The sequence below is a fragment of the Euprymna scolopes genome, chromosome 21 (genome assembly GCF_053919585.1).
Source record: "Euprymna scolopes isolate OS-2025 chromosome 21, ASM5391958v1, whole genome shotgun sequence".
NCBI classification, from domain to species: domain Eukaryota; kingdom Metazoa; phylum Mollusca; class Cephalopoda; order Sepiida; family Sepiolidae; genus Euprymna; species Euprymna scolopes.
This window is the reverse complement of record NC_136502.1, coordinates 50095218-50162233: the sequence shown is the minus strand read 5'-3', so window position 1 is coordinate 50162233 and position 67016 is coordinate 50095218. Positions and strand designations below refer to the sequence as shown.

Below are 67016 nucleotides of genomic sequence, written 5' to 3'. Positions count from 1 at the left end.
GAGGTCAGGTGCGAACGAACACCTCATAATTTTATTATACCATATTTCTTCAAACTGAAACATAACATAATTATCAAAGTATACTTATGCAGATAGATATGAAAAGTCTTTATTAAAGTTTGTGCCAATTTCCATTCTATGGAGGCCAGGCATGAACGCAGACCCCACAATTTTATTATACCATCCCTATTTAAGGTAAAACATACTTATCAAAGTAGTCTTATGTACATTTATATCAAAAACACTTGTAAACCTCCAACCTCCAATATATTTTTTCAGTTTGAGAATCAGACTGGAACTAAAATATTGCAGAATTCAAATCTGCATCTTTTTTTTCTTTTGGTAAATCATGCTTTATTTTGTTTGAAGAAAATTTTTTTCCATGAAACAACATCTATGATAATGAACTTCTAGAGGCTTCCTGTTTTGTCAAAGTTCTTGGTCTGACCTGAAATAGAAGACATATATTAAATCTGTCGCCAGAAAAATGTTTGAGTCATTTTACAATGCAATCCTCTACCTGTATATGAGCCAGATAGTCCTAAAATGGAATATTGTTTCCATATCTGGGCAAAAGCTCCTCAGAGCATCCTATCTTGCATGACAAAGTTCAAAACCGATTTCGATACCTAGGTTTCTTTCCTGTAACCTTTTTCTCACAAAAGTCTGTTTCTGCTTTACCGTTATTTTCATGATAAGTGCTCGTCTGAGCTCCAATCTATGATCCCCCTTTGCCAAACTTTCACAATAACAATCGTCTAGCTATAACGACCATCAAAAGTTTCCTCCAGTCTCTATCTGTGCCCAAACCTAAACACAAATGCCATGAACAAAGCTTCTTTCCTAGAACTCCCCACTAGTGGAACTCTGTTCCACTGGCCTGCTTTCCAACTGACTAAAATATGGTCGTTTCAAGTCCAATGTAAACAAGTTCTTATTGAGCCGCTCCCTAAATAATCCATTTCTGTTCCATTTTCACCACTAACTCTTAATACGCTGTTTTCTCAGTGACTACTATACACTCATTAACCCCTATCCTCAAGTCGCTTTTAAGCCTTGATAAGCAGTAATTTCCATGTAAAAAAAAACATATATATATAAAATCCATGTAAAAAAAAAACATATATATATAAAATCCACAGACAGTACTGTTTTGTTATTTACAGTTCATCAGTGCAGCTAGACAAGCAATTGCTTCAAGCCGAGATCAAAACCTATCGAGCTGAGAGTCTACACCTCTACCTCTCTTTCTATACACATCTATATATACCTATAAAGTTGAGATTTTTTCTCACTCTGACATTGATTTTATAAAAGCCTACTTCTATTTAAAAGATATTAAAACAAACTTCCTAATATACTCAGTTATCAATATGCGAGAGACTAAATAAAATTAAACTAATCTGCATATTCTTTGAAAAACGAACTTTAATTATTTATTTTTTATGTTTTTTTTATTAGATTATTTGTTTCATTTAACTATTATGCTCAGTTTTATTTGTAACAGACGAAATTGTAAGGAACTGTAGCAGCCGATACCAACTACATCACAGGCAGAAACTACTTCTCACGACTTCGAGATTTTAAATCCATTTCTCCCTGGATTGTCCAATTACAAGCCAGCTCTCAATCATGTGACCAAGTATATAAAAGGTGAAATCACAAACATTTAATTCTCTTTCAACCTGACCCTGTCTGGGAGAAGACTTCGACTGAGGCTTAGCCCCCAGGTTGAATGTGAGTACTACGAGGTAGCTATGGCTTTCTTCAAATTCACATTTATTTCCACGTGAATTATATCATTCTACAGGACTACCCAAACGAACATTCTTTGTCATGCTAAAGAACATACAACTCACACTCACACACGTAAACACACTTAAGACTTTGCCCTTTCTTTCTCTTTTATTGGTTTTCTTTGTCCCGGCAACTACTAGCTATAAACATATGTAGACTGGACTGTTCTCTCCTCAACAATCCAGCAATATGTTTAATCTATCTTTACTCAAAAACACTTCAACCTATTAACCCCTTTCTCTTTTCTACTAAAGCTACTAACGAAAATGACAAATAAAGTTGTTTATTAATATAGAATGAAACTACATTGCTTTGTCTCATCATTTCCAGATTTTGGTGAACCCGACGTAATATGAACACGCAACCATTCCGTTTTGTCCATTTCTAAAACAAACTTGACACTATTATTTTTTTTTTTTTTTAATTTTTCTTATCAGTTTCTTCAAGCTGGAAATGAGGCATCCTACCGGATGGCAAACATTCATTCAATAACTCAGATATTCCAACTGAGAGATTTTTTTAAAGTTCTAACTCTCTCTTCAAGTGTATTTAAATCTTTCTTGCACTTGGTGCACCAGGTAAATTTTGTAGGTAGTTTTTGGAATTCTTTTTCATGAATCCAGTTGCTCCTATAACTGGAAAGATGGAAATCTAAAGATTCCATTTTTTTTTTACAAGTCATGCATAACATTTTGGTATTTTGTTATCTTTTATCTGTTTAACCTGGCATTATTGGGGATGCTAACTTCTACTAAGGTTGCTTCTTTCTCCTTTTTCTCCCTTATCATTATGTCAGATTTTATGGCTCGGTTTTCTAGATACTTGGCTGTAGGAATTGGATGCTCATAGTGGACGATGTACAACTTATTTCCTACTGTTCTTTCTGGTATATGTTCCCAGGATTTGCTGCATTCGAAATTCAACGTTTTAGAGATCGTCCAGTGGAAATATTTACACACTCCATTGTGTTGGATCGTATAACAGCCCCCCCCAGTAGAACCTTACAACTTACACTCTACTTCCAATGTCATTCTGTTTTTCTTCTTTTTCAGTTTGTGTTTCTAGTGACTTTTTAAACTAAAACTCTGTATCAAATTATTTCTTATGCCTGTGTCAACATGTGGATTTTAAGCACAGACTTTTGCAAGAATGCCAAACGACAAACATTGCAAAAATATCTTGTGTGCGTTGACATATGACTCGCGTAACTGCGTTTCCATGAAAACATTGATCCACAAGTCGTACAAAGAATCAATATTATTTTTTTAGATTTACATCTGTAAACTGAATCTGCTAACCAACTTGTAATACATTTACTAACCCGAGAACTCTAGTCTATTCTTACAATGTAATTTATGCCATCAAAGGCTTCTATTTTGGACACACACACACACATATATATATATATATATATATATATATATATATATATATATATATATATATATATATATAATACGGCATAATCACATTTGACATGCCGGTTCCCGTCAGATTACCGAAGTTAAGCAGTAATGAGCCTGGCCAGTACCAGATGGGTGACCATTTGGGACTTCAAGGTGCTGTATGTAGTCTCTGTTTCGGCATTGTTTCCAGTCCTGGATTTCTCCTTGCCACTGGAGTCAAGCAGAAGTGTTGTTGGAGATTGTACAACCCTTGCCACACAATTACATACGCAGCTGCCCCTATAGAGGTATCCTTTGTCTTTCGAGACAGAAGAAAGGCATTGATATATATATATATATATATATATATATATATATATATATATATATATATATATATATATATATGTGTGTGTGTGTGTGTGTGTGTGTGTGCACGTTTATAGGAAAAATATGCTTATTCAATTATATTCCACACTTTATACAAATGCTTTTATTTATAAAGCTCAATGTATGTTAACTATAACTACAGAGCATATACATGTAAATGAAAAAAGTCTATTCTAAATTTCAAGACGTAACAAAATGTTCAGTGCAGTTCTTTCGGGCTTCTTCCATATTACAATGTCTGGCTTCATGGCTTCTTTTTTATGTCTCTACCCACCTGGATGTCTTTGTCATTAAACATGTGACCTTTCCATTTGATGTTATCAGTGGTAGTCCATGTTCACAGATGTTCAATGGCATGTCAAATCGCCTCTCTCCACAGATCTTCCAATGGAGGTATTTACATACTTTGTTGTGGTGGACAGTGTAAAAACCATCAGTCAATTATTATGCATACTCTCATCGCTGCCATCTGTATTTTGTGCCATCTTGGTCATCCAAGGATAGCTTCCAAGTATTTCTTAAGTTTTGTTTATTAGGCCAGTTCCTCCTTTCACAACCGGTATAATGTGTATTTCTTACAGAGACAATGTTTTTACATCATTTTTCAGGTCCTGATATTTTGTTATTTTTTCAGGTTTAGCTCTATTAAGTAATTTAGAATGGTGACAACAATAATGAATGTAGTTCTGTTGTGCTCGTACTATATTAGAATATCTAGCTTCATGCCTTTTATGCATCTGTCTGCCTGTACACTATGAATGTATCTTTTTAACCGAGATTTGATTGTCATTACTGAGATCACTGTTGTATTGTGTATAGCCTTCAGATTTTGTTTCCACATAATCTAAATAGAATAACCTGAATAAGAAAATATAAGGTTTTCCATTTGTATTCCTTGTCGATTAATAAATTGTTGTAAATTCTAATTTAGAGTTGAAATTGATTTTCTTATGAGATTCATTCTATAACTTTCCAGACTTTTTTGTATAGGCATTTTTATTGATTATACACACATGAAACTCTAGTAATTTTGAAGTAATCTCCTCCGGCTGCAATGCCCTTGTTGTACCATTCCAACAACTTCTGGAAAGCCCCATGGAAACCTTTTGTGTGAGCATCTCAATAACCCTCGTCACAGCCTCTTTTATCTCCTCAATTGTCTCATAACGGCAGCCTCTAAGTATTTCTTACTTATATGTCAACATGTGATTTTTTCAGCATAGAATTGTGAGACTGCATCTACATGAATATGTCAATCCCAGAGTCATAGAAATAATTGATAATATTTATTTTCAATCTACATTTTGAGGGTTTACTTTGAGGTTTTAAGAAGAAAGCATATCTTAAAAAGATATTGTAACCTTTTTTATTCATGTAAAAAAAAAAAGATTTCTTATGCATGTGTCAGCATGTGGCTTTTAAGCGCAGAATTCTGCAAGAACGCCAATCCGCAAACCTTGCAAAAATATCCTGTGTGCGTTAACATATGACTTGTGAGACTGCGTTTCCATGAAAACGTCGACCCACAAGTCATACAAGAATATGGTTTCTCTCCACTGTGTGTCAACATATGTGTCTTCAGATTTTGTTTCCATGCAAATGAAAATCCACAAATGCCACAAGCAAACGGCTTCTTTCCACTGTGTGTCAGCATGTGATTCTTCAGTGTTGTGCTCTGTGAAAAGGATGCGTCACAAAGTCTACAACAAAACGGCTTCTCCCCTGTGTGTGTTAGCATATGACGTTTCAGATTTGAACTCCGTGAGAACGCTGTGCCGCACGTGTTGCAAGAATATGGTTTGTCGCCACTGTGCACGCGCATGTGGCATTTCAAGCTGGAATTCTGTGAGAACGCAGATCCACAAACTTTGCAAGAATATGGTTTCTCTCCGGTGTGTGTTCGGACATGTTTTTTCAGGTTGCAGTTCTTTGAGAATGAATATCCGCAAACTTTGCAAGAATATGGCTTGACTTTTGAACGATGAGAAGTCTGCGAGAATGTTCTCTTGCGATCTGTGTGTGTTTGCACGTGTTCTGTCAGAGAGGATTTTTCAGAAAATGTCAATTCGCATTTTTTGCAAGAAAATGAAGTCTCATCAGAAGGTTTCGCCATTTTTTTAAGTAGCTTTTTTAAAATATGGTCTACCAATTATTTCATAACCCAGCTTGTTCCTTTTCAACAATTGACATCTGTAAAAAGAAAATTAATTAGTATTATTTATCTTTAATGTAAATTTTGATAAAGAAATCATATCTATCTACTATAATATAAAAGGAACTTTGTATGTGTATCAGTTCATTCTGTATAGACATTAAAACAGCTGGGCCGATTTTTTTTTTAAATTTTGCACAAATGTTTTTATATGACTGATAGTGTTCTTAGATAGGTTTTGTATGAGAATGTTTTCACTAAGTATCGATAATTGAAAAAGTCAAAGGTGATATCGGGTTTCCCTGCTTATTCAATGATAAAGTAAATTTTCGTATAAATGTCCATAGAGTGTAAAGACTAAAGGATAAAATAAAGTTCCACTATAGACTCTTCTGGACATATTCATAGAGAACAGGATCCTATCTTTATAAGTAAAGAAACTAAAAGATAAAGAGAATGAAGGAGGGGGTGCAAAATGAAATTACAAGTAGAAAGATCCAGCATAAAAATCAACTGTAGGTTCTTTGAAATGACAGGGGTGCATTCAGAATGTTTCTATTTAGAGCACAATTTTAATTCAAGCCATTATATATAAAAAAATAATTTTATAAAATCAGCATTAGGTTCTGTACATTGCAATGTACAGGGTGGTCAAAAAGTCAGGTAACATGTTAAAGGTAGAAAAAACAATATGATCCATTATAATCTCTATTCGTTTAATATTATTTCTTGGATGAAATTTTTCCACAACGATGGATTGGTCGCCATGGCCAGCCAGATCTCCGGATCTTACCCCTCCTGATTTCTGGCTTTGGGGCTATGTAAAGGATAGCGTTTATGGCAAGAAGCCTGATACAATAGCGTCTTTAAAGTTATTTATTGAAGAGGAGATTGCGCGGATATCAGCTGACATGATTACACGTGTTACACAATCAGTGGTTAATCGCTTCCAGCGATTGATAGAGAGAAATGGACGACAATTAAAAAAATAAACATATTTCATGTTTGTTTCATTTTATATTTCAATGTATGGTACTTAAATATACGTGTATTGCTAATATCGTTTTTCTTTAAAATGTTACCTGACTTTTTGACCACCCTGTAGACTAAAATGTATTGTGGACTATTCATCCCTGTGCCAGAATAGGGTTTCTCTCCAAATGTATTTTTGATGATTGCAGTTCTTCAAGAATGAGAAGTCTGCAAGAATGTTCTCTCGCAATCTATGTATATTTGCATGTGTTCTGTCAGAGAGGATTTCTCAGAAAATGTCAATTCACATTGTTTGCAAGAAAATAAAGTCTAATCAGCAGGTTCTGCCATGTCTTTTTTTTGTTTTTAAGTATAATCCACCAACATGACCAACATGACCAACATGACCAATGAAAATGTCAAAAGCAAACCCACTTTATACTTACTTGTCTTGTTTCTGTCAAATGTGTAAGTATGCCTTTCCTGCAGTTAACATCTGTAAATACAGAAAAAATAATATCATGAAAAATATAATGAATTCATAATATTTACCTTCAATCAATAAAAGGATTCCTATGCTTTGTCAGAGAGGATCTTTTAGAAAATGTCAATTCACATTATTTGCAAAAAAAAATGTCTCAGCAGGTTTCGACATGTTTATTTTTTAAGTAGCTCTATCAAATTCATATATATATTTATATGTACAGCCTGTAAAACAAAACAAAGTCTTGTCAGCAAGTTTTGACATCTTTTTTTTAATAAAAGTAGCTCTTTTAAAATATGATCCAGCAATTATTTGATAGCACAAATTGTTTTTTTTTTCTACAATTTACATCTGTAGATAAAAAATAAAAGAAATTAGTATTATTTATCTTCAATGTACATTTTGATAAAAGAATCACATCTATTATTATATAAAATATCTTATGCCACTGAAAAGCTGATTCGTGCAAGATGGTCCAAAAGCAGTCTGAAGCATTCCATACGTTTCTGTAGCATTTTTCCAAGTTTAAAACAGAATTTTATTGCATATCATTCTTCTAAAGTGTCCTCACATCCAAATTGCATTTTTGAAATTCACCAGCTGTGACAATTAGGCTTTAGTAGGGTGTATTCCAATTCCTGCTGTAGCTGTTCATTTGAACCTAAAATTATAATAATTGGTCAGTAATCTCATAAGATGTATAGCAATAACATACAAAATTTTCAAAAGTTTACAACAATTTTAAATGCCTGGACAAAAAAGTCTGGAAACTTATTGATGGCAATTTGTATTTTTATGTCAATCCTAAGAATAAGAATAACAGCTGCCTACAAGTTATGTCAAACCGTCACATCAAAGAGTGGCAAATCAGCAAAAACTTTTACAATGACTAATATGTTAAATCATCTTAGAAAGGTTCATCCAAAACAAGCAAAAGTTGCAAGTAAGAAAAGGAAGCTCAATGCATATTCAGGGACAAACATTCCAGGAACAAGTGGCTGCAACTACAAGCCTCCAATGAAACACGAAACTACTATAGAATCAATATTGGCCAAAAAGAAAGTTTGGAATATTAATGATCACAAATCACAAAGGATCTATTAACTGATAAGAGAAATGTTTGCTGTTGATATTCAAACATATTCTGTAACATCTAACATTGAATTTATTGCAAAACTTTAGTTCAAATTACAGCATTACATCAAAAAAATACTTCATAGCAAAATAATTTTCGATATATTTACAAAAGTAAAACAAAAATTCAATTGTCTCTTGCTGAAATTAGCAGCATTTTATGGACTACAGACATTTGGATGGCTACAACAGACAATGCTCCCTTTCTAAGTTTGACAGATCATTGGCTTTCAAATTACTTCGAACAGTGCAGAGCTGTGCTTAGAGTTGTTCCATTCCCTGGTACACAAACGGGTAAAGAATAAGTGAAGAATTGTGCAATGTGTTTAGTGAATATAAAATCTTCAATAAAGCTTTCTTTGTCTTGCAGGATTCAGAAACAAATATGGTTGCTGATGTCAGCGAATGTTGTTTAGAATCACTGTCATGCTTCATACATAGATTGCAATTTGTAATAAATGACTCAATATTTTCTCAACAGGCTGTTAAAACGATCATTACATCTAACAGAAATATAGTCTCTCACTTTAATCACTCCTCATTAGTAATTAGCAGATTAAATGAAATATAGGATCAGCTTAATTTAGAAAAACTCATTCAAGATTTGACCACATAGTGGAATTCAACATATATATGCTAAAAATAAATTTAGAACAAAAAGCTCTTGTAATGTATACTGTTGATAAGATTCCTACCATAACAACTTACCAATGATGACTTGTTCAAAAAATTGTCCAGTTACTGAGTGCATTTCACCAAAGAAACAAGTCACAAAACTTCAACCATATTAATGATAACCACTAGAATTTTAGCTTCGCGGGTTTCTTTCAAAAGCTGTCCAATCTAATTCTGATATTTCTGACTAAGTGAAATCTTTACCACTGTTGAACAATTCAATGAATCAATAGAAAGTAAATTTTCATTCTATTTAAATGATAAAAACTTGTGTGTCTACTTTCCTAGATTCAAATTTAAATTTCAAAAGAATGACATTGAAAACACTATTAAGAATTGGATTCTACAACTTTTAACTTTCTACTGATGATAATGAAGTAGAACTAGCAGGATACAATTCTTCAAGCTCTGTTAAGTCAAGAAGATCAAAGTGAAAGTAAAACTTTATCTCTTTCAAGCTTGTTTGATGAATTAGCTTCGAATAAGCCTATAGTAAAAAATTAAAACTTAGAGCAGGTAGAAGATGAGTTAAACCTGGAGATTGCAACTGAAACAGAAATACAAGAATCACAATATGAACTCAAAAGGAGTAAATCTTTTATGGTTAAGTGCACAAAAGAATTTGATTATTATGTAGTTTTACCACTACTCACAAGAAGTGATGATCCATTTCTATAGTGGAAGAAGACACAAGAAACCTTACCACTGCTGTGTAAACTGCCTTCAAAATATTTAAGCACATCACCTTCATCTGTGGAGAGCGAGAGGCTCTTTAGTATAAGTGGTAATTATATGTATGAACCTACAAGGAACAGGCTGTGTCCTGAGAATGGAGAAACTCTAATGTTTCTACATTACAACTTAAAATACTGAGGAGACTATGAGAGCAGAAGAGGCAGGCAGCAAGAATAGAAGTAGAGCAGCAGCAGCTTATAGTTATTCACTTAAAGAATTACAATTTGTACCTTGTAGTTGGTTTGTAATTTCTTTTTTTCTTATCTAATTGTTTAATTATATTGATTTAAGAATTGGAAATTGTACTTTGTATTTTTTAATTTTATTTAATAAAGGCAAAAAGCCATAATATTAGCCAGACAGTTAACAAATGTTTAGTTAAATTAGCAGTTACTATGTTAATGTGTCAAATCTATCTGATGAGTCACTTGGCAGTGATGAAATAATTTAAATTTAATAGAAAAGAGAAAAGTAATTAATCAGTAAATTAATCAGCAAATCAACCGAGTGCAATTAATCAGCAAAGTGGTTAATTAGGCCGATTACTGATTACCTGCCGATTAATTGGTATACCCCTAATTTGAGCCCCATAAATACAGCAACTTTGTAAACAAATATTTTCTTTTTTGCGCACAAGGACTATGACAGATAAGGAAGACATTTTTGGATAACATGAATAGATTAGCCTAATTAATCACGAACAAAAAGAAAACAGATCCAATATCTGGAATATTTTTGTTCTTGTGTTTGACCAACACTGCTGGGGAGCCATGATTTAATATACTGTTTTATATTAAAATCCTTGAAACAGTGTTCCATGGAAAACAACTGATGATCCCTGAAATAACATTAGGATTATTGTGAATTTGTGAAAGCAAATTGATTCAGAAATTTCCGGAGATTGACTTACGGGCAAAATAATTTTCCAATGAAGGATTAAAAGAATTTTATATATGCATATATGTATTATTAAATAAAATAGACTTTTTTTTTTTTTGTCTATTAATTCTATTTTTGATCATTTTCAACTTCTGAATAACGGTCTTCACTTCTATAGGTGTATCAGAATTTTTGTAGGAATTTTTGACACCCCTAACACGAAACTGCGAATAAAATATTAAAAAAAACTCGTAATTTCTCTTTTAAAAGTGGGTTGTTTATTTTTTTATGGAGTATACTTCCAAAATAAACTACTAAAGTTGTTTTAAAAGTAATAGAAATATTTTTTTTATTTAAAAAAAAAAACAGTAATGAATTTTACGAACTCAATATTTTTCAATTTTTAAACTTTAAAAATCTATCAAAATTTTTCTATTCATTCTATTTTTACGATATTTTCAGGGTCAATGTGAAATTTTATGCTCTTTCCAATAAACCGAATATAATATTTTAGACAAACGTTTTTTTTTAAATTCACGCTCCCCCAATTTTCAAGTGTCTATTAAAAAGTAAATAATTAATTTACTCACCAAAGTGTTATATATCATAAATTGAAGAGAAAAGGTCAATAAATAATATATTCAAATTTAAAACAAAAAAAAGTAGTGTTTTTTTAAAAATTTACCTGTTAAGTTCGAAGTTTAAAAACCCCTTTTTTTTTAACCACGTTGTTTGTTTTTTCTTTTGCTTTTCTTTTTAATGAAACTTGGTCCTTGCTCCTTTAATTGAAAAAAAAATTAGGGCTTGAATTACATTTTTCGAGTAGTTATAAGCTTGGAAAGACAGGGGTCGAATAATTCACGGCTCCCATTTTGAAATGTCTATTAAAAAGTAAAAATAGTGTTATATATAATAAAGTGTTATATATCACAAATTGAAGAGAAAAGGTCAATAAATAATATATTCAAATTTAAAACAAAAAAAGTAGTGTTTTTTAGAAATTTACCTGTAAAGTCCGAAGTTTAAAACCTTTTTTTTTTTTTTAAACACGTTGTTTTTTTTTTTGTTTTTTTTTTTTGTTTTTTTTAATGAAACTTTGGTCCTTGCTCCTTTAATTGAAAAAAAAAAAAATTAGGGCTTGAATTACATTTTTCGAGAAGTTATAAGCTTAGAAAGACGGGGTGGAATTATTCACTATTTTTCATGTCAGGAACTGGCTGATATAATCGCCATATTTGTTGCAAGTCCGAGTACTTTCCAATCAATGCTTCTAGTATTTCAAGTTTTCGTTTATTATTTCTTCAAATATTGATGCGTTGTCAACTAAAATTTTCTTAAATTGGGACAAGAAGTATGAATATTTTGTCCGATGGTTAAATATTTTCGGAGCAATGCAAATCAGCTATCATCGTCTAGAAAACAGCGGAAGTAATACTACAGTGGAATAATGCTTCGAGAAATATGTCGGAATGCCAAGTAATTTTAAAAAAATGGTAAAATAAAGCAATTTAAATATCATACTTACTTTTTAAAGATGAGTGATGTTTTTTTTTTTTTTATCTAAGTGGGAGATGAAAATTCAAAATGCCGATTAGAAAGCATGTCCGCAGAAAAATACAAAAGGTTGAAAATAAAGAGACGTGAATTTCAAGAAAAATGGCGATAGCTTTCTACATTCACCATTTATTTCTTTTCAAATATTAATTGGTAAACCAGAATAACGACCGATTCTAAGTCCGCAGTAAACGGTGTTTAATCAGAATTGGTTCCGATTAATAAATACTTCCTTTTTGCTTCAAAATAAATACTCAAATAGTGTTATATATAGAAACCCTATGGCAATCAGGCATGTTAACTTTTTCTAATCAACAAAGCTTATGATTAAACTATGGCGACTTTTGTTAAGATTCGCATTTCTTTGTTTACAAAGCCATTCAACGGAAGTGATGTCAGGCAAATATTAAGGTACGGATGACCAACATTATATAATGTAGTTTTTTTGGTATTATTATACAAACACCGTGACAGCGAATTAGTAAAATCTTTTACGTAGTATTCTGTTACGTTTCGGTGTGCTGAACACGAATCTGAAAACTGGGTTAGGGTTAGGGTTAGGGTTAGGGTACATTTTTTTCTACTAATTCGCTGTCACGGTATTTGTATAAATTTACCGTTTTTTTAAGTATAAAAATTAAAGTTTTTTTTTCAAACAGTCTTTATTTGAACTTTTATAAGAAAATTATAACCTTCACATTAAAAATATGTTCATGAACTATTTTTTTTTCTATCAAACATCAGAGATGTTGGTAATTTTTTTTTTTTTTTTTTTTTTTGACATCAAACATAAAGATAGAACTGGGTACTTGTTGAGGAGTGTGGATGGACCGTTTGCTTTCCACGATCCATTATGCACAGAAGGTTTTCAGTGGTCTATTTAGCCGATGAATTACGTCAAGTACGAATTGGAATACACAGCTAACGTACATCGTACATATCTAAACTAAATTTCTTTAACTTTTTTGTGCGCTATTCATTTCACAACTACATTTCTTTCATTTTTTTTTTTTTTTTTTAATCGAGCGTGTTTTCTGTTTTGACTTTTTTTTTTCTTTGAGTAAATTTAATTTATACTTTTATTTTGTACTTGGTTTTATTTTCTTTGTTCATTTTAAATTTATTTTTATTTTGAAAACCTTCTGCGCATGTCTAAGGGAGCGGCGGGTCGTGGAAAGCAAATGTTTGCGCATTTGGTCCACATTCCTCATCAAGTGCCTAGAACTGATATAAAAAAATATTTATGAACTGTTTATTATTATTATTATTATTTTAATATGTTATGAACTGCCTTTTTATCAAACGTCATAAGTGTTGGTATATTATTGGTAAATGTGTAGTTTAGCGGGGTAAATTATTTGACAGACAAAAAGTATAAAAACTATTTACTTTTATATAAAAATAAAATACATTAGACCGAAAAGGCTGACATAAAAAAAGGAAAAATGTTATTATTTTTTCATCATTTTGATTAGACTAAACGTACGGCATTCGAGGCCACTATATTGCTTTTAAAATTTGGCCCTTCTAAGGTTTAACAGATTTGGCCTCTTTTACGCTCTTTCATTACAAAAAAAAAAAGAAAGCAAAAAATATGGCGGCCAAAAACACGGTTCTATGAAAGAGCGTAAATATTGAGAAAACTTGAAGCACTTACGTGCGACTCTCAGGAAGAGTGGCAGCAAAAACCTTTTGTGTGGGTGATGACTCTTTTTATATTGGTAGTTGTTATGTTTAACTTATTTGATTGGCCAACTAGATTATAAGAATGATGGAGTGAACTGAATTTTGGTGGTGATTTCGATACTTATCGAAGACATTCCAATAATAAAATCTATGTAAGAACACTGCCAGATACGTAATGTACATTTGTGTGAAATTTCATAAAAATCAACCCCGCCATTAAGGAGTCCAAAAGGAACTCACTCACACACACACACACACACACACACACACACACACACACACATACACACACACACACACACACACACAGAAAGTTCCTTTTATATAATAGTAGATTGATGCAGCATAATCACATTGACACACCGATCACCGAAGTTAAGGAATGATGAGCCTGACTAGTACTGAATGGGTGACCATTTGGGAATGCTAGGAGCTATATGTACAGTGCTAGGACATAGAAATTTCTAGGTTGGTAAGTATAAGTATCGATAATCAAAAAAAATATATATATATAATAAAAGAAGGAACACATGATTTTGATTAAAGTTAACACTTTTATACAGCCTAAGATCACAAGTGCATTTGAGAAGTTTTATTATTATCCAAGCAGAAAGGTCCGGCATATAAAACCAACATATGATATGACTGGGGTGCATTTGAAATGAATGTTTCTGTTTAAAGCTTAATTGAATCATAATATTTTACTTTTTTCATTTTAAACTTAAATCAAAGCCATTATCACCACACAAGCAGAAAGGCTAGATGTATAAAATCAACAGTAAGTTCTTTGGTATGTCAGGGGCACGTTCAAAATGAATGTTTCTGTTTAGGGCACAATTAACCCGTGATACTTAACTTTTATATTTTAAACTTTAATTCAAGCCATTATATATAAAAATAATTTTATAAAATCAAAATATGTTCTCCGCAGTGCAATGAAAACTACAATTTATCTGTGTTGTTACAGTTCAAACCTCTCAGACCCACACAATGTCTGGTACCACAACAAAGGAACAAACAAAGGAAACAAATAAAAATCCAACTCCGCATTTATTCAGAATTCCTCCGAAACAACTCATTTCATCAGTCTTTTTGCACACACGTGTGCTTTTTAAAAGTCTCTGTTGCCACCACTTCATGCTGGCACCAGCTGCTGTTGATAGTTTCACACGTGCCCATACACCTTCTGTTACATAATATATTGGGAAGTAAATCACTGTGGGGAGGCATGTGAAGCTTCATCCCAGTGCATCACGATAGTTCCCCAACTCGAGCAGGCAACAATTGATTTGATTGAAAAAAGAGCGGGTTTACTAATTTCTATGACAACAAAAATATAGGAGTGTGAAACATTCGTTGATCATCATTCAATCCCGGGCAATGCCAAGTCTTCCTGCTAGCACCAACAAACCCATCGTAAAACAATTTTTAATGAATATATAGTATTTGTTTCTGACATTCTCTTCTGGCTGTAATCATTAATGCTTAACATTTGTCGAAGTATGACAATATATCCAAAAATAAAAAAGTGAGATTTCGCCTTTTTAGGTGAATACATTAAAAAAATAGGCGGCAAAGACAGAGTATAATTATTTTTAAATGAGGGCTTAGATTCACATTGAATTTTAAAAATAATCAAGAATTTCCAGGCCAACAGTTTCTAACCAGATAGCGTTTAAAGAATATGTCACAATTTCTTAAGGGAGATAAATTTCGTACCTGTCAGGTTAATCAGGGGTATTCATATCGAGGGTGGACAAGTGTTATGAGTTCATCAGAGCACATTTCAAAAATTATTTCTGTTGTAAAACAGAAACATTGCAGTGGAGGGGTACAGACTTAAGTTCAGCTGACATTACGGGACCTATCAGACTAGAGACTTGAGAATATTTCTGTCAAACTCGAGAATTTTTCTGTTAATTTCGAGAATTTTTTTGTTAAACTCGAGAATTTTTCTATCAAACTTAAGAATCTTTCCATCAAACTTGAGGATCTTTCTGTCAAACTCGAGAATCTTTCTGTCAAACTCGAGAATCTTTTGTTAAACTCAAGAATCTTTCACTGAAATTCGAGAATCTTTTTGCCGAACTCAAGAATCTTTCTGATAAACTCAATAATCTCTCTGCCAAACTCAGAAATATTTGTCAAATTCGGAAATCTTCCTCTCAAACTCAAGAATTTTTCTGCCAAACTCAGGAAACTGTACAGAGTTCTGACCTTAATCCATGTTAATCCATGGGGGTAGCATGCTGTCATGCCGTCAGCCATGACTGGGTAGAAGTCCTAATTAATCAGCAATTGTATTTTGAGTGTCGTCCGCACTGAGGAGTTAACCTTCAACTAGCACAAGAGTGTAACTTACTACTGAAACTTGGAGGTTTAAGGTTCACTCCTCAGTGCAGATGACGTTTAAAATACAATTGCAAATTACTTATGACTTCTATTCAGTCATGGCTGATGGAATAAGCGCATGCTACTCCTGTCAGGTTTTATGAAATGTTTGAACTTCCATGTAAATTTCCGAGTTTGATAGTCCGGTGCATTCAGTTCATCACAGCACTTGTAAAATATATAAAAAAAAATTCTTTTTGTGTGTGTGTGTGTGTGTGTGTGTGCGTGTGCGTGTGTGTGTGGCTTCCTTCTCTTTGGACTCCTAAACGGCTGGAACAATTTTTATGAAATTTCACACAAATTTACTTTACGTATCTGGCAATGTTCTTAAATAGGTTTTGTATCAAAATGTCTTCAATAAGTATTGATAATCGATAATCAAAAAAAAAAATCCGATGAAAGAAGGAACAAGCGATTATTACACAAGCAGAATGGTCCGACATATAAAATCAACAGTAGATTCTTTGATATGACAAGGAAGCGTTCGAAATATTCTATTTACAACACAAGTGAACCATGATACTTGACTTTTTCGTTTTAAACTTAATTTCAGACCATTATCACAGAACAAGCAGAAAGGTCAGATATATAAAATCAACAATATGTTTTTTGATCTGACCCACGTTCAAAATGAATGCATCATTTTAGAGGACAATTGAACCACGATGCTTAACTTTTGCATTTTAAACTTTAATTCAAGCCATTATTTCTATATATTTATAAAAGTGAAAGTGTCTGTCTGTGTACATTTCCCTACACAATAACTCCGTCAACTTTCAGTCTACAGACTCGAAATTTGATATACAGGGTATCGAGATTTGGGAAAATCTTTGTAATCAGTTTTCGGCCAGAGATTTGGCTATTAATGGGAAAAAGTTCAACGATTTGACCTTTGAGAACTCTACCAAACTCCTCCGCCAATTTTGGGTCTAAACACTTGAAATTTTAGATATAGGTTCTTTGGACATGGATCTAACTTAACTTAATTTGAGCCCAAAACAATAAATGTTAAGGGGTCATAATAGGGGTCAAAGTTTTTTAAAAAATTGACCTCTGCGGTCTCTACCAAATTACTAAAGACAATTTCTGGTCTAAACATTTGAAATTTTACATAAAGGGTATTCAGAGATAGGGTAAGCCTTTTAATCGGTTTGAGTCGAAAATTTGAGCTACAAATATATAAATCTATATAGGTATGTTTGCATGCCTGCCTAAAACTTTCGACCGAGGCAACGGATTTTCACAAGATCAGTATCATTTTGAAGCTCGACCTTTCAGACGACAAGTATCGAAAAATTGGCTAAAAACATTAATTTCTTCACCCTCAACTGGGCACTTTTCTACAGGGAGGGGTTGCTTTTTTCGACGATATTTTCGAAAGTCATCCCCTCTTTTCGATTGTCTAGCCTTAATTTAAACCTACATCACTTTCGGTTTGGTGGTGGTCGTAACAGCAAAGACATTACGTTTTTTTCATGTTCTTTTCCTCCTTCAGGGTACGGGTTCGAGCCTGCCTTCCTACTACCACTTTTTCTTTTGCTCAACACACACCTCAAAACACCCGGGCAACGACAGGCACCCATGCTAGTATAAAAATAATTTTATAAAATCAAAAGCATGTTTTCTACAGTGCAATGTAGGCTACACCATTTCTTAAGAGAAAAAATGTTATACGTATTTGGTTGGACGTCAAGCAAAGATCTTTCTGGTGTGAACACAAAAAATTGTGTGAGAATTCTAAATGAGCCAATATTTTTATGGAACAATTCCGGTTTCTGATTGGTTGCTGGCAGAACGTGGCTCCATTTTATTGATCAGTTTATATCCCCAGTGTCTATAAGTAAAACCTTCGAATTTTCTTTAATCATACTTTCCACTTCTTTTTTATGTTAGAGGATGAGTCTACTTGCTGCTTCGATTGGTTGGAGACTTGACAATGAGCCCAACAGATGTAAGTCAGGAACTAGTCCATTTCCATGTCGGTTTGAAATAAACCTCCTATAGGAGGTCCATCCTCCCAGGCTTAGTCACCAGGCTTTTGGCAAATTTATTGCTTGTTCCCGATGGGAATGCCCAGGCAATTTTTGCTAGGCCAAAATGTCCCTTCTGTAGAGGTGCTGGCTTGACATCCCCACCTTCTGACTTTGTTTTACATCTTGCTGTAGTAGGCAGGAAGAAAATATCTACTCTCCACTTACATAAAAAAAAATATTGAAACATTACGTAAAGTGGCTGAAAAGAGGATCACTTCCCTATGATCAGAAAAGAGTGGTCTCAGCAATTATGACAAGAACATGTTCTGCCACATATAAGTAGACTGTGTGAGCCACCTGGAATCCAATTGTAAGGTTCTTCTGGGAGATGGCTACTATACGATACGATACAATGGAAATTGTAAGTATCTCCACTGGATGTAAAAAGTCGAATATCGAATGCAGCAGCAAGTCCTGTAAACATGTTTACCAGAAAGAACAGTTGGAAATAAGTCATACACCATCCAATATGACTCAAATCCCTACAGTTAATAAGAGTTTATGTCCCTAATGATGTTGGGTTAAATATAGCTAAAAGGGAAAAGATAATAAAATACCAAGGTATTATGTATGACATGAAAAGAAACTGGAATCTAAGGAAGATCTCCATCATTCCAGTAATTATAGGAGCAACTGGATTCATGAAAAAGAATTTCAGAACCTACTTGACGAGTATTCCTGGTGAACTAAGTGCAAGAGAGATTCAAACAACTGCAATTAAATGGATGGTAGAATCTAAAATGATCTCTTGGTTAGAATATATGAAATAGCAGGTGAATGTCTGGTATCCTGACAAATATACCCAGTGAATCGACGTTGATGCAGTAATATCTTGAGATACGAATGCACTAAGATACAATTTTTTAAAAATAGGACAGAGTTCAAAACTTGCTTCAAAACCTAATAGGTGATGCCCTTTGTTCTTCTCTGCAGTCTCTTTCATCCAGAACAGACGTTGTGAACCTGCATCTGCTCTATTGTTATTTTCATGTTAAGTGTTCCCCTCATCTACAATCTATGGTTCCCCATTGCCAATCTTTCACAAAAACACTCGACCAGCTGCAACCAGTATCAACAATCCCCCCCACTCTCTATCTGTGTCGAAATCTAAATGCAGATTCCATGAACAAATCGAATTGCTGATTACAATATGGTAGCCTTCAAGTCCAATGGAAACATATCACGCATGAAAAGGAACCCTGCTGCTATCTCTGGTGGGTTTTCACAAAGCAACAACTTTCTAGGCAGAACTCGGCTAAATGAACCATTGTGTGTATGGTGTCAAAATTGGCCTACTTTGCCAAAACTCTCCTTCCCCAGCCTGAAATTAAATAAAAGTATAATGAATGACAACCCAAATAAATAACATGATCAAACCAGACAACCACCCAAACAAAACCAATTTGCCTCCTCCCTTGAGGTTCCCATTCATAAATATCTGTAGGCTTAGAAGTAATCTAGATGGTGTTGAGTCTTACCTCTTAGTAAACTCTCCGGATATCTTAGCATTAAGTGAAACAAACTTGCATTGCTCAATTTCCTTTAACTACAGGTTACCTTCCTCACTTCCGTAATGACTCGGATAGATATATGCACGGGCTTGGAGTCTATATTTGTAGCACCCTCCACTTAACTAGAGAGCAACATCATGGATCGGATGACCAGGCATTCATGTGATTTTGACTAACATTTTATTATTGCGTTAGTTACTTATATTTTCTCTACTGTTCTCCCTCAAATTAGGACTATACCCTAATTGATCATGTTTCTGACTGTATAGATGCAGCACTCTCCTTAGATTATAATGTCTACATACACGTGTTTGGTGACTGTAACGTCCACTTTAAAAATTGGCTTAGTTTCTCAGGTTGCACAGATGCAGCTGGACACTCTACTTATAGCTCTGTAGCTCATTCCCTCACATAGACAGTAAGGTTCTCAACCCACTTCTCAGATCGTGAACACCAGCAACCTTCACTTCTAGACCTATTCCTCACTGCAGTACCCAATGATTGTGTATCTAATGCCCACAGTTTACTTGGAAACGCAGACCACCTAGTAGTATTAGTGGACAGCATACTTAAATCCCAAGGAGAAAAACCATGCTCAAAACAACAAAGTACTACAAAAGGTCTGACTGGGAAGCCATCAGAGAACACATCAGAGATGCCCCATAGACCAATATCTTCTCTTTTCCTGCTGAACAGTGTGCCAATGAGACAACTGAATGGCGCAAACCGGGCATTGAAGCACATGTTCCCACACTGATGTATTATAGCAAACACCACTTACCTCCATGGTTCACTATAGATTGTGCAGCTGCTATTGCACAAAGTCAGCATTCATTCCACCAGTTGGTACGCCATAAGGTAAATAGGCAAAAATTCATAAATGCTAGAAATCATTATAAGAGAAAAATAGCCACAAAAGAAGGCATTCTGAAATAGCCAGAGAACGCATAGAATCGCAAAAGATCAGAACTCGTGATTTCTGGAAAATCCATAATAGTGTAGTGAACAAAGGGCAATTAATAATTCCCCTACTATCCAACAACCAGAAGGTTACGTTCACAGCAAAGGACAATCAGTAATTCCTCCACTGAGCAATATCCAGAAGGTTGCATGCACGGTAACAGAGAAGGCGGAACTGCTGTCCTGGCGATTGCCTCTAACTCCACCTTAGAGCCAACAAACAACTCCCTCCTAAATTTCCTTATGCAGACTGAAGTCACACTAGATGATATGAAAATCACTCCTTCTCATATCCGCAATATCATAAAAAACTTAGACACCTCAAAAGCCTGATCTCATCTCTGCTATACTAATTAAGAAATGTTCAGCTGAGTTAGCACCTGTACTTTCCAAGCTCTACAATAAATCCTTTGCTGAATCTTGCTTTCCTAATAGTTGGAAAGTGGCCTCTGTAGTATCAGTGTACAATAATTCTGCTGAAAGCACTTACCCTCTCAATTACCACCCTATTATTCTCTTCCTCCTTTTCACTAAAATCTTTGAAACCTTAATTAGTTCACCACCTCACAAAACAAATCTTCTGTCTGACAAACAGTATGGATTTAGACAATGTCGTTCCACTGCAGATATTTTAACAGTCATTTCTAAATGCATATAGCATGCACTGGATAAGGCAGACAAAGCCAGGGCTGTAGCCCTTGATATACCTAAGCCCTTTGATAAAATCTGGCACGAAGAGCTGCTAATGAAAATTAAATTGGACAGTATAACTGAACGTATACTAAATATAATTTGATCCTTCTTAGACAATAGGAAACTTCAGGTTGTCATTGTCAGCAGCATAACATTAATGTGGAAGTGCCTTGGACCACTATTATTCCTGATATTCATTAACGACCTCCCTTATAATATTATATCCGAGATGAGTATATTTGCTGATGATACAATGCTTAACTTCAGATGCTGCACTTCTATTTCTTGTTCTCTTTCGGTGGAGGAGAAATCTTTCACGGCTGAGACAATTTTTATTTTTGTACCTTTTCTCCACGTTAAAAAACGACCCTGGTGTCTAACTCTGTCCCGTGGGGAGGCATAGTAAATAGGTACAATGCACGAACGAGGGAAGAACAGATGTAAACAAATCTGAGACAATGGCGGAATCGTTAGAAAATGACCTCCAAACGATAGTAGAATGGGGCTGTAAATGGATGGTAACATTTAACTAAGCTGCTCTCCTTTAACAATTACAAGACACCTCTCCAACCACCGATATCCATGACAAATAACACCCTACCTAAGAATTCTTCCTTCAAACTCCTCAGCCTAAACTTCATGGGCAGCAAGAACTGGAACAAATACATTGACAATATTACGAAGGCTACTGCAAGGAAAGTAGCTTCCTTCTATCGTGCTAAAAGTCTACTTACACCTGAGAGTTTCCTATATCTCTACAAGACCCTCCATTCACCCATGCATGGAGTATTGTTGCCACATTTGGGCTGGTGCATCTACCATTAGTCTCTCCCTCTAGGATAAAGTCCAAAAAATAGTTTTCAATCTAATTTATCCCACTTTGTTAACTAAGCTCCAACCTCTCTCCCATTACCGCCATGTTGCATCTCTGCCTGTTTTCCAAATATATTAATGGAATATGCTCTGATGAACTTGTTGCACTTGTGCCCCCTTGACGTATATATCCCCGACAAACCCGCTTAGCAACAAGATCACACCCCTTCACTGTTGACGTCCCTAAATGCCAGAAAGCTTTCTACTAAAATAGTTTCATCCCTTGAACAGTTAAACTTTGGAATTCCCTTCCTGCTATCTGCTCCCCTGACTGTACTGATATGCAGAAGTTTAAATGTAACGTAAACCAGCATCTTGTTTATCTTTCCTAGGCATGGTCCCAAATAGTAGCCGCTTACACCTAAGTGGCAATATGCTTTGTAAGGGGTGACCATGAGTAAAACAACAAAAAAAAACTAACGATTACTACACTACCACCTTACACTCATTAATGCTTAACCTCGATAACCTTGATAAGTGATGACTCCCTTGTAAAATAAAATAATAGCTAACATAAGTGAACGATGATTATTGCAAAAACAAGAGATGCCTATGGGCCTTCATCTTTAAAAGACCGTTGCTATAGATTGCAAGAAAACAGTGATAACTACTAGTTTACATAAAAAATAAAGGCGATATTCGTTCTCAGCATACCTGAAAACATGTAGAAGTGACAGAGTTTGTTTTACTATACACATAGATTCGAAAAAGTGGTCAACTAGTGGCTATAAAAGTTACTTTGCAACCTTCTTGCAGCACTTGTTGGTGTTTTAAAGTTGATTTAAACACTATTTATTTAATTTCAAATTATAAGGTTTTACAAATCCCAATAATTCAAGATGGCAAAAAGTGAATACCCCCCCTTCTTGTTCATTGAGAACAGCTTCGTTTTCGAATTTTAGTTTGCACACATTTTGGTGGGAGGCGCCTGCCTTGTTTTCGGCTTTCCTTACGTACATATCTTTGCGAACATTTTTGGGTGTACCTTTTTTGTTTACATTTTTAAGAAGTTCCGCCCTCGTAGGAAAGAATTAATATTTGTAAACATTACATTTAATTTAGATAATTATTGCACACAACTTCCATTTTTTTTTTTTTCGTTCTAGCTTTTCCGTGAGAAATTTTTTAACAGGTGTTTCTGCAGTTTAATTAACTGTTTTTCTGTAAATAACGCGCCAACATTAACCGAGCAGAAGAACAGTTTTATATTTCACACAAATTCTGTTGACATTGGAAGGAGGCAATGAATGTTGTGGCGGCTACGGATTCAAAATCTCCAGCTGTGAGAATTTGTTCCTGCTTGTGTTTCTTGCAAATCCGTCTGCTACATGTCCATTATTCGCTGCTGCCAGAAAAATTCCTCTAGATGACTATTGAAGTTTTCGAGACTAGTACCTTGCATATCTCTGAATTTAGCTTTATAGATAATCCAGCTACCTTCAATGCGATTTGTTTGAATGATGTTGCATGAGGGACTGAACAAGAGTTTTCACCGGCTGGAGTTACGCCCCCTTACCGGTGTACTCATGTTTGTGAGATGTAAATAAAGACGCCATTTATATAGAAGCTGATCTGTCGTTATGTCTTATTCAATCTATTGACATCCTCGATAATGACACATGGTGGCCGCGAGTGGGATAAAGATATGTCTAAGTAAGATGTACAAAAGGATTAGAAGCGGAAAGTTATTTGGAGAAACAGATAAGTAACTTTATTGTTCTTGTTTAAAATTGTAATTCGTACGTACGTCTCGTGGAAAAAAAAAAAAATGTCGGAAGGAAGCATGGAAGAAACAAACAGACTAGTGGCTGGCATAAGACCACCAGCGCCCTTATGTATGGAAGATAATTTATCGGCGAACTGGAAGTTGTTTAAACTGAAATGGCATAACTACGCCATTATTACGTGTTTGACGAGACAGTCATTACAATATCAAACGGCACTTTTGCTTCACACGTTGGGAGATGACGCATTGAAAGTTTACTACGGATTTCAATTTCTAACACCTGAGGATGAAAGAACACCCACCAAAATTATTCAGGCATTCGATAAATACGCTATAGGGGAAACGAATGAAACCTACGAGCGTTACGTATTTCATTCTAGAAAGTAAGGAGGATCAGAGACTGTGGAATCCTTTATTACGGCACTTCGGACGTTAGTAAAAACGTGCAATTTTTGTGACAATTGCGTTTCATCAGTACTCAGAGATCAGGTAGTGCTGGGAATACACAACCCCCAGACACAAGCTGAATTATTGAAAATAAGAGTTAGACTTACGAAAATGTATTGACATTTGTAAGTTGTCTGAAAATGCCACGGTCCAGTCCAGAATCCTAAGGCCTGAAGGAGTGAATAAGGTTGATTTTAAACCGAGGAGAAAGACATCGGCACAAACTGACAGAGATTGCTGGGCATGTGCACTGCGGCATGGACTGAGAAAAGAGTTATGTCCTGCATTTGGCAAGACCTGTTATCAATGTAATGGGAAAAACCACTTTGCCGCGAAATGCAAAGTATCAAGGAAAAAGAATGTGCAGGCTGTCAAAACCCAATATGAGGACCAGGAAAACGACAGTAGTAGTTCAGACTATGGACAGGTAGACAACATAACGATTAAGGAAAAGGTGAATGCTGTGAGTCAAGAGGTGATAAAGGCAGAAATGATGGTGAAAGGAAAACCAATTGCTTTTCAGCTCGATAGTGGAGCGTCCGTGAACATATTGAATGTGAAACACGTGATTGGAAAAACACTGGAACATTCAAATAAGACCCTTGTCATGTGGAATGGAGCAGAAGTGAAGCCGTTAGGAGAGTGTCGAGTTAAAATGATAAACCCCAAAACTGGGCAGAAATATGCAGTTAAGTTTGTCATTGTGAAAGAGGATTTCCATCCCTTACTGGGAGCAAATGCAATCCAGAAAATGGAACTCGTCACAATCAATAACGACAAATTCAAAATGGTCGCCAAAGTTTCCCAAATGAATGAATCCAGCACCCAGTACTCGGACAGCATTATCAATGACTTCAGAGATGTATTCAAGGAAGAATTGGGTCAATTACCAGGAGAGGTACATTTGCAGGTGGATCCAGGAGTAACACCAAATGTTGCAGCAACACGGAGAATACCAGTGGCACTTAAAGACAAGCTAAAAGTCGAGTTGAAAAAACTGGTTAAGAAGAATGTTATTGAACCAGTGAGCGACCCAACACTATGGGTAAGTGCGTTAGCACTGGTAACTAAGAAAAATGGAAGCCTGCGGATATGTATAGACCCAAGACCACTGAATAAGGCTCTGAAGAGGGAACATTTTCAGTTACCTACACTGGACGATTTACTACCAGAACTGGCTGACAGCAAGGTATTTTCTACCCTGGATCTACGAGATGGATTCTGGCATGTAAAATTAGACGAAGTCAGCAGTCGCTTAACAACATTTGCTACACCATACGGTAGGTTCCAGTGGAAGGTTTTACCTTTCGTTATTTCTCCAGCTCCAGAGATATTTCAAAAGACCCTTTTTAACAATGTGTCCGATTTGGAGGGGGTGGTTAACAAAGCGGATGATCTTCTAGTGATTGGGAAGGGTAAAACGATGGAAGAAGCAACAATTGATCATGACCTAAAACTCAGGAAACTGTTGCAGAGATGTCATGATCGCGGGATGCGATTGAATGCTGGAAAATTGAACTTATGACAAACGTCTATATCTTTCCTGGGACACATAATAACCAGTGATGGTTTACTTCCTGATCCTGGGAAGGTAAGAGCCATAAAAGAGATGCCGTGTCCAACAGATGTGAAAGGAGTGCAACGATTGGTTGGATTCGTGAATTACCTGGCAAAATTTCTACCACACATATCTGATGTGATGGCCCCAATTCGAAATTTAGTGAAGGCAGATGTGCCATGGACATGGTCCCAAATCCATGAAGAGGCTTTTAGGAAAATTAAAGAGTTAGTGAGTGAGGCACCAGTGTTGAGGTACTATGACCCCAACAAATCTTTGGTCATCCAATGCGATGCAAGTGAGAAGGGCATGGGGGCTGCACTACTACAAGAAAGTCAACCCCTAGCCTATACCAGCTGTGCACTGACCAACACAGAAACTCGGTATGCACAGATTGAAAAGGAACTACTAGCAGTAGTCTACGCATGTGAACGGTTTCATCAATATACGTTTGGTCGACAGATAACAGTGCTAACCGATCATAAGCCACTGGAGGCGATTATGAAAAAAGAATTGGTGAAATGCCCAAAACGACTGCAAAACATGCTGATGCGACTACAGGCTTACGATGCTACAGTTCTGTACCATCCAGGTAAGAAAATGTTCCTTGCAGACACGCTATCAAGCGCATACATTTATGCATTGAGCAGTGAAGATATGGACGATAAAGATGATGTCAAGGAAGCAGAATATATTCCTGTAACAGAGAGAAGGCTGCTTGAACCGCGCTCAGCCACGAAGGCAGACAGAAGCATGCAGCAGTTACAGCAAGTAATTCTGGAAGGATGGCCAGAAGAAAAAATACATCTTGACCCAGAGGTGAGACCATATTTTAACATGCGGAATGAAATGACGGTGCAAGATGGTTTTAATTTTCAGAGGAAACCGGGTAGTGGTTCCACTGACACAGCGGGCGGTGTTGAAAGAAAAGCTGCATTCCACACACCTGGGAGTAGAAGGATGTTGCAGAAGAGTAAGAGAATGCTTGTATTGGCCAAATATGAACAGTGACATCAAAGACTATGTGTCAAAGTGCCCCACATGTAGAAAATATGAAGTGGCCAACCCGGCAGAACCATTAATGGTCCATGAAGTTCCTGACAGACCCTGGGCGAAAGTGGGAGTAGATCTCTTTAAGTTTGCAGATAGAGACTATCTGTGCACAGTTGATTATATGAGCAACTTCTGGGAAATCGATCATCTTCTCAATACACAAGCAAAGACAGTGATAACTAAACTTAAACACCATTTTGCACGACATGGAATACCAGATCAGGTCGTAACTGATAATGGGTTTAGTAGCCAGGAATTTTCTACCTTTGCAAAAAAGTGGTGTTTTACACATACACCTGTCAGTCCATACAATAGCAAGGCAAATGGCAAAGTGGAATCTGCGGTAAAGATGGCAAAGAACCTTTTCCGGAAAGCGATGGACGATAAGGCTGATCCATACCTAACAATGTTGGATCACAGGAATACGCCAGCCAAAGGTCTCTTATCACCAACTCAGAAGCTGATGTCAAGGAGAACAAAAACACTTCTCCCAACCAGGGAGGATTTACTCAAGCCAGAATTGCCCAAAAATCTGAGAAAATCAGTGAAGCAAGACCGCAGGAGGCAAGAGCATTCTTTCAACCACAAAGTAAAACCACTTAAACCATTGTATCCTGGAGATGTAGTACGGATGAAACCACACATAAATGGTCAAAAAGAGTGGAGGAAAGCTCTTGTATGGAGGAGACTGGATGAGCGATCATACCATGTAAAAGTGGATGGGGACTTATATCGACGGAATAGAGTAGATTTGAAGAAAACTGCAGAGACACACCCACTCACAGCAGTAATACACCAGCCATATGAAGTGCAGAGCGAGTTACATAATAATACAGGGCAGAGTACAGAAGAGATATGTAACTCAGAACCACCTCAATATGAAGGTGAAATAAGAGAAAACCTCAACCCGACCCCATCCCCAACAAAACCAAGTCCGGATAGGTTGTGGACAACACGGTCAGGAAGAAGAAGAGATCCTGTGAGATTCAAGGATTTCACAACATAAGTGAAAGGGCAGAATAATCCCTGTTAGGTAGGAGGGTAGTCAGCCCAAGGAATGCCTAGATCACTGTGTTTTGTAGACTGTTTTAATTCTTATCAGACTTTTTGTTGTGTTTTTTTTTGTTTTGTTTGTCTTTATCTTCTGTTTTTATTATTGAGAAAAGGGAAGATGTTGCATGAGGGACTGAACAAGAGTTTTCACCGGCTGGAGTTACGCCCCCTTACTGGTGTACTCATGTTTGTCAGATGTAAATAAAGACGCCATTTTTATAGAAGCTGATCTGTCGTTATGTCTTATTCAATCTATTGACATCCTCGATAATGACACAATTAATATAAAAATATACTTGGCGCTTATACAGTTTAGTCAAGACAATAAAAAATGAAAATATTGAAAAAAAGTTATACTGTACGTATTCGTTATAGTCTGAAGTTCCTGGAAAAAAAATAACACTTAATTTCATCAAGTAGTTTTGTTATGACATCGAGCAAAAGGTTCGATTTTTAGGAAGAAAAGCTAGTAATAAAGATGGGGAGTGAGTGTCGGCGCTTTAACTGGAGTTATCTCCCTTTGGCGTGTTCAACAAATTTCGTAATGAATGACTTAAACGCGCTCTCATAAAAATGTGTTTTCTGCTGTAAAATCAAAACTACTCGATCAAATTCAATGAAATATTTTATCGGAGATCTTCAGTCCAACAGTAACACAGATACGTACAATATAAACTTTTTTTGACATTTTCATTTTTAATGTCTTGACTGAACTGTACAAGTACCTATTTTAATATTCGAAGTAACCACTTGATTAAATAAAGTAAACGAACAAAATATACATTTTTATATATTTATAACTATTTATTTAACAGAAAAACGAAACATTTTTTAGAAAGTGTATTATTGTCTTAACAGAAAAACGAAACATTTTTTAGAAAGTGTATTATTGTCTTAACAGAAAAACGAAACATTTTTTAGAAAGTGTATTATTGTCTTAACAGAAAAACGAAACATTTTTTAGAAAGTGTATTATTGTCTTAACAGAAAAACGAAACATTTTTTAGAAAGTGTATTATTGTCTTAACAGAAAAACGAAACATTTTTTAGAAAGTGTATTATTGTCTTAACAGAAAAACGAAACATTTTTTAGAAAGTGTATTATTGTCTTAACAGAAAAACGAAACATTTTTTAGAAAGTGTATTATTGTCTTAACAGAAAAACGAAACATTTTTTAGAAAGTGTATTATTGTCTTAACAGAAAAACGAAACATTTTTTAGAAAGTGTATTATTGTCTTAACAGAAAAACGAAACATTTTTTAGAAAGTGTATTATTGTCTTAACAGAAAAACGAAACATTTTTTAGAAAGTGTATTATTGTCTTAACAAAAAAACGAAACATTTTTTAGAAAGTGTATTATTGTCTTAACAGAAAAACGAAACATTTTTTAGAAAGTGTATTATTGTCTTAACAGAAAAACGAAACATTTTTTAGAAAGTGTATTATTGTCTTAACAGAAAAACGAAACATTTTTTAGAAAGTGTATTTACTGTCTTAACAGGAAAACGAAACATTTTTTAGAAAGTGTATTATTGTCTTAACAGAAAAACGAAACATTTTTTAGAAAGTGTATTATTGTCTTAACAGAAAAACGAACAAAATAAAATCTGATGTAAGAATTTTTTGGGAATTTTTGACATCCCTAACACAAAACTGTGAATAAAATATTTAAAAAAAATCTCATAGTTTCTCTTTTTTAAAGTGGGTTGTTTATTTTCTTTATGGAATATACTTCCAAAATAAACTATTAAAGTTGTTTAAAAAAATAATAGAAATATTATTTTTTATTTAAAAAAAAAAAACAGTGTTTACAAAGTGCCGGCGCGCCTTCATGCAGCCATTTTTTTACTTAATGAAATCAATTGAATTTTACGAGTTAAATAGTTTTCAATTTTTAAACTTTAAAAATCTATCAAAATTTTTCTATTCGTTCGTTCAATTTTTATGATATTTTCAGGATCAATGTGAAATTTTATGCTCTTTCCAGTCAACCAAATATAATACTTTAGATGAACTTTTTTTTACCCCCTCCCCATTTTGAAATGTCTATTAAAATTATAATAATTAATTTACATACCAAAGTTTTATATATCACAAATTGAAGATAAAAGATCAATAAATAAAATATTCTAATTTAAAACAACAAAAAAAGAAGTGTTTTTTTTTTAAATTTACATGTAAAGTCCAAAGTGTAAAACCTTTTTTTTTTTTTAAACCATGTTGATTTTTTTTTTTTTTTTTTTTTAGTGAAAGCTTAGGGTAAATATTGTCGAATAAATATTGGACGCTGACAACAATTTTTTCCCATTTCATTCAAGGTTTTCTTTTTTTAAATATTAAAAAAAAAATTCACTCGATAAAGAAGAATTAAAATATATTAAATCAAATATTTATATATTTCTTTGAGAAAAGTAAAAAAAAAAAATTCCTCGACGGTTTTTTTAAAGGAAAAAACTTATAAGTAAAATTTTACTATTTTTCACCTAAGGGGACACATTTCTTCATGCACAAGGCTAGACGGCTAATGCGAATGTGTGGTTTTTACTTCGTTCTGTCCATCCATATTTCAAATCAAGAACAAATATCAGTTTCGGCATTTCACTAACAATGTAAAAATGCTTACGTAATGGCAGATTTTCAAATAGTCATTAAAAAAAATTCTTTTATTTAAAAAATAAATGGAATTTAAAATATAAATATGAATAAATTCTTAACATTGAAGAATGGACGTACACATTGAATAGTATTTTTATAGGTAAGTGATTTTTTAGATTTTATATATATTTTTATAATCGAAGTAAGTAAAATTTCGTTGATTTTCTTCAAATCTTTTTTTAAAGAATACCGATTTAAAAAAACAAATATTGCATAATTTGCTATTAAACCTGTTATTTTTTTTAAAATTTGGTCTTTGCTTTGAAAAAAAATTAGGGTTTGAATTACATTTTTCAAGTAATTATAAGCTTGGAAAGATAGGAGTTCAAATTATTCAATTTTTTTCACGCATTTTTAATGTTGGTTTCTGACACACCTAGTAATGGACCACGTAACAAAATATAAATTTATATATACAAAATAAAACAACTTTGAAAATTAAACATTTCTTAAAAAGTGTATTGTTGCCTTATGCTTTTAATAATTCGCGGAAATGAGCGTCCTTTCTCATGCCGTCTCCACAACTCTTCCATTAGATGGGAATGGAACAAATTTTCATTAGTCACTACCATCCTCATCTTCCTTTTCACATGTGACCAGAATCCCCCCACAGTTTATTAAATATTAAGTACATATTTTTTTTATTTTAAAACTTTAATTATTTTTTATTTTTATTTTAAAACTTTAATTATTATTTTTTTTTTATTTTAAAACTTTAATTATTTTTTATTTTTATTTTAAAACTAATAATTTGTAATATTCATGATTTGACGGTGTAAAATACTGATGTGACCCTTCTAGAGTTGTCGAACTTTGCCGGGACTTAACTGCAAGACTGCCTTTATTTTTGTCTTTTTAAATATATTTTACAAAAAACCAGGAAGTCCGGTTTGGTAATGGGAACATTTTCACATCGAGGCTATGTTTTCATCTGACACCAATACGGTCACAATCAGGGTCGCATATGCTTCTGAATCGCCCCCAATTGGTTTATTAATGTTTTTGTTCGTTTGTTTATTTAGTTATAGTCAGCTAATGTACGTCCTAATTTCAGGCATAGTGCTACCGGAAGTGGTGGCAAAACAAATCATTTCCTTCACTTTTATTGTTCTTCAGTATTTCTATTGTAAAGCGATTTATTGAAATAAAATATAAGAAAAGGACATTATTGAAAAATGTACAATAAAAATTAACAAAAATATACAGATAAAAATTAACAAAAATATACAGATAAAAATTAACAAAATCCACACAGATAAAAATCACAAAATTAGTCTTTATTTGCACTTTTAATAACAAAATTTAAAAAATAAGTTTTTATTTTATTTGAAATTTTATAAAAAATATATGCTTAGAAATTATAAAAATAAAAGTTTTTTTTTTAATTTAAAAAATAAAAGCGTTTTATTTGAATTTATATAATAAATATATGCTTATGAGAGTATAAATATCAGAAAAAAACTACATACACAGGGGAGATATAAGCGTGAGAGAAAAAAAAAGCAAAGGAACTAGTTTGCCTTTTCACCGTTTCCGGTAGCGCTACGCCGGAAGTTAAGAAATATGTTACCTGATTATAATAGCTTATTTTTTAAAATACAAATAAATAAAATACAAAAACTTTTCTATACTATAAACCTGCTCTGTGGTTATCTTCACTTTTGGGGTGAGGCTGGAGATGGTAATGTCCATTTTGAGGTCACTATGCAATCTCCCAAAATGTCATATTCCAAAAATATGGAATAACTATGGAATCATATTCGGGAAATGACATTGTTTCTCTTACTAATGTGTGTGTTGGTGGTGCTTGTGGTTGTGGTGGTGTTGGTGGTGGTGGTGGTGGTGGCATCATTCACATCAATGCATTTAATTAATTATTTGGAAAACCTGCTGAGTTATGGTCAAGAAATAATATCATTTCACTTAAAATGATGGTGTCCGTAGGAAGGAGGGAAAAAACACAGTAATGTGGAAATTTGTAGTGAAGCAAGGGTTGCCTAATCACTACGCTCCTCAACATATTTGTTTATTTGTTTGTAAAACCTGCTGAGTAATCTTCTGAAAATGTCTTTTTTCCAAAATATTTTGGTGTCGGTAGTGAGGGAAAACATTGAACCACAGTAATGTAGAATTTGATAATGAAGCAAGGGTGATCTAACTGTGTCAATCTATTTATGCATTAATTTGAACATCCTGCTGAGACATCTTCCAAAAATGACAATTTTTCTTACAATTATAGTGTCGATAGTGAGGAAGGAAAGAAACACAGTAATGTTGAAATTTATGATGAAGCAAGGGTTGGCAAATCATTAACCAAGACAATGTATTTATGTATTAATTTGGAAATCCTAATGATCCATCCTCTAAAAATAATTTCAATTTTCTTAAAATTATGGTAGCCTTGGTGGGAAGAGAAATTATTTCCTGTATGTTGTACAATACCTGGGTAAAGTATGTTAAATTGTTTCATATATGTATATAAATTACCCGTCCGAAGGTAGGTAAACATATTTTAAATATGTCTTGTACATTACCCGTCCTTGCAAAGGTAAAATTATTCCCTATAGATGCTGTAAATTACCTGTCCTAGGAGAGGTACAATTATTTCATACATGTGTAATAGCCGTATTCTTTTGCTCGAAATAGCAAATGATACATAGACATTAAAAATTCCTCTCTCATAAGAATAACAAATATGTTCAAAATCAACTTCAATTTTCTCATTGTTTATATAGTCCCGAGCAACGCCGGGTAGTCCTGCTAGTTATAATATAAAAGCGAAAAAAAAAAAAAAAGGAGAAACAAAAAATGAACTCGGTACATTTTGTACATGACAGCTCCATGCAAAACTTTTGTCGACATTGGGGACTAATCTTGATATCTAATTCTGAAAGTGGTCAGTATTTTTGTCAAAGTGGTTTTATATTATTTATTTATTTATTTATTTATTTATTTATTTATTACTAATATAATTTTCTGCGATCCTGCTTTTATGGTCGCCATCTTGATTTTTAACAGAAACCCGAGGAAAAGACATCCTTAATTTTTAAAAGTAAGTATAATGTTACTCTACTTTGTTAATAATTTTTAAAGAGCTTCTTTTTTATTTTCTCACACATGTCATTTCAAACTCTAATCGGTCGGTGCTTATTTAGATTGGCACGTATGGCGGCAATTAAAAGTAAAGAAAACACAGAAAAGTCGATGCTTACCGATCGATTTTTTTTAAATATGTTGTTTTAAGCAAAATTAACAGTGCTTCTATATTATAATAACGAAAAAATATTGACTTTCAAGTTAAACCAACGGTACCTACGTAATTATCATGTCGAAAATAGTAACATATCCAAAAATTACTTACAACGATAAGGTAGAAAAATATGCGCTTACCTCAACGGATATTTAAATCTAAGGGAGATAACCATAGTAAAAATACGCATATTTTGCAAGTGGGCCGTTGAAATAATCAGAACAATGAAAGAATGTTAAATGAAAAAAAATAATTACACGATTATTGTAGCAGAGTTTCGGAAATTGCCGAATCATTTTACGAAAAGGAAACAAGTTAGTGATCAAATTATACCTGAATGATGTTAGTCCCATTGCCGAAAAGCAGTTAAAAAAAAAAATAAATAAATAAAAAAAAATACACGAATACTATACCTGCAAGCGATGGGGGTTGGGTGGACAAAGTTAGTCCCAGAAATTTAAAAAAAAAAAGAAAAAAAAAGTTAATCAACTAACTTAACAAACAACAATGTTACGTAAAAAAAAAATAAACTTAAACGTATAAAAACAAAAGTAAACAATCTGACGATGTTAATTTAAAAAATTAATCTAAAAAAATTGTTTAAAACGAGGGTAATTAATCAAAAACAAGAATTAAATAAACTTGTTAATTAACAACAATAAAAAAAAACTTTTTTGAAGTATTTAAACCGTCATTTTAATTTTTTTAAACGAAAATAAAAAATAAGGGTACTTATGCAGAGAGTGCCGTGCTGAAATAATAACGTTATTATTTAAAAAGCCATTCTTAACATGTGGAGGGGAAGGTGTTTTGTACCTATTCTGTACTTTAACCTTACAATTGAATAAAAAAAAAAACATATCATATTTAAAAAGCCATTCTTAACATGTGGAGGGGAAGGTGTTTTGTACCTATTCTGTACTTTAACCTTACAATTGAATAAAAAAAAAAACATATCATAAAACTTTAATTAAACGTGGAAATACGATTAAAAAAATAGCGCGGATCAGTCTCTGCATTAGCACCAAAATAAGAAATTTGTTTTTCTTTCTTTTAGGTTATCAGTCAGCGTCAGGATGATTAACACTTTTTTGACGTATGATTAACACATTTTAAGGAGATTTTGAAGCATTTAAACCGTCAATTACAACCAAGAAGTTGCAACTCCTTGGCCTTTTGACCAAGATCAAAGTTTAGTATCTGTTCTTCAGATGCTGCACTTCCATTTCTTGTTCTCTTTCAGTGGAGGACTGGAGGAACAGTCCTTCACGACTGAGACAATTTTTTTATTTTTGTACCTTTTCTCCAAGTTAAAAAACGACCCTGGTGTCTAACTCTGTCCCGTGGGGAGGCATTGTAAATAGGTACACTCAAGTTGTTGTCCAATTAGCCAACGAAAAATGCTTCAGTTATTTAAGAGAAAAAAAACAACACTATCTTGTGCAGAATCTTGGAACGTTGTTATTTTTTCCTTTTTTTTGTTGTTTTTATACATTTGTACATTTAAAAGTTTTATTTTTGGATAAGAGTTTTGACAATAGGTACTCAGGCAGAGAAAGGACGGTGCAAGTTTTTTTTATTATTAAATTCAATTTTCACTGTATATTTTGTTTATTAAATTGCTAGATGAAACTACAGATTAGGAAAAAAAAACTTTAATCATAGCCAGAAATTGGCGGTTTAAATACTTCAAAATCTCCTTCAAAATGTTTTAATCGTCCTGACACTGATTGATTACCAAAAATAACGAAAAACAAATTTCTTATTTTTCAATAATTTTCATTAAAAAAAATTAAATTGATGGTTTAAATACTTCAATATCTCCTTCATAATTTTTTTTTTATTTTTGTTAATTAACAAGTTTATTTAACTTTTGTTTTGTTTCAAACAAGTTTATTTAATTTTTGTTTTTGATTAATTATAGATACGGGCAAAAATGGGCGGATAAAGATAGAGGGATCTAGTTTTGAAAGTCGATTTATCATAATTTTTTTGTAGGTTTCCAACTACTTTTTGATTGTATTTGAAAGATTAGAGACTAAAGTTAATTTCCTAAAAGAAAAAAAATATTTGTTCACGTGAAAAAAAAAAAGGTTATGAGAGATGTTTTCATGGCAAGCTAACCAATTCAGCTAAATTTTGAAGTTAAATAAATTCATTGTAAAAATCCTTTAAAAGATAAATATTAGTTTTTTGGGTCTATTTCAAAGATAATTAGTAAAGTCCTGAGATATTGAATTAAATATTAATTTTCTGGGTCTATTTCAAAGATAAGTAAAATCAAGTCATAAGATATTGGATTAAAAAAGAAAAAAAAAAACACTTTGTAGAAAAAATAGCTTAATTAGCTCCCAAAAGCAGGAAATTATCGCTTCGTACAACCGAAAGTAAACAAATTTCTTTGTCACATGGATTATACAGAAGCCCAGAATTTCAGACAGTCAGAAGGCTGTTTTAAAATGACGCCAGGTAGTTTAAGGGAGGTAGGGATGCTGTTTTTCTTTTTTTTTTTCTCCCAGCTATGCCACTATACATTCCTATTATAAGCGTATGTCTAATTTTTACCATTTTTTTAATTAAATTATTTTATGTCCCTGCTTTTAAATTAAAAAAAAGTTTTATTTTTCAAGATTATATAAATATTATGTTGCGCCAGAAGTTTCACATTCATTAAATGAGAAGCTAAAATAAAAACAAAAAATAAACCAAAGGCACTTTTGGATTGCCATGTGCCAGGTTAAATAGTGTAATATTACTATTATGCCTCCTAAGCAACACCATGTAGATGTATAAATAACCGTGTTTGGTATTGGGAAAGGGTTAATATCCAAGGTTTTGTATTTAGGTTCTAGTTTAAAGTAAAAATAAAAAATAAAAAGCATCATACTATTATATTACTATTATGAATCCCAGGCAACGCCATGCAGCTTTTCTTGTAGGAAATATTAAAGAGCAAAACTGCCAGGGCGTTCATATCAAACCATGCAGGAATTTAGAATTTTGAAACCTATATCTTCACATTTTTTTTAACTTACACTAGACATAAAAGCTAAAAAAAATCTTGAGCTTGAAATATTATTAAAAAGCAATTTGGGTTGACTATTCTGTACTAGAATCTGATACTGTATGTGTTGCATGGGAAAAATGTTGATATATGTTTGAATATTTGTAATGCATTTGGATCGATGTTTACACCCTCATCAGATATTTTGCATTCGTCTCCAAACATTGATATTGCAGCTTTTCTTGTGGGAAATATTATCAAAGAGCATGGACATATCCAGTATATTGAACATCATTCTTATTTGAATTGGATTTCGAAAGTTTTAGTGAGACATATAAACACACACACACACACACACACACACACACACAACTGAGATTTATCTGATAGATCACATTTAAAAAATGATACAAGTTCTTAGATAAGCTGCTACTTAAGGAAGGCAGTCATTAGTTTGTTTTTTTTTACAAAGGAATCATTTATCAAGGCACTGAGGCCACTCGAGGATAAGGATTAAAGAGTGTACAGTGGTCAAAAGGACAATATCATAGTAATCGTTAGAAGTGTAAATTTGGTAAATTGGATTACTTAAGGGAATGGCTCATCAAGAACTTGTTTACATTGGACTTGAAGGCAGCCATGTTGTAGTCAGCTGGAAAGCAGGTAAACGGAAGAGAGTTCCACAGGTGTGCAGTTCTTAGAAAGAAGCGTTGTTTATGGAATCTACATTTAGGTTTACGCACAGATAAAGAGTGGGTGAAATTATTGATAGTGCTTACAGCCAAGTGAGTGTTTCTTGTGAATGTTTGGCGAGGGGGGACCATAGATTGGAGCTCAGACGAGCACTTGCCATGAAAATAACAATAAAACAGAAACAGGCTCACAATGTCTCTTCTGTGAGAAAGAGGTTGCAAGGAAGAGAAAATGGTATCCCCCACTAGGCTACAAAGTCTATTCTGAACTCTGTCAAGGTAGGATAAGGTCTTCCTAGCAGCTCCTTCCCAGATGAGACAGCAATACTCCATCCTTGGATGTACCTGGCTCTTATATAGGTAGAGAATTGCATCAACAGGTGGTCCTGGATATGACCTTAAACTATATCCAATGGTGAGGCACCAGCTTGTGGGCTTTGGGGAGTGTGGAGCCACCCTTTAATTGCCATTGCTCCCAGGTTCACTCTGACCTGGAGTGGTAGTACCTGTTAGGGTCCCAACTATGGGGTAAATAGAAACCGACTTGAAAACAACAAATATATTCTATTAAAAAATTTTTCTTCAAAATCTTTGGATTCGGCATTAAATAACCTGAAAAGGGTTGATATGCCGTAAAGCAAAAACAACCAACAAACCAACTACTACCATTATAAGTTTTTGTTACACGCAAAAGAGTTGGCAACTTTATTAATACTCTCCTGCTGATTTTGTAAACTTCCAGCATCATAAATAGCTGAGATGGTTAAGTGTTGATCGATCATACAACTTTATGTGACTTTTTAAAGTGAAAATGCAAGTACGAGGTGCCTTAAATAAGTTTTCACATTTTTTCGTATAGACACTTAATTGATAATGCATACATGAAACTCTAGTCCACTTCAAAGTAATCTCCTCCAGCTGCAATGCACTTGATATACTATTCCAACAACTTCTGGAAGGCCCCATGGAAGTTCTCATGTAACCTTTGTCACAGCCTCTTTCATATCCTCAGTTGTCTCATAATGACAGCCTCTAAGTCACAGGGATCAAGGTCTGGATTATAGAGAGGATGAGGAACTGTCTTGATGCTCATCTTAGTCAAATATCTGTGATAAGGATAGACCACTCTTGGGACAAACTTTGCACAAATCTTCCATATCTTTAGTTCCTCCTAAATAATTGTGTCTACAGTTCCCACACTGATATCAAACTGGGCACTTATTGTCTCTAGACACACAACAGTCCTTATCCATGAAATTCTTTGTTCGGCCAATCAACTCTGGTGTTCTGACTTACTTTCTCATCCCATATTTCTCATCATCCCTCAGAAACTCCCTGCCTTCCTTGAATCTCTTATGCCACTCAAAAACTGATGTTCGATACATGCAAGATGGTTCAAAAGCAGTCTGAAACATTCCATATGTTTCCGTGCCATTTTTTTGCAAGTTTAAAACAGAATTTTATTGCATATCCTTCTTCTAAAGTGTCCTCACGTCCAGATAGCACTTTTGAAATTCACAAGTTGTGACAATAAGGCTTTAGTAGGATGTATTCCAATTCCTGCTGTAGCTGTTCATTTGAAATTTTGTTAATATTATTGACTTATTATGAACTTGCTACAATATTGTAATCATCACATATTCGTGATTGATTGGAATCTGCATGTATGACTTGATTCAATTTCTTGCATAGAAGCCTTGACCTGATCATGTAATACAAATAATACAAAATTCTCATCGACACAAAGTATATTTCTTCACTAGCTGGCAGCCTGGCGCTTCCCGGTTGTACAATACACTTAAACATGATATTTTAATTTATGCAGATTGCATATGTATTATTATAGAATCAATCCTCTATCGAATATTATATATTACAAGGAATAATTTGCCCAGTGGACTAAGTCGCCAAAAATAAAAAATAATGATAATGCCGTTCATCAAATTTCTGCCTGTGTTTGTTTACAATATCACGTCAGCTGATATTTGGTCTTGACAATGAATGCCCTAGAAAAGTCAGTTCTGATTAATGTTTTTAAGTATTCAAATGAAGAAATGATTTGTGGCGGTTTTAAATGGCACCTCTTCTTTTATCATAAATTGAACTCATTAATAAGAAAAAAAATTAAAATAAAATAGTGAGGTACACCTGGGCTTGAACAGAGGATCATTTAATCTGTAGTCGAATGCTCTACCACTGAGATCCAGATTATAATGAATCTGTTTTTTAAGGAGAAATCGTTTGCTGAAATTTTATTATCTCCCTTGGCTGGTGTAATGTAGAATATTCCCTTGTAAAATTATTCTTTTTTTTATTTATAAAAGAGAAAAGCTATTTTTAAGATCGGAATTTTCAATTTTCAATATTTATCAGATAAATTTCTGTACAAAACATATGTAAAAACACTGCCAGACATATAAATTAGGTTTGTATAAAATTTGCAAAAGATAAGTTTAGCTGCTTCGGATCCTATGAAGACACACACACACACAGTTACTTTTACATAATAGTAGAGATATATTTGTTGTTTTGATCATATGGTACTTCAAAATAATGAAATTCGAAAATGGAAATATTGAATTTCAAGTAAAATCAATATCTATGTAATTGTCATGTCACAGTCATGAATATATCCAAAAAAATTAGTAGCAAATAGAGATTAACTCAATTTTTCCTTATCAAAACTATAATTAAAAAAAGGCAATGCATTACGAAAAGATGAATAAATGAACAAAAGACAACAAATTAAAATGAAATAAACAAAGGTGTAATGAAATAGAATAAGAGAATTAAAGAGACAGTGGGAGGAGTCACAGAGAGAGAATGGGAAGAGTTAGAGAGAGAGAGAGGGTGGGAGAAGATTTATATATACATTTATACTAAAAAAAAAGACAAATTAAAAAATTAATCAAACCAAGAATTTACAACTTCAAGTCAATGTTTTAACATTCATCCTAAAAATAACATAAGTAACCTTTACAGTCTCTCTCAGCAAACAGTAATGCATCTCAAAATTTCTTATGATGTCGGTGCCCTTCCCCCACTCTCTCCCATTGTTTTTACTCATCTCATTTTCCAATAAATCATTTCCTCCCATGTTCTTGGATGTGGATCGGGGGGGGGGGGCATAGCATTACACATTAAAAGCAAAAAATAATTCTACAGAGAGTGTGTGATGAAAGTTAAGGAGATGGTGGTAGGAGAGGTAGAAGAAGAGTTAGAAAGAGAGAGGATAGGTGGAGAGTTAGAGAGACAGAGGGTAAGAGAGAAATGGTAGGAGCAGTATATTCGCACATGTACATACACGTGTCATGACTTGTGCTGTATATTCACTATTAACGGACAAATGTCACTTGTTTATTTCATGATGATAAATGGTTTTAGCAATCTGCTAGTTGGCAGCCCGACGTTGCCTGAGTGTACAATATGCTTAAACATGATATTTTAATTTATGCAGATTGCATATATATTATTATAAAATCAATCCTCTATTGATTATTATATATTACGAGGAATAATTTGCCCGATGAACTAATTCACTAAAAATTAAAAAATAATAATGATAATGTTGTTTATCAAATTCTGTATGTGTTTGAACAGGGAATCATTCGATCTGTAGTCAAATGCTCTACTACTAAGCTATACCTCCAGATTATAATAAATCTGCTTTTCTAAGAAGAAAGGATGTGCTGAAATTTTATTATCTTTCTTTGCTGGTGTAGCATAAAATATCCACCTATTAAAATTATTCCATTTTTATCTATAAGAGAGAAAAGCTATTTTTAAGATCAGATTTTTCCGATTTTCTATACGTATCAGATGAATTTCTTTAGAAAACATATCTAAGAACAGTGCCAGACATATAAATTAGCTTTATGTGAAATTTGAAAACTCTCACACACACACATACACACACACACACACACACACAAAGTGATTTTATATAATAGAGATAGAGATTGTTGTAATTTAGACTAATCTTGCAACACATGTTTTTGATTAATCTTTAATATCCATGTGTTTTAGACTAATCTTTAATATCCATATGTTTTAGACTAATCTTTAATATCCATGTGTTTTAGACTAATCTTTAATATCCATGTGTTTTAGACTAATCTTTAATATCCATGTGTTTTAGACTAATCTTTAATATCCATGTGTTTTAGACTAATCTTTAATATCCATGTGTTTTAGACTAATCTTTAATATCCATGTGTTTTAGACTAATCTTTAATATCCATGTGTTTTAGACTAATCTTTAATATCCATGTGTTTTAGACTAATCTTTAATATCCATGTGTTTTAGACTAATCTTTAATATCCATGTGTTTTAGACTAATCTTTAATATCCATGTGTTTTAGACTAATCTTTAATATCCATGTGTTTTAGACTAATCTTTAATATCCATGTGTTTTAGACTAATCTTTAATATCCATGTGTTTTAGACTAATCTTTAATATCCATGTGTTTTAGACTAATCTTTAATATCCATGTGTTTTAGACTAATCTTTAATATCCATGTGTTTTAGACTAATCTTTAATATCCATATGTTTTAGACTAATCTTTAATATCCATGTGTTTTAGACTAATCTTTAATATCCATGTGTTTTAGACTAATCTTTAATATCCATGTGTTTTAGACTAATCTTTAATATCCATGTGTTTTAGACTAATCTTTAATATCCATGTGTTTTAGACTAATCTTTAATATCCATGTGTTTTAGACTAATCTTTAATATCCATGTGTTTTAGACTAATCTTTAATATCCATGTGTTTTAGACTAATCTTTAATATCCATGTGTTTTAGACTAATCTTTAATATCCATGTGTTTTAGACTAATCTTTAATATCCATGTGTTTTAGACTAATCTTTAATATCCATGTGTTTTAGACTAATCTTTAATATCCATGTGTTTTAGACTAATCTTTAATATCCATGTGTTTTAGACTAATCTTTAATATCCATGTGTTTTAGACTAATCTTTAATATCCATGTGTTTTAGACTAATCTTTAATATCCATGTGTTTTAGACTAATCTTTAATATCCATGTGTTTTAGACTAATCTTTAATATCCATGTGTTTTAGACTAATCTTTAATATCCATGTGTTTTAGACTAATCTTTAATATCCATGTGTTTTAGACTAATCTTTAATATCCATGTGTTTTAGACTAATCTTTAATATCCATATGTTTTAGACTAATCTTTAATATCCATATGTTTTAGACTAATCTTTAATATCCATATGTTTTAGACTAATCTTTAATATCCATGTGTTTTAGACTAATCTTTAATATCCATGTGTTTTAGACTAATCTTTAATATCCATGTGTTTTAGACTAATCTTTAATATCCATATGTTTTAGACTAATCTTTAATATCCATGTGTTTTAGACTAATCTTTAATATCCATGTGTTTTGGACTAATCTTTAATATCCATGTGTTTTAGACTAACCTTTAATATCCATGTGTTTTAGACTAATCTTTAATATCCATGTGTTTTAGACTAATCTTTAATATCCATGTGTTTTAGACTAATCTTTAATATCCATGTGTTTTAGACTAATCTTTAATATCCATGTGTTTTAGACTAATCTTTAATATCCATGTGTTTTAGACTAATCTTTAATATCCATGTGTTTTAGACTAATCTTTAATATCCATGTGTTTTAGACTAATCTTTAATATCCATGTGTTTTAGACTAATCTTTAATATCCATATGTTTTAGACTAATCTTTAATATCCATGTGTTTTAGACTAATCTTTAATATCCATGTGTTTTAGACTAATCTTTAATATCCATGTGTTTTAGACTAATCTTTAATATCCATGTGTTTTAGACTAATCTTTAATATCCATGTGTTTTAGACTAATCTTTAATATCCATGTGTTTTAGACTAATCTTTAATATCCATGTGTTTTAGACTAATCTTTAATATCCATGTGTTTTAGACTAATCTTTAATATCCATATGTTTTAGACTAATCTTTAATATCCATGTGTTTTAGACTAATCTTTAATATCCATATGTTTTAGACTAATCTTTAATATCCATGTGTTTTTAATTAATTTTTAGTCCATGTTTCATCCATGTGTTTTAGATTTTACTCATTGAGGGAGAGACCACATGACAAAATTATTTATTTAATTTTCTAAACTTTCACATTGAAAGAAACAGACAGGCTAATATCAAGGTGACATTATTGAAGCATTGTCGACATGACTCAGCCTCCCGGACATTTTTAAAATCGTTATCATTTCTTTCCTCAAATGCATGATGTCATCACTGTTACATCTATGGGCGAAAGATGGTATTTGCTTATTTTGAATCAACGTTCATATTTATGGCACATCAGCCTTTTTTTTTTTGGGGGGGGGGGTATAAAATAAAAGCAGAAACGTACCTTTTCATATCTTCTTTACATCTCTTGATTTTGTCAGCTACCCTGGGATAAAAGCTTACAACAATAACACAAGTCTCATTTTCTGGACAATTGGACTTTATGTGTATCATGGTCAAATGGTGCGCCCCTATTCTCTGCTTATCCTTAGAAGGAGGGTGGGAATTTTTCTATTGATTCATCTTCCATACATAGCTGCCTCCTGTCGCTCCAGAACATTCATTTTCTACTCAACTCTTGAACTGTGGACTGTACATTCCTGAACTCATGTGTCAACTCAAATCCTAAGCACATGTGTGCTCCTTTTATTTTTCGGTGTGTGTGTGTGTGGGGCTGTAATTCCCGTTAACTGGCTTGCACCCAAAATACACTCATTGACCTGTCTTGCAACACAGGTGCACGTCCTGTCAATGAGAATTCTGGGTTTGATTTCTGTCACCGGTAACCTTTGTTGGCCCCTTTGCATTCCTTGGCACAAACAAGTTATGTTCAATTCAGTACCATGTTAATAGAGTTATTGACACACAACTATCATCTCTTATCATTATATTTGTTTTTGTTTATAGAGTTGACCTTTTATCTCAACTTCAAGCATGTCATCTGCCACTGGGTACATTTCGTTTTGGTTAGGTTTCGGCTTTACAGTCCATCAACCACTCTAGGGTCATTTCAGCACCAAACACAATTTCTGATTGTATTTGTTTTAGTCAAAGTTCATTTCTTGGTTAATGTTTACAGTGTGGAACAATAAAATTGTCACCTTAAAGAAAACAACACTACAGCTTTATTTTAAAACTTATTAGTAAAAAATCACTTCTGGTAACTTGAATATATAGTAGAGATGACATCTATTCAATGTAGCCACCTTCAGCCTCAATCACTACCTCAATATGGGTCTAGAACTGGGAGCTTGCCTTTTCCACAAACACCAGTGGAAGCTCGCCGAATACTCAGTGGATGGTGGCAATCAGGCTGGCTTTGGTGGTGTGGGTATATTTCTGTTTCATTTTTTTTTTTTTTTTTTTTTACAAGGGTGTCACCACTTATCAAGGCCCAGAGGCCACTCAAGGATAAGGGTTAATGGGTATACATTAGTCATTGTGATTTTAGCATAGTAAACAGTGGGAATTTTGAAACTTGGATTACTTAGGGGGACGATTCAATTAGAACTTGTTCACATTGGACTTTTTCTTTTTTTTTTTCATAGGTATCAACTCATTATCAAGGTCAAAGAGGCAACTCAAGGATAAGGGTTAAAGAGTGTACAGTAGAAATTGGACATTTAATCTTTTATCAAATTATCCTATTATCAAATTGTTTCTGTCAGTTTTTATATGATTTTTATTGATATTTACTATTAAAAGAAAACTCTAGCTTGATCCCTATGAATTATATTAAGTAGATTCAATGTGTTATCAGTTTAAATGATATGAACAGTTAAAGTTTTGCCTCCATGTCATTTTTCTACCTATTTTTGAGGAGTAATCATTTTTTCCCAATGTTCTGATTGATTGGTAAATAAAAATTAATCTTCATAGAAGCAATAATTAGAAATTATTTTTTTAATTATATTCATTCAGTAATAAATTACAAGCACTTACTAAAAAGGAGTTACTTTCCAATCAGCATGTGTCAGTATAATTCAGTTGTCATATAAATGGTTTTGGTTTGAGTTTAAAAAAACATCAATCACTGTAGTGTCATTTCAGGACCAAAGACGATTTCTGATGGTATTTATTTTTCTCAAAGTTCATTTCTTGGTTAAAGTTTATTATTTAGGCAGAGATTTATTTTCTTATGTATTTCTTATTTTCGCTGAGTTTTTTAAAGGTTTTATTTTGAGAGAGATTTTACTCACTGAGGGAGAGACCAGTATAGGGTGTCTTCAATAAGTTTCCAGACTATTTTTGTATGGGCACTTTTATTGATGGTACACATGAAACTCTAGTTCCCTTCAAAGTAATCTCCTCTGGCTGCAATGCACTTGTACCATTCCAACAACTTCTGTGTTAGTTACTTATATTTCCTTTAGCATCCCCTTCAATACAGGATTGTACTCTGCTCGACTGAGTTACTGACTATAGATGCAACATTCTACTTAGATATTAACAGTTTAATACATGTATTTCATTATTTTATGCTCACCACAGATATATATAATCATAAAAATTGGTCAGTCATCTTATAAGATGTACAGCAATTATTATATTATTACTCAGATAACGGCGAATGTCCCAGGGAGAGTGGTGACCGACCAGCATTTGAATTGGTGACAATGTTATGGAAATAAAATGTTTTGATAACAAAAGTATGACTGGAATTTAATATAGAAATAAGCCAGAAATATGTAAAACAATAAGATGGTTACAAAGATGTTTAATAGGATTGGAATGTTTGGTTTTTATGAACAAAGATACATGATAAAAGATCAGGTGATTTGTGGTTATGTAGATACATGATGTAATGTACCTATTTACTATGCCTCCCCATGGGACAGAGTTAGACATCAGGGTCGTTTTTTAACGTGGCGAAAAGGTACAAAAATAAAAATTATCTCAGTCGTGAAGGATTTCTCCTCCACCGAAAGAGAACAAGAAATAGAAGTGCAGCATCTGAAGAACAGATACTACACTTTGAGATATTAAATCTTTTATTCATGTTAAAAAAATACAGTTAAAATCAACGATGAACAAAAAACTTAGGCACATGGCCAACTCAAAAGGGGAGATTTTGGGAGTCGTTGGTCATCCTTGTCACTCCAGAACTAAACAAAGTCAAAAGTTTCTCCCAGCTAGTATCTTCTTTCACCATAATACCGCATTCACCCTTTCATATTGGGGGACGTCCTAGTAACTCCCAATTTTTAAAACATTTTTTATTGACGTGTAAAAACAAAAAAGATAACAATAAAATGGTACAATAATTCATTTGTGTCGAGGGCGGGGGAAGAAAAAACAAAAGGTGATTAGTAGGACCCTCCCAACCCCGTCTAGTTGATAGACTGCCCGTTCCACTAGGTTTGTAAAAGGAACCTCGCTTCTGCGGGTCAGTCTCTAGGTGGGGGTGCCCTCTAGATGGGGGTGAATGGAGAAAAGAAAGTTTTTGTGGGTAAGGGATGGAGGTTAGTTTGTATTTCTTTTTCTCCAAGATGGGTAAAATTTAGAGGTAGAGATGAAAACAAAAATTGCAGGTAAGAGGGGATGGGGATCTTGGAGGCTTCCTAATCGGGAGGGATGGAACACACACTCAACTAGCTGAGAGGCTACTTGTTTAATTTTACTTTACAGAACTGCGCGTTCCACACCTAGGCGGGGAACACGTATTCAAATTTGGCTCCTCTTTGTACACACAGACTTGCCACATGTATCCATCTTCTGTCAAATGCCGCGCGATGCAGCCTTCTTCTATCACATTTGATCTTCACCCGTAGTTGGTATTTAAAGAAAGCGATCAGATCTTGATCAGAAAAAGACAACACCCCCCGGCAACCTTGCAGACGCGACGTCCAAATCACCATTCTCGCCACGGCCAGGATTGTAACGTAACTACACTTTGATCTTGGCCCGAAAGCCAAGAATAATATGATGTAATGTAGATACATGATGTAATGAGTTGAGAGACACCTTGGGAAGTGAGTGAGAGAGCTGGTAATGGGTGGCCAAGAGAGACAGTTGACGGATGGGATGGCACCCAGCACAGGCAAGATCGATAATTAAGCTGTATCAGCATCCAATCTTTCCAAGATGGGAACAACATTTGAAATAAAGATGGTCAAAATAAACCTTGGGTCTGTTGTTCATGGCAGAGTTTTTGTTGCAGCTTTCCGTCCAACAAGATCAAAGTCCAAGTGTTTTCCTTTATTTGTCAGATGTTGCAACCCCATAGAATGGTAGTCATCCCTTTTGTGAAGGTATGTCTTCCTTTGTTTGGCAAGAGACGAAGATATTTATTCGTTCTTCATTTGTCATTATATGTGAACATACACCAGATAAGTTGTTTTGTGACATTTTAAAAACTAGGCAATCACACGTAAATACTTGTATGAAGAAGAGTATATGTACACCTCCTATGCGATTATGTAACACAATAAAATACTGAATTTTCAAGCCTACAATTATTTTAAATACCTGTACAAAAAGGTCTGGAAACTTATTGAAGGCACCTTACATACATTTCTTATAAAACAAATTTTATTGTATTCTGTTACATAAGTTACTTTGTCAGTAATGTTGTTCAGCATATGAAATCAATTTTCTATCAATACATAGTAATAATTTCGAAAGTAACAAACAATATATATATATATATATATATATATATATATATATATATAGGAAATTTATTACTGTGAGTCCAGAATGAGTTTACAAATTGTTTCAGCTACTGCTTTGACTACACATTGAGCACTCTAGTCCGGTTTTTTCACCACTAGTAAATAAATAAATATATATATATATATATATATATATATATATATATATATACATATGCCTTCAATAAATTTCCAGACATTCTGTACAAACATTTAAAATTGTTGTACACTCTTGAAAATTCAGTGTGTTATTGGCATACATCTTATGAGATGGCTGACCAATTTTTATGATTTTAGGTTTAAATGAACAGCTACAGCAAGAATTGGAATACACCCTACTAAAGCCGTGTTGCCACAGCTAGTGAATTCAAAAATGTAATCTGGACGTGAGGACACTAGAGAAGAATTATATGCAATAAAATTCTGTTTTAAACTTGCAAAAAATTCCACAGAAACGTATGGAATGCTTCAAACTGCTTTTGCACCATCTTGCATGAATCGAGCATTAGTTTTTGAGTGGCATAAGAGATTAAAGGAAAGTAGAAAGGCTGTGACGGATGGTGCGGGAGGAACTTAGAACATGAGAGTTGATTGGCCAAATAAAGAATTTCATGGATAAGGAGAGAACTTGAATGCCTACTGGAGAGAACTTGAATACCTTCTAGACACTATCCTTGAGTGTCTAACGTCTTTCTGTACAGGGGTTTGTTAGAATAACCTAGCATGAGGAGTCCAAGTAAAATTTCTTCGGTATGGTTAGCCAGCATTGGCTTTTATAAGGAATGAGGTATCTTCTTCTTGAAGTTATGTTACATCAAATAACAGCACATTGAAGTTGAATACATTAATATTTTTTATTTGCAGATTAAAACAATTAGAAAAGAGATTGACAAATTCTGAGAAGTTCTGTTTGAGAAGACATGCAGAGGATAAAACTATATATAGAAAGCGTATTTTAAATTTCAACAAACTATCATGAAAGAAAAAAATCTGTTTAGAAAGACATGCAGATGCCTGTGGAAGAGATAAAACAAAACAGTGTGAGTCGTTGAGGAAAGGGCAGTAGATCAAACATCTGTCAGTGACATAGATGTCTATAAATCTTATTTGTCCTCATATGGAGTATTGTTGCCGTGTGTTTATGGCTGCATCAAACACTAGTGTCTCACTCTTGGTCAGGGTGCAAAACAGACTTTCTAACCTAATGTGGTCCCCGACTCCTTTGCTTCAACCCCGGTTCCATCGCCGCAATGTCTCATCCAGTACTTATTTTACAAATATTTTTTAAAAGTCTACCCTCAACTTAAAACACTTTTATTCCCTTCTCAGCTAGAAGCATCATGATACTCCATTACTGTAGAGAGATTCTGGGAAACTAATAAGTTATATCCTCGGAATCTTTCACCTATAGAATCCCCTCCTTACAGGTCTTTACAGAGACATTTATCTTTAGTTGACCTTTGCCAAATAAATATTTTCGTTTACTAGCCAAATAGAAAAGTTACAAGCCAAATCTATATGATTTTTAGAATATGACATCTTCGTTCTGTGAGGAGTACTTACACCATAAAAAGATGTCTGTATTTTTTAAATAAGTGTACTTCTAAATCACCAAATTTTATGTTAAAACTTGAAGGTATAAACCTTGTGACAGACCCTCTTTTACTAAACCTATACAGATAGATATTATAGAGAGTTTAAGGAGAGATGCAAACACTTTCTGAGAAATTATTTTACTATGTGATATTGCAAGACGTTAGTCCAAATTATAGTCTAAAATTTAATGTCCTTTAAAGATAGTATGAATTTAACTTCATTTATTAGTATGAATCGATGTCACTTAGATTAAAGGTAAATAATATTAATAGACTCTTATCTTTATTTACAGATATAAACCATTATAAAAGAGATTGGCAAATTCTGAGAAGTTCTGTTTGAGAAGACATGCAGATACCCGTGGAGGAGATAAAAAGAAAAAAAATGTGAGTCTACACTTTCTGGCAGATCTTTTATGAAACCAATACAGATAATTGCAGAACAGAAATTGTATTCCTGCAACGTTTGTGCAGCTGTGTTCTCTGCAAATTACAACCTGAAACAACACATACACGGCTACAGTAGAGCACTTGAATTCCTACTGGAGAGAACTTGAATTCTTACTGGAAAAAAACATGAATACCTGCAGGAGAGAACTTGAATGCCTAAGGGAGAGGAGTAATACCTATGAAAGAGAACTTGAACGCCTACATGGTAGAACTTGAACGCCTACTTGAGAGAACTTGAACGCATACTGGAGAGAAGTTGAATGCCTACTGGAGAGAACTTCAATGCTTGCTGAAGAAAACTTGAATGCCTTCTAGACACTCGAGTGTCTAATGTCAAATAAAATGAATAAATGTGAGATAAAAAGAGAATAGTGTGAACCTACACGTTCTGACAAACTAATTCAAATAAATACAAAAGAGAAAGTGTATTCATGCAACGTTTATGCAGCTATGTTCTCTGCAAATTCCAGCCTGAAATAACGTGAAAATAATGGTGAAAAGCTATATTCCTGCAAAGTTTGTAGCTCATCATTTCGAATCAAATCTGCATTGCAGCTTCATGTATGCACACACTGGAGCAAAACCTTATTGCTGCAAAATATGCAACTCATCTTTTACAGATATGTTGCAGTCAGAAACCAGAATGCTCCATAAAAATAGTGAATATTTTAGCATTGCAGCAGATAAATTTTTGTGTCAACATGAGAAAGATATTTTGCTCTTTGCTTGCAAAACTATAAAGTCGAGGATCTATATAAAACAGCTACTCACTAAAAATTTTTAATTATCCAGGACTTGTATAGAATAGTTACCCAGTGGAAACTTTTTTGAAATTAAACATGGCTATCAATCCAATAATCCACAATATGGACGTATCTATGAGGAATGACTTGTAATTCACAACAAAATCTCACAAACAATTACACACATTTTTCATAGCGATACCCCATGTAAAAATGAAAATGCTAAAACACGCTGAAGAGAAATGTTATCATTGTGAAGTTTGTGGCTCATTATTTCGAACCAAATCTGCATTACAGATTCATGTACGCACACACACTGGAGAGAAACCTTATTGTTGTGAAATATGTGACTCTTCTTTTACGGATAAGTCACAGTTAACGGTTCATATGCGACGACACACTGGAGTGAAACCTTATGGTTGTCACATGTGTGGTTCATCGTTTACAACACATCCTGAATTAGTGTTACATGTGCGTACCCACACTGGTGAGAAACCTTATTCTTGTCAAATGTGCACTGCATCATTTATAAAGAAAGACAGTTTAAAGAAACACATCCTTACTCACAATAAAGAGAAATCGTATTCTTGTAAAGTATGTGGTTCATCATTTGCCTCGGAAGCTGATTTGAAAATGCATATGCATAATCACGTTGGAGAGAAACCTTATTCTTGTGAAGTGTGTGGCTCATCATTTGCAAGAAAATATGATCTCAAGCGACATATACTCATCCACACTGGAGAAAAACCATATTCTTGTGAAGTTTGTGGCTCATCTTTTACGCAAAAGTCTAGTTTAAAGACGCACATAAAAATTCACACTGGAGAAAAACCCTATTCCTGTGACGTTTGTGGTTCATCATTTAGAGGACAATCTAAGCTAACAGTACATATGAGAACACACACCGGAGAGAAACCATATTCTTGTGAAGTGTGTGGCTCTTCCTTTACAGAAAAGTCTAATCTAACAGTACACAGGCGAATACACACTGGAGAGAAACCTTATTCATGTGAAGTCTGCCTTTTATCTTTTATAAGAAAAGATGATTTGAATATACATATACAAAATCACACTGGAGTCAAACCCCATGCATGCAATGTTTGTGGTTCATCATTTCCACGGAAAACTCAGTTAAAGAAACACATGCGAACTCACAGTGGCGAGAAACCATATTCTTGTGATATGTGTGGTTCAGCATTTAGAGATAAGTCAAATTTAACAGCACATAAGCGTATACACACTAAAGACAAACCTTTTGCTTGTGAATACTGCTACTCATCATTTACAGAAAAATCGTCTTTAACAGTACATATGCGATTACACACTGGGGAGTACTATTATTCTTCCCTGCTTTCCTCGGTCAAGGTTTGAGAAGTAGGGAGAATATTTCAATAAACATTCAGATATTTATACAACTTATAAAGAAATCGTTGATATAACTGAACCTCATCTTATTAAGTCTGAAATTAATCTTTTACAACAAAATCTTTAAAGGCATAATTATAACTTGACATTCGTGAAAGTTTGATTACTTACTAGCGACCACCCTTGAGTATCATTGGTCTTTTTTTACAGTTTTTTTTTTAGGACATCTTTACATTAGGATATTTCCCCTTACAAGTAAACTCTAACCCAATAGTAAAAAAATAAAAAAAATTTGAATCCCAAATCAGTCATGGTGCATCTTCTAAACATGCTACTACAAGTATCAGCTCTAAGATTAGATAAGTAGGGAAGATCCTATGGTCGGATGTCTATGTAGCTTGTAAAAAAAATCAAGTGTTAGACTCATAAATGGCTTCCTTGAACTAAAAGAAAAAAGAAAAGTGTGAATACATATTCTGGTGAATGGTGAATCACTTGAATACAAGGGCGTTTAAATGTACACAAATGCACACCAGATATTAGGACAGGTGACTTCACTTAGGGTACAAACATTGCCCAATGATTTTCATGAAAATGTAAAGCTGAATATTCCATTCAATTCAAGTCATCGGCTTCATCAAAATCAAGCAGAGACCACAAGAAAAATTATGAAAAACTACAGAAAATGAAGTCATTATACAAACTTAGTTTTCCCTTAATTTCTGAAAACCAGTCAAAACAGTAAAAAAGACAGAAACAAATCATATTCTCATGAAGCTTGTCGCTGATTATGTAAAAGAATAAACTTGCTAAACTTGTCTGGATTGCAAAAATCTGATGACTTATTATCTATTAAATAATAACCTGATTGTTAAAATGAAACCACTCTAAACAATAGTTCTTACAGAGTATTTTTAATAGTAATCTCTTAATCGTAATCTTATAGATAATCTGCTATTGACTGAGTAGGATTTGCTCTGCATAGTACTGAATAAGTTTGTCATATCTTACAGCATTCATAGTCTTCTATATATTAAAATGTGTGTGTTTCTATGTCCTGCAAAAACTTCTAACAGATGCGTCAGAATGTGACAAAACTGGTATCGTTTTAAACCTCGATCTTTTAGACGACAAATATCGAAAATGGCCAAAAACATTAATTCCTTCACCCTCAACTCATCAGTTTCCTTGCTTTTTCTGCCGACATTTTTGCAAGTCATCATCTCTTTTCGACGTTCACAACTTTGCCTACTTTTTTGGGGGGACTTCCGTACTCGATACCCAAGCAACGCCAGGTACTCCCGCTAGTATGGATATAAAAGCTTTTGTTATACACATCACCACATGGACATATCTTTATGGTATTCATATGACACAAGAGTGTTATACTCGCTTCACACATAACTTTATAGGCCACATAATTCTATTAAATCCATTTTGTATATTCAACTAAAAATTTGCAATGAATTCTAAATGCTATATACATTGGAAGTATTAGAATCACTTATTTTTTATTTTTAAAAGATCTTACGTTTGTGGCCAATCAGTTTCACTGGGTTCTGTTTTATATGTTGCCATGACTTTGTGTGCTACATGCAAATGTATACTGAATACAAACAATCAACATATTCTGAACAAAATAAACTTGTGTACATCATCAAGTTTTGGGAATAATTATCTTACAAAATCTATCTACATTAAATTTCTCTTAGTCTAACTCTCCATTTCACTTTTTCTTGGAAACTACTGGGCTGATCTGACTGAAATGGTGTATGGACATTCGCTATGATATAGTGTACTGAACTTATGGCATTCGTTCAATGCACAGGGATTGGCATTTAAGTTCTTGAAAATTACTAGGCCGATCTGGTTGAAATTTTGTATGGGCTTTTGTTATCAGATGGAGCAAGCTACATATGCTCTCAGTTTGATGTACAATTTGGTATTTGATACAAAAATAAGCACAAATTTAACTATATTCAACCATCAATTTAGCATTCTGCATCAATGAGTTATAACTTTTTCCGGTTTTTAATTGACGAAAATTCGTGTATGTATATAAAATATGAGTATGTATACAAAATATTACAAAACAAAATTCTTTATAACTTTAATTCATCTTACAACAAAAATGAGAAATGTTAGAATGATTTTTCATCATATTTTTTAAATGTTTAATATCTTAAAATATGCAAAGTGTCTATTATTTTTTTGGGTAAATAAAAAATTTAGAAATCAATTTCTTTTCATTAAAACAATGAACAAGTGCATTTGATTATGTTGGATACAAATCAAATGAAACGTGATTCGAGGCAACAAATTTAGCATCTGTAGCGTTGTGAATGATAATATGCTTGTTGTAGATTTTGTAATATCATCTGCATCTGCACTTATCTGATTGACCATGTTTTGGATGATGAAAATATGGTCCACAGAATTCTAGTTAAAATGACAAGCTTTTTTCACAATTTATATTGACTTTTATTTAACAATGTCATCAACACAGGAAAACAAGGATATAAGACAGGTTGGTCCAGACAACATGCATGTACTATATAAAAAAAGAGAGTGAATGCTTCTCATGCAACTCATGATGAGAGGCAAACCAGGAAAAAATACTTTTGTTTATGTTGACATCTTTACTGTAACTGTTTATATTAGGCACAAAAGCAAGCCTAGAGAAAAAGTGTCAGAAAGATGGTACGTGCACTAAATGTTCTAATTCCCCAATGTAAGTTTGTGCATACCTGTTGTAGCCGACCAAACCATATAGCAATAACTTTTTTTAATTTATTTTACTTGATAATTTTTAAGAGATCAAGGGAGCTAACTCCCCCTGATGCTAACACTTGATTTCATTACGATTTGGATTTATATCCGAGAGCTCTTTGTTCTCTTTATGACTCCAATCTGTATTTCATTACAGCTTGGCCTTCCAGAAATTGTTTGCAGGTATTTCTTAAGATTCTTTTTCACTAAGCCAGTTGCATACAACAAACTGGTATAATGTCTCTTTCAGAGACCACGTCATCTTCAAATCATTCTTGAGGTCCTAATACTTGGTTATCTTTTCCTGTTCAGCTCTATTAAGACCATAGTCATTTGGGACAATGATATCAATCATGAGCGCAGTTTTTTCAGGCTTGTTCCATATCACAATGTCTGGCTTGATTGCCTTGTCTTTTATGTATCTGCCGGCCTGTAGATCTTTGTGATAGAACACAATCACCTTTCCATTTGATATTATTGGTGGTGGTTCCCATATGTTCGTCAGTCTGTCGAGCTGCATTTCTCCACAGATCTTCCAATGGAGGTATTTACATACTTTGTTGTGGCGGGTAGTGAAAAGGTCATCTGCTCACAGGGTTTGGCATCCCAACATTAGGTAGCTTGGGCTTTCAATCGCTGAGTAGTAAAACCTACACTGAGCATTTGTTGGTAGACCAGCCATTTTTTTTTAATCCATTTGTGAGTAAACCCTGATTTCGCCTGGCTACAATGAGTATTTCCTCATCAAATGGAAGTCTCCCGCTCTTGAGCCATTGGAGTGAAGCATCCTTGTCTATGTACTCCTGGTTCAGCTCCTCTAGGAACTTCCTTGCTCGCCGATATTCTTTCCATCCTTGTTTTCTTGTTTCTATCTCCATTGTGGTGTATTTTTTTCTTTTCATTCTTGCGATCTGTGTTGCTGGTTATCGTGTACCTCAACAGTGTTCTCCAGTATGATTCCTTCAAAGTTTTCAGCAAGCTTTGTGATTGTGATTGAGGTTTGTCGAGAAAGATGATCATGATTGTCTTTCACCATTCCCATCGTCAGGTCCATTGAACTTTTAACATATTGACCCATGTTTACTAGAGTGGCTCAATATACATGGTTGAATTCACTGAGGCCTAAACCCCCTTCTTTTCATGGTAGGTATATCCTGTTCATGCTTGATTTTGGTGCGTTACTTTATGTAGGGATAGCTGTTCCCTAGTTTTTGTATCGAACCTATTTATGTTATATTGAGGCCAGTCTATAATACCGAAACTGTATCTGATGACAGGGATTGCAAGCTGATTTATAGCAGTAATTTTATTTTTGAGGCTTAGTTCAGATTTAAGGATCTTTTTCACATGTACCGTATGATGTTCCTGTTCTGCTTTATGTCTCATTTTATTATGTTCCACATTTACGTTTTCTTCGATACCAACGTATTTGTATGTGGTATCCTCTTTCAAATCTTCAATGAGGTTGTCATTGATCCAAAAATGTTCAGATGTTTTCTGTTTTGCCTTTTTTTATTGTACATTTGGCACATTTGTCAAATCCAAACTCCATGTAGATATCCTCTGAGAACGTTTTCACAATTTTTATCAGGGAGGTATTTTTTCTGTCTCTGCATAGAGTTTTAGATCGTCCATGAAAAGTAAATGATTCACTCTTTTACTCTCATCTTTTCTTCTGTCTCTACTGAGATTGTACCCAGCATCACATTTGTTTTTTTTTTAGAAATTTGCTGAGTGGTTCAATTGCAAGGCTAAATAGTAGTGGAAATATGCTCCACTGGATGCTAATATTTGAAGACCGTATTGTCCCTTCCATGTGGTGTAGAGCAATAGATGTTTGCCACATGGTCAATTGTTTGGTAAGAAAAGATCTTATGTTCCCATGGACATTAGACAGTTCCAAACATTGCAATATCCAGGAATGGAGCACACTGTTGAATGCCTTTTTGGAGTCAATCCAGGCCATTGACAGGTGTCTTTGCCAGTTCCTTGCAGTCTTCCGAGATGGTTTTGTTCAGGAGAAGTTGATCTTTTGTCCTAAGTTTCTGGTGCACCCTTTCCATTCCCTTTCAAAGTATTCACCATTAGTCAAGTGCTGATATGCTGCGACAGCAATTATTCCTGTCGCCCATTTGAATGTAGTTAACAGCAGATAGGTCGGTATTTGTTTGGTTCTTGGCTCTTGGGTATGAGAGTTGTTTTGCCAATAGTGAGCCATTTTGGTGTTTTTTCTTTGCCACGAATAATTCGATTGGATGCCAAGGCATAGTGTTGGTGTGGTGCCGTCAGCTTTTTTAGCCAAAAATTTGGGATGTTATCAATTCCTGGGCTTTCAAGATTTTTTTTTTTTTTTACAGCTGCCTTGGTAATTTCAAACGCTGGCAGTTATTTTCCTTGACGGCTCCTTTTCTTGTGCCTATCCACTCCCTTTCCTGATGTTGTTTTTGGTCCTCATACAGTGGCCCCCAGAATTTATTGATTTCTTCTTGCGTTGGTGGTGATGTTATCTTGATATCATCTCTAATGAGATTCCGGTACACCATTCTTGGGTTTCTGTCCAACAACCTATTCATGGACCCGGACTCAATTTTTTGTTGTTTATTTTTTATTTGTGCAGCTAAGCTCTTCACATTAGCCTGATTTTCCGCTATATGGGCTCTCAGCTGAATCGTGGTTCAAAGGGAGTATCTGGATTTTAAAGTTGTCACCCACTTCTTTAGATTTTTTTCCAGAGTATTCGGTCAACAGAAAAGAATATATCTGGGATATTTCTTTTCTGAGACCATTTATTTTTTTTTGGAGTTTGGTTTTCCAGACTGGTTCATTTGGTTTAGGCCTCCTGTGGTACCAGCCATGTAAGGGCATCGTTCTCTTTTACAAGGTTTTTGAAGGCCTTGGTCATCTTTATTTGGATCAGTCTAGGTTGGTTTTGTAATGGCAGATACCTAGTTTTTTCAATTTGATTGGCCAGTAGGTTCTCGAGCTCAATCTGTTCTGCATCTATCAATGGATTTTGAATAGTGGTTTTGCTCTGTCCTTTCCTCAGGTTTGTGGTCTTGTTTTTTTAGCAGGGCATTTACTGATGAGGAGTTTTTGATGGGCGTTTTTTCCTCTGGTGGAGATTTTTTCATTGTGTCATGTGTTTGTGTCGCAGGTTTCTTTTCTGGGCTATATATATTGGTAGTCCGGCAGGATTCCTGCATGGGGACAGGGTTGTCGATTGGGTACTCCCCGTTTATAGCCATCTGATGAATGCAACGTTTTAATTCTGTAATCTCATCCTGTGAGAATGTTCCACTCAGCAGGAAGTTGGATTTCTTTGAGATGTTATTTTTGTATGGGCAATGTTGGTAGAAGATTCTTTGCCATTCTGCACACTGTTCTTTCAGCCGTGCATATTTGACTTTGACATACTTCATTGCCCATATAAGGTTCCACTTCCTGGCTCCACTGTGTTTGATGGTATTTTCCCTGGTCTTTTGGGGAGTTGAAGTAAACCTCAGTCATTTTTATGGTCCTCTTTCTTATCTCATTAATCTCAGGTTGAGATATATATTTATTGATTTCTGAGACAATAGAGAGAAATTTTTTTAGTTGCAGTGGTCTCCAATTTTTCTCTTGGTAGATCCGTTTGTATAATTTGTTCCTCGAATATTTTGTCCTTGTATCTACCCCATTTCTTAAATCTTGAGTATTTGGAGCAGTGAAAGATTTTTTTGCTTTTCTGCAATAGACCAATTTATTGTTTTATAATTCTGTTTTCTTGTGGTATTTGCTTCATTTTGCCAGTCCAAGATAAGAATTCGTCTGGTCTGGTGGATTCTCCAACATAGTGTTGCTACCTGTAGTAGTATCGGGGGAAAAAGTTGCACTGTTATTTTCCACATATGGCCCAGTGCGGAGCCATGATGAGGGGACCTTTTTATCCTGGGCGACGTCCTGCCAGCATTTGCTTTAAAATTTCTTGTTTATATAGATTATTTGGGAACATTTGGTTGGGGTTTACTTCCTGTGAGAAGCATCCTCATATTTGTACTTCTCCACACATCCCTTTGCAGGGACATTCTGGGATATAATAATAAACCCCTTTACAGAGAGGACTGTAGCTAGTAGACATTCACATTCTGTGTGTGCGTGCGTGCATGATTACATGTTAATAGAAAAGAAACTAGATCAAAATCATGCAACTTGGCCTTGGGGTCAAGATCAAAGTGAAGTAATAAAAAAAATGCACACACACCTCCTCTTGTCCCTCTGGAGGGAGGGAGGAAGAACGGACCTTTCCCCGTTTAAATCAGTTCGAGTTTAGCCGGCCTTTGAAGAGGAAGTTGATTTCGTTCTTCATTAAAAAGGTTTTGACATTAAAATTAAAGTTTGAGTATTGCCGGCCTTCAAGGAGGAGGCTTACTTCGTTCTCTGTCAAAAAAGATTTTGACGTTCAATATAATTTTCCTGTTTTTTTTCCCTTTAGAGAAAGAGGTTTGTTTGGAACTCCATTGATAGTTAATAAACTTTCAATGTAATTTTCTTCCCAGTTATTAAAAAATAACAAGGTTTTATCGACTGGAAAATTAGTCTCAAAAAGCCCAGCAGGAGAAACTGGTTGTGTTTTAGGGATTTCCTTTCTGTAAAAGACAAAAATTAATTTTGCTGACTTGAGAGGAAGATGAGCAGATTAATGGTACCGTTAAGAGAGAAAATTCCCTCTTTGTTCAAGGAACTTGAAAGAGACTATCTTGGAAGACACGTCAACCGAAGTTTCCTTCACAGAACAACATCTTTTTTATTTTAAAAGAAAAAAAAACATTAATACCAGAATTTTTTCCATGTAAGGAAGACACAACATCCTGGACAGTCTGAAAATACAGACATAAGAATAATTTTATTTGTACACATAAAGCCTATCAAAGCGGCTTTATGGTTTTCTTTTCTTTCCTTTGAATTTAAATGTATCTGAGCCTTCACAAAGGAGAAATATTTTACCTCTTTTCTCCTGGTTAAAGTAAAAAGGACTTTGTTTCAGATTCCTTTTTAGGAAAAACAAAACATTTTGTTGAAAGAGAGACTGAACTTAAGACTTGAAAGAACTATTTTCTGTTTTTTTATATGTTCTTTTCTTTTCAACCTTTCTTTCAAGTAAGAATTGTTGTTTTTTTTGTATTTGTTTTTATTTATGTTTCTTTAGGGTTTTTTTTTAACCTTAGCTTTTGGAAATAAAGGCAATTCATAACTTTTATTTTAATAAATTTGGATCATTTTAATCATATTTCGGGTCTGTATTTCTTTTGCTCATTTCTATTAGTTTCCCATTTCGGGAAAATCTTCTTTATATGTTTCTTTTTCCTTTTTTTTTTTCTTTCATTTTTGTTGACATGGAAAACAGATTTTGGTAACGTCCACAAAATTCCGATACTTTATTTTAAAACTTTTATTGAAAAAGAAATAATTCAATTAATTTGATTATGTAGTAGAGCTAACATCTATTCAATGTAGCCACTTTCATCCTCAGTTAACCGTCTCAATATGGGTTCAGAACTTGGAGCATGCCTTTTTCACAAGCGCCAGCAGGATTTTGGCGAATATTCGGTGGATGGCAGCGATCAGGCTGGCTTTGGTGTTGTGGGAGGTCATGTTGGTGATGTTTTTGATGTATGACTAAACAAAGTAGTTCAGCAGGAGAGGAAGGAGTTTAGTGAGGGAAGGCGGACAAAGTCGTAGCACTCCTTCTGAAGCCAAGCCTGGGTGTCTTTGGAATTGTAGGCTGACACCAAATCCTGCTGCCACACCATTGGTCTGCCAGTGGCTATCTGATTGCACCAGGGAATCACCACACTCTTTAGCACATCCGGGTACATTTTGGTGTTGACTTTCAAGCTGAATTCGAAGATATGATGTGGCCCTCACTTGAAAGCACATAAAAGACCATAACCATGGACGGAAACGTTGTTTTCATCACCCTGAACACGTCTCTGTTATTCGTGGTAATTCAGCGATACACTTTGATAGTGCTGGCAATGGTCCTGCTGTCATATTTTGGATTGGTAGAGAGCATGAGTTGTACAGCGGTACACTCCGAGCTCGCTCTTGAACATTGTGTCACTTTCAGACATGATAGAAGACTCCTATCACTCTTGGGATTTGTACACAGCTGGTCAACTAGTAGATGATCTGCAACAAAAAAAGAAAACCGGTTTTTATCAAACGGAAATGGAATCATGTTGGCTTTTCTAGGGCGACAATTTTATCGTTCCACCCTGTAATATAATCAGATCCTTCTCAGCTAAATGATCCATGTTACCCTTGATGGCCATACACTAAAACATGATATAAATCATATAAACGTAGAAAACTAATTATATATTGTCTATATAAGTACCTATTTACTATGCCTCCCCATGGGACAGAGTTAGACACTAGGGTCGTTTTTTAACGTGGAGAAAAAGTACAAAAATAAAAAATTGTCTCGGTCGTGAAGGACTGCTCCTCCACAGAAAGAGAACAAGAAATGGAAGTGCAGCATCTGAAGAACAGATGGTATTTATTTCCTCCCCCACCAAGCAAATTAGGCACAAGGCCGATTTTTAATGTGAGGAGTGAAGGGAGGGGGAAGGAAAAAAGGGGACCAGCTCCCGAGAGGTGGGAAATGGGAGCTGGTTAATGGTCAGGCATGTGAGGTTGGCCCCACATCTAGTCTTTGCTAGTCATAGCTAGTCATAGCTTGCAGCATCTGCCGGAACAGATGGTATTTATTTGCTCCCCCACCGAGCAAATTAGGCACAAGGCCAATTTTTAATGTGAGGAGTGAAGGGAGGGGGAAGGGAAAAAGGGGACCAGCTACCGAGAGGTGGGAAATGGGAGCTGGTTAATGGTCAGGCATGTGGGGTTGCCCCCACATCTGGTCTTTGCTAGTCATAGCTTGCAGCATCTGCCGGAACAGATACTACACTTTGATCTTGGCCAAAAGTAAAAAAAAGTTTGATTAGCTGAACGATATAATACTGTCAAACCATTTTCATCTCTTTAAGACTGTACATTAAATATATTTATTGGATTTAAATTTCTTAAGATTTACACCCAAGTCGAATTCTTGAGTTACTTTTTATAACTTGAGTCATTTAATTCATATCCATATTTTATATTTTTCTTCCAAATAAGTAAAAATGGAAATATTTTGTATTAAATTTCATATATTTACAATTTTTGAGCCTGTATAGCCGTATTATTGTGATAGAGCTGATGATGCTGTTGGCAGCAACTAAGATATGCAAATGACAGAGCCGGCTGTGTGATGTGACATCAGAGCTGAGATAAAAAGGACATGTGTCTGGAGAAGTAGTATTTGAGATGCAAAGAGTTTGAGACATGTGTGTTCAGAGAAGCACGTATTCGAGGTGTGTTCGAGAAGTGTGGGTGGCCTCAGAGCAGAGACAAAATAACATACGCAGCCAGAAAAGAAAAAATGAACTGTGTAAAATTTTTTGAAATATATTGTTGGAAATACCATGTATAAAGGCTTTTGTTAAAAAAGAAAAAGTGCGTTGAGTTTTTTCTTTTCGATGGAGTCTGCAACGTGTTGAGTCTGTTAAAATGGGACAACACCATTAAAAAATGTTACATTATGTCCTTTAAATTACTTTGCATTTATCAAATATCTTAGCAATGATTAGAAATAAAAAATCATAGATCAGCGGTTTGACTTAATCTAAAAAAAGGGAAAATACATGGGTTGGAAAGTAGGATTGATAAATCAGCACCTCAGAGGAGGGACACTCTGACCTACAATAAGTACCTTGGCAGCCCTGTCGGTATTCCCTGTAAGACTAAACTGCTCTTCTTTTACAGTTACAAGACGACTCTCCAACCACTGATAGCCATGACAAATAACACCCTACCCGGAAATTCTTCCTTCAAACTCCTTGACTTAACATTCACAGGCAATATGAGCTAGAACAAATACATTGAGGATATTGCAAAGGCTGCTGCAAAGAAGGTGAGTTCTCTCTATTGTGCAAGAAGACTACTCGCACCCAAGAGTATCCTGTACCTTTACAAGACCCCCATTCACATGCATGGAGTATTGTTGCCACATCAGGGCTGGTGCATCTACCACTAGCCCCTCCCTCTTGGATAGGGTTCAAAAAATAGTTTTCAATCTAATAGATCCCACTTTGTTAACTAAGCTCCAACCCCTGTCCCATCGCCACAATGTTGCATCACTGTGCATGTTTTACAAATATATTAATGGAATATGCTCTGATGAACTCGTTGCACTGGTGTTCCCTCAACGTACATATCCCCAGCAAACCCAACCAGCAACAAAATCTTACCCCTTCAATATTAAATGCCAGAAAGGTTTCTACTAATAGTTTCTTCTCTGAAACAGCTAAACTTTGGAATTCCCTTCCTGCTACCTGCTTTCCAAGCTGTAATGATATGCAGAAATGTAAATGTAATTTAAACCAACATCTAGGCACGGTCCCAAACAGTAGCCTCCTTCGTACAAGTGTCAATATGCCTTGTTAGGGGTGAACATGAGTTAAAAAAAAAAAAAGGGGGGTGCTTCAGGCAATTAGCAATAAACTAACTCCTTCTTTGATTTTTTCATTCGTGCTTGGAAGAAAATTGGGGCCAGTATTAAATTATCTGACCTAGATGTCACTATTATGAATGTGTTGCCATGGGCCACCGTCGGTGTGCTGTTTTTCTCAGATAAACAACTCTTTAAATTTCAAAGCGATACAAATGATGGTACACGAAATTCCATTTTTGCTTACTATTTTCAGTAAAAAAAAAAAAAAGTGGTACTTATGCACTTATGTTACTATGCTAAACAAATATTATTTAGAAAGCCATTCTTAACATGGGAAGGGATGGTGTTTTTTTTTATAACTATTCTGTACTTTCAGCTAACGATTTAATAAGATATCGTAAAACTTCAATTTAATTTGAAAATACTATTTAAAAAATAGCATGGTAACATAAGTACATAAGCACCAAAAAAATTATTATAAAAACACATTTCTATAAATTTTAATTTTCAAATTTTATTTGAAAAAAATTATATGACGGTTTGCTGCATGAGAGGCAGTCTACTTATGGCAGCTTGCTCTTGTGAATTTGAAAAGTAGATCTAGCCTCCAGGCGAAGATCACAGTTTAGTATCTGTTCTGATGCTACACTTGGGTTAGTTTGTCCTTGGTCAATGTAGGGGTAGGTCTTCTATACTAAGGCAATTTTTTTTATATTTTTGCCTACTTCCAGAGTGCCCCTTTTGCGGGGAGCTGGCTTATCTCACATTAAACTGACCTTGTGTCACATTTTGCTTTCGTGGGGAAGCAAATGAATATCAAATGTTAATAGTGACGATAATTCAATATCATGAAACTCGATGGAAAATATTTCGTAGTATTTCTTTCGTTTTTTTTTTTTTTTTTTTTTTTGTGCATTACAGTTTTGGAAGTAATTGTTTGTTTTCCATTTTGAAGATATCTAAGCAAGGGAAGACAATTTTGTTTTTTTTGTTTGTTTTTTTTTTGCATTTTCATCGTAAACAAGAAAAATTCAGTTTTTTTTTGTTGTTGTTGTTTTGCATTTTAGAAAACGAATTCATTTCAGTGTTGACTTCATTAGATTATTGTTTTCTCAAAACAAACAACAACAAAAATTAAATTTAATATAATGACAACTTTCTAATGTTCAGATAATAAATGATTTATTTTTGGTGTTTTGATTTTTTAAGTTTTATTTAAATTCAATAAATGTTCAAATAATGTTTTATGTTATAGTATTGTTGCTGATATTTTCGAATAAGTCTACTTGAAACGTAAATTGGCTCCCCTTGTTCGGAGATCTTCAAAATCTTCAAAATTAAAACCAAAAAATTGCACAACAGAGCTAATGCACAAGTGCCCAATTTTTATTATATAATTTTAGAAATAATAGGTGTTTGTAATATTTAATGGCTATTTATTTGCCTTAATGTGAGTAAGACTCAATCCCCTTCCTCCAAAAAAGAGGTTATTTCGGATTAAGACAAAAATTTAAATTGTCTCTATCTAGAAGGATTTTTTCTTCACAGGACAAAAAAGACGAAATAGCAGAACAAACAGATGCGACACATTGTTTCTCGTTTCCGGTTGGGATAAAAATGAATAATTTTTTTTTTTTTTTTTTTAAATTTTATTCATGTTTAGGAGTAAATTGGTTGTTTTTGTTTATTATTTTACTGAAATATCGATGTGAAAAAATGCAGGAACATGTTTTTAAATACTTCAGTTTTTAAAGTGGATATCTTTATCGTGAATCTTAATTCATTTCAATAATTAAGGAGTTTCCTGTTAAAGATTTTGTTGAAAGCTACAGCAGCATTGAATGTTGTTTTTCTGTGTCGACTATTGCTTGGACAAAAAAACTATGGCAAGTAGGGCAAGAGACATTATGCACACCCAATGACAGTGTATACACTTTGTCTATAGAATGCTTGCATACAAGTTTGTGCATACACTCTCACAAAACAGATACACTAATATACATGCAAATTTTCATGCCTACCCTATTTACATGTACGTAAATGCTTGTGGCATCAACCGAAATAAACACATGAACACAATTTCTCTTTACACGCTTTCTTACTTACATCGCTGTCGCCACTCTTAAATCGACGAACCCATATCTTAACTATGCTGACATCAACTGTATCAGTTTCGTAAACGTTCAACAGGTGCCTGTGAATGTTGATTGGTTCAATTTTTTTCTGCATAGTAGAATTCAATGATGCATCTTTACTTCTGATGGGTTTATTTCTTAGTCCTACACCATCAATATTTGCAACAGAGGGATGACAATTTCATGTCATGAATACATAAGTTTAGTCATCATAACAATACAATTTGCACTCTCCTTTGATTCATTCAGGTACAATGACAAAAATAGGAAGCATATGCACTGCTTCTTTGAGTCGTCTTTCCTTTCACTGTGCTTTTCTGATTTTTTTTTTTTTTTACATAGTATGTCACCACTTATCAAGGCCGATAGGCCACTCAAGGATAAGGGTTAAAGAGTGTAGAGTAGTCAAAAGGACAATATAGTAATCGATAGTAATGGAAGTTCGGTAAATTTGTTAACTTAGGTGGAACGGCTCATCAGAAACTTGTTCACGTTGGACTTGAAGACAACCATATTATAGACAGCTGGAAAGCAGGAAAACGGAAGACAATTCCACGGGCGTGCAGTTCTAAGAAAGAAGTTTTGATCATGGAATCTACGTTTAGGTTTAGGCACAGATAAAGAGTGGGGAAAATTATTGATAATGTTTTCAGCTAGTCTAGTGTTCCTTGTGAAAGTTTGGCGAGGGGGGACCATAGATTGAAGCTCAGTTGAACACTTTCCATGAAAATAACGATAAAGCAGAGACAAACTCGCAACATCTCTTCTGTGAGACAGAGGTTGCAGCGAAGAGAAAAGGACATCTCATACCAGGCCACAAAGTCTATTTTGAACCCTATCAAGGCAGGACAAGTCGTTTCTAGCAGCTCCTGCCCATATGTGGCAACAGTACTCCATCCTTGGACGTATCTGGCTCTGATATAGATAGAGAATTGCATCAGCAGTGAGATATCTACTGGATTGAT

At 34.1% G+C, this 67016-nt stretch overlaps 1 protein-coding gene and 1 long non-coding RNA gene across 3 annotated transcripts; one reads left to right on the top strand and one right to left on the bottom strand.

The window, feature by feature from the left end:
- Positions 1 to 3647: 3647 nt before the first annotated feature.
- On the bottom strand, positions 3648 to 13984 carry LOC145242263 (uncharacterized). Of its 2 annotated transcripts, XR_013862680.1 has the most exons (4): positions 12129 to 13984; positions 11289 to 11382; positions 7143 to 7192; positions 3648 to 5762 (listed from the first exon to the last, which is right to left on the bottom strand). It is a non-coding gene; the product is annotated as an uncharacterized LOC145242263 (long non-coding RNA). The 2 variants fall into 2 exon arrangements; XR_013862679.1 differs by lacking the exon at positions 11289 to 11382 and having other exon boundaries at positions 12129 to 12938.
- A 19783-nt stretch (positions 13985 to 33767) lies between these two features.
- LOC145242262 (uncharacterized) lies at positions 33768 to 53078 on the top strand. Its single transcript, XM_080105273.1, has 2 exons — positions 33768 to 33851; positions 50353 to 53078. The coding sequence occupies exon 2, from the start codon at positions 51466 to 51468 to the stop codon at positions 52621 to 52623; it is 1158 nt and encodes a 385-aa protein (XP_079961399.1). The 5' UTR covers positions 33768 to 33851; positions 50353 to 51465; the 3' UTR covers positions 52624 to 53078.
- Positions 53079 to 67016: the final 13938 nt, after the last annotated feature.

Excerpts from the sequence above, each read along its gene's own strand:
- LOC145242262 (XM_080105273.1), top strand. The coding sequence starts at position 51,466 with ATGAAAATGCTAAAACACGCTGAAGAGAAATGTTATCATTGTGAAGTT.